Source organism: Dendrobates tinctorius, unplaced genomic scaffold (assembly GCF_039654945.1).
Source record: "Dendrobates tinctorius isolate UK_male_01 unplaced genomic scaffold, ASM3965494v1 ptg000145l, whole genome shotgun sequence".
Lineage (NCBI taxonomy): Eukaryota > Metazoa > Chordata > Amphibia > Anura > Dendrobatidae > Dendrobates > Dendrobates tinctorius.
The window spans coordinates 4930374-4999944 of NW_027361812.1; the positions used below are offsets into that span (position 1 = coordinate 4930374).

Here is a 69571-nt window from a genome sequence, read left to right on the forward strand (position 1 = left end):
CAATCTGGGTCAACAACTGGGTCATCCATCACCTCCTCTTCTATGTCATGTGCACCTTTCTCTGTGTCACCGTGTATGGTGGTATAGTGTGCGGGAAGGGGCACCTGAGTCTCATCAGGGTCAAAATCTGGCTCTGTACACTGCGAGGACAATGTAGTGCTCTGAGTGAATGTACCAGCAGAATCATCCATCAGCGGCTGTGCATCAGTGCACTCCATGTCAGATTCATCTTGGCCTGGGTAATTCACCATTTCACTTGATAATCCAGGCATGGTATGTGAAAACAGCTCCATGGAGTAATCAGTAGTATTGCCTGCGTCATCCTTCAATCTTGGTTGGGGTGAAGGACACAAGGAAAGGTGTGGTTCATGAACATGAGCCTCCAATGACAACTCAGTGCTTTTACTTTTTACAACTGAAGAAGAGGAGGCGATAGAGCTGGAGGCTGAGTCAGCAATGTAAGACAAAACTTTTTCCTGATGCTCTGCCTTTAAAAGCGGTTTGCCAACTCTTAGAAAACTAAGCGTTCGAGGCCTTATGTAGCCAGACAATGACGCAGGGTCAGCACCTCCTGCATTCGGTCCTATTTTGCTCTTGCCACTACCATCAGATCCACCACCAACACCATCATTACCAGCTTCCAACCCCCGCCCAATTCCACGGCCTCTTCCACCAGCCTTCCTCATTTTTGGTAGAAATGTAGACAAAATCCAACAAACTATATAGTAATGTAAAACAAGGTACAAGCTGTCTATAGGACAGGGGAGATTTAGAATTTCTGCACACACTTGTGGACAGTGGACACTTTTGGATTGTGTGAGGCCCACTGATATCTGAGCGCTATGTGACAGGCTCGATGGCACAGCTGCCTGTGACCAAAGTGACGAGAGGATAATGGAGATTTTGAATCTCTGCGCACACTTTTGGACACTGGACACTTGTGGATTGTGTGAGGCCCACTGATATCTGAGCGCTATGTGACACGCTCGATGGCACAGCTGCCTGTGACCAAAGTGACGAGAGGATAATGGAGATTTTGAATCTCTGCGCACACTTTTGGACACTGGACACTTGTGGATTGTGTGAGGCCCACTGATATCTGAGCGCTATGTGACACGCTCGATGGCACAGCTGCCTGTGACCAAAGTGACGAGAGGATAATGGAGATTTTGAATCTCTGCGCACACTTTTGGACACTGGACACTTGTGGATTGTGTGAGGCCCACTGATATCTGAGCGCTATGTGACAGGCTCGATGGCACAGCTGCCTGTGACCAAAGTGACGAGAGGATAATGGAGATTTTGAATCTCTGCGCACACTTTTGGACACTGGACACTTGTGGATTGTGTGAGGCCCACTGATATCTGAGCGCTATGTGACACGCTCGATGGCACAGCTGCCTGTGACCAAAGTGACGAGAGGATAATGGAGATTTTGAATCTCTGCGCACACTTTTGGACAGTGGACACTTGTGGATTGTGTGAGGCCCACTGATATCTGAGCGCTATGTGACACGCTCGATGGCACAGCTGCCTGTGACCAAAGTGACGAGGGGATAATGGAGATTTTGAATCTCTGCGCACACTTTTGGACACTTGTGGATTGTGTGAGGCCCACTGATATCTGAGTGCTATGTGACACGCTCGATGGCACAGCTGCCTGTGACCAAAGTGACGAGAGGATAATGGAGATTTTGAATCTCTGCGCACACTTTTGGACACTTGTGGATTGTGTGAGGCCCACTGATATCTGAGCGCTATGTGACATGCTCGATGGCACAGCTGCCTGTGACCAAAGTGACGAGAGGATAATGGAGATTTTGATTCTCTGCGTACACTTTGACACTTGTGGATTGTGTGCGGCCCACTGATATCTGAGCGCTATGTGACACGCTCGATGGCACAGCTGCCTGTGACCAAAGTGACGAGAGGATAATGGAGATTTTGAATCTCTGCGTACACTTTTGGACAGTGGACACTTGTGGATTGTGTGCGGCCCACTGATATCTGAGCGCTATGTGACACGCTCGATGGCACAGCTGCCTGTGACCAAAGTGACGAGAGGATAAGGGAGATTGGATTGCTTTTAAAAAAGCAGTTTGCGGAGCAGTGGGTAAACAGCAATGCCAGCGTGTCAGGAAGCCTTAAAAGGCAGCCCAACAACCAACACCACTGATACACCACAATATAGCCTCCCCTTGCACTGCACACACAGTGACTTGTGTGTTGTGCAGGCCAAATCGCTAGCAGCAGAAGCAGTTTTTTTGTCTTCTTCCCTGCCTAACGCTCTCCCTACAGAATCAGCAGCAACCTCTCCCTATACTAAGATCGGCAGAAGTAAGATGGCGGTCGGCGTGCACGCCCTTTTATACCCCCTGTGACGCCCACCAAAGCAAGCCAATCACTTGCATGCCCTTCTGAAAGATGGTGGTGACCCCTGCCTAGGTCATCACGTTGCCCACAGTGTCCGTGGATCCTGATTGGCTGAAAAAGAGCGCAAAACAAACTTTTGAAACGCGACTTTGGCGCGTAAGTCGCCGACCTCATCCTAGGGTCGGGTTTCGTTTCATGAAACCCGACTTTGCCAAAAGTCGGCGACTTTTGAATTTTTTCGACCCGTTTCGCTCAACTCTAGTGGATTACATGGCAGCAAGTTGGGTGATCATGTAAATTGGCGCAAGCACAGACGGTTCTGCTGGCCGGAGTGTGACAGCCTCAGCCATACATGACGCCAACACGCTCCACGCAGGAGACCTGCAGCGCTCCGTGCACTGAGGGCGAAGATTCGACCAACGTAACGGCGTCTCAATGAGTCGGTCTGCAGCACCGGAGAGCACAGCATGGAGCAGCAGAAAGGCCTGTTTCTCAGGGAATATAACATAAACCAGACTAGTGGTCAGCAAAGACCGCTGTGTGTGAACCGAGCCTCACACCGTGCTTCACACACACAGCCCTCATGCACGGTCTCACTCCATGCTGGACCGACCCGTGTTCTTTCATGGTCTCATTGTACAACCAGAAACCGGCACGGCGCCCACCCTCCTCAGACAGCCCCCGGCCGGCACGGCGCCCACCCTCCTCAGACAGCCCCCGGCCGGCACGGCGCCCACCCTCCTCAGACAGCCCCCGGCCGGCACGGCGCCCGCCCCCTACCCAGAACTGTATCATTAGGAGCCGTCTGGCACAACTTCCTCCTCTCTGAGATGAAACCCGCGCCTCTGACGTCACTGATCTCCGCCCACTGCTCGCTCCTCCCACTCCCGTGCATCTTTCAGCCAGTCATACATTCTCTCCGCCCCCTCCCCCTTTGCCGGCTGCAGCCATGACGTCATCGCATTCTCATGGCAACAGCGGGCGGAGCTTGTGAATTCAAACTTGAGCGGGAACGTTAGTGTGGAGAGGAGCGCGGTGACCGGGAGCGGCGGGCAGCTCGTCGGTTAAACGTGTCGCTGCACATGCGCGGTTCTCGGATATCACCGGGGAGCAGTCAGCCGGTAAGTGAGTGGCGTCAGGGAAATGGTTCAAAGAGAAAATAGACCGAGGCGAGGAGTGGCCGGGCGTAGTGTGCAGGCCCTGCCGTCCGTACACCCGCTGGGGAGGCCGAGGGCTCAGACAGGAGGGTGTGTGTGTCCCCTCTGACCTGTGCACTGACATCCGATCATATGCATCTCCCCTATGGGTCTGTTATTGTCCGCAGCGCTGCAGACGATCAGTGGCTCTTGTTGCCAGTCTGACGGTATAAGCAGCACAGAGCGGTTGCGCTCACTGATTGTCTGCAGCGTTAAAGACAATGCCGGGGTCAGTGGACTGCGGGAGGGTATTTAGGTTTTTTGCTGCAGCTTTAGGACTGGGTTTTGTTTTTTTTTTTCCCCTGGAACCATAGACCCATTTAATGTCAAATAATGGAAGCGCGGGGACCCCACTGACTGTCAGCGCCGTCTTTCTATCATTGTGCCCATCTCTAGAATATCATGCATTTTTTTTTCTTCCTGTATCAAACATTCACAAATAGAAACCAGTTGCCCCCATAGCAGCCAGTGAGGGCCCCCTGCTCCTGGGGTCAGATTGTCTGTACCTAAAAATAAAGGATCTGACTGTAAAATGCCGCTGAGCGCGTGACCTTAGAGCTGGTGTTTTCTGCTGTATAATGGGGGAGACGGGGCTTCTGGAGATGTGAACACATCGATTGTTAATGATCTTGACATTCTCCTGCTTGCCATAGGGTTATATTATAACGCTCTCTCTTTGTGACGCCCCATGATGGCCACACAAGCTGCTGTAGGGAAGATGGAGCGAAGGTCCTGAACCATGAACCCTGCTCTAGTCATTAGTGTCATGCGAGAGAGATGTGGCAGGGCCATCCATTTCATTCTTCTCGTGCAGCAGGGGAAGAACTATGGTCCAACACAGGTGTGAACAGAGCCGATGTTCCCCGTCAGAGTCTGATAAACGATTTGGGTTTAAAGGGAACCGGTCACCTGATTCATGGTGGCAGGAGTCGTGTGCTGGCTGCGGTTCTGTAGCCCTGTATGTTGCAGAGGGGCCAGGGGCTGTGTATTTGGAATGACTACTAACGCAGATCCAGTGGCTTCTTCTCTCTGACAGGTCTCCCTATATGTGTGCATAGTCGCCGTCTCTTCAAAGTACGGCATATTTTCTCTGAAACGCTGCAGTGTTTGAGCTAAAACCCAATGGCGCAGCTTATGTTCTATTCATGATGCCCATGGTTCAGCTGGCATGAATCGGGTGATATGTTCCACTGCTTGGTCTACTCGTCCTCAATCACTGTAGTGTCCCATGTAAAATAAGAGCAGCTATCCTAGCCTCTTATGCCGATGTTGGGGCCTGCTCTCCCAGGGGTCATGTGACTTTACAGCCTGGCATCCGCTTCACTCTCGCTTTCTTCAGAAGTCAACTTACATCTGGAAAAAGGAAGTGAGAAGAAACTTACTACTTCCAGGTGAAGGGTTTGTCTAAAGGAAGTGAGGGGGAAGCGGCGGTTGATTGGAGGTAGGGCTCGCAGGCACTGACTTTGCTGGAATGGCGCTCACACCGATGGGGAGTATAGCTGCTATTATTTTACGCAGGGTAACTATGGTGATTGAGAAGGGGTTGTCTGAATAGTGAACATCTCCTTCAGGTAGACCAGCATAGGCTAAACATAAAATATACTCGACTTCTGTTTCCACTGCTCGGCCTCCATAGTGGTGCCCGAGTCTCACTTGGCTTCCTCTTCTGGCGAGGATGGGCATGTGACCGATGCAGTCACGTCTATATGACCAGGACAGGAAGTAGTCGCCACCACGACCTGCTCTTTGTCTCCTGGTATTGCACAGGAGAAATTTTCATTGTCTTGGAATTTTTCTATTTTTTTGTATACTTATAATGTAATGTGTAAATGTTGCTATTTTTCATCACTCACAGCGCTTATCTAAAGTTGGTGGGGCTTAGTGGAAAAGGGGTAGTCTGACAAATCTTTAGTTTGCTCCAGAAAATGGTGTAAATTCTAGAGCATATATACAGCAGACACACCCAGAGATGCACCCACTGTATTAGGAGGGCGCATCTTACTCCTACGTGCTTTTTATTAAAGTTCCCTCTGTTTGCTCTGAACTGGGAGTCACTTTGAGTCTGAGATTCACGTGAAGACTATAAACTCCACACAAGATGCTGTCACTCGTCTGCTCGGATGACTGGAGAATGTGTGGCGCCCCTGAGGCTCAGTCGCCACAGAGGTACTGCACCTCCTCCTGAGGTGTGGTGCCTCACCATCCAGGTAAGTTGGAGGCTCCTGACCACGCTCCAACACTCGCACCCCACACAACACAGTAGTTCAGCAAAGCCACATTGCGGCTCCCTGCTTGGAGTGTAGCAGAGCACCTTTGGTGGCTCCCTGCTTGGAACGCGAAACGTGCTGGGAGACAGGTGGAGTTGAGAATACATAAAAGAGCGGGAATGTTTAGGATTACAGGTCAGTCTGGGAGAGGAAGCCACTCAGAGAGGAGTGAGGAAAGAAGATCCCTGAGAGAGGGATGGAGGAAGGAGGTGCTGCAGCAGACCTCTGTGACCTGGGTCTGCTGGCACGGGAAAGGAAAGAAGGAGAAAGACATTGAACTGAAACCTGATCTTCCATAAGAGAGAGAGATTAGTACGGAACGAAGGAGTAAAAGGGAACAGAGGACGTGGGTTAGGAGAGAACCCTGCCTAGAAGTTCTAAGCGCAAGGCCGGGGCCCGGTCCCCGAGGTTGTATGGGTGCTAATGGTCCTGCAGCAGACACCGGTGGAGTAGTTAGATGGGAGTAGTGCATTTACAGCCAAGACTTGGGGCACAACAGCAACTTGGATAGTGAGCCGGGACTCAGGAGTGAGGAGTCCCCGAAGCAGGCTACAGCTGTCTGCTGTACAAGTAGAGTTCTTGGGAACATCTGTCAGGAGGAACTCCAGTGTAACTCATTACTAGGAGTACTTCACACTTGAAGGCGCTATAAGAGGAGACGTTCAGAAAGGCACATGTTGGCGATGTGTTGAAAGGGAGCATTCCATCTGGCCTGGAGGTTCATTGAGTCCCTGACCCGGAGGACACCGCACGGAGGCAGGCACCTGTGTGTACTACAGCCTGTGAGTAAAGCTTTGGAACTACAAGCCCTGGTGTCCTCATTGATTCTTGCGTCAACACACCCAGCACTGCTACATCTGGGTAGCAGCTTCGACACAGCTTGTGCCTCTCCTCTAACTCAACATCTACACTGCCCTGGGGCTACAGCTCCACCTGTGGGAAGCTTTTACATCTTTGCTGCACCACACCACCATTCCCAGAGGATCTGCATGCAGCGTCGGCTTAACATCTCACTTGCCGAACACCACAGGTGGCGTCACGAACTATTCCATTAACTATAATCCACTATTTCCATTCCCCCATTACTTGGGTGCCCAGGGCCACAGACCGTTGACACCGGCCCGGTACCGAGTACCCCACAGCCCTGGGAGGGCGACCCAAATGCGGTGTTCAGTTAGTTCATTGAAACACATTTTTAGTAGCACTAAAGAATGCAAAGGGTCTAAAAATGTAAAGATTTTCACTTCAAAGGGATTGTCACCGCAGCTGTTGACCAGTGTTGTGGGGCCTTTTTACTGGCGATAATTGTGTAGTGTACACAGGATGCTGATCACCCGACGAATGATCAAAACGCTTGTTCCTCAGATGAACTGAGGAATTGATCGAATGCTGTAGATAAGCCCTGAAAGGCAGCGGCCGCATCTTATAGCGGCCAAAACAGGTGACAGGTTCGCTTTAAAGAGAAAATTAAATAACTGCGGAGTGTCAAGCAGATGTTTGATCATTTAAAGTGAACCTGTCAGCAGGATGTTGCCAAGCAAACTACAGGCATTGTCATGTTAGCGCTGTTACACTGATTAAAATGATACATGTGGTGAAAAATTCTATTTTCTGGTTCTTGTGTAAACTTTGTTTTGAAGGTTTCATTTAATGTTTTCTCTTGGGGTGGGACTGTAGACAGGTCTTTTTATTGGTGCTCTGGCCTCTTTGTCATCATCTTGTGCTTAAATGACAGTTCACTGAGCCTTCAGGCTGTGTGCACACGATGCGGATCCGCAGCGGATTTTTCCGCGCAGAAACGCTGCATATCCGCATTGTGATGTACAGTAGCCTTAAATTCAATGAATAAAAAACGCTGTGCAGACGCTGTGGAATTTTCCGCGGTACAAAATCTGCAGCATGTTACTTCTTTTGTGTGGTTTTCCACCTCCCCTGTCTCCAAATCCGCAGGGGGGAATCCGCAGTGGAAAACCATTAAAAATGGAAGAAATCCGCAGGAATAATGCAGGTCATTTGACCTGCGGATTTCTTCCATTCTGCGCGGAAAAATCCGCAGGGCATAAAAGTCCGTCTGCACTCAGCCTCAGTGATCTGCCTCCTATTTTACATATCGCACCTGCGCAATCAGTATAGTGATCTAAAAAAAAAAAGGCAGCGTACAGAGGACCAGTGCAGGAGCACGCACAAGAAGAGGCTAGGAGTGCCAATATATAATTTTCTGGCTGGCTACCTAGTTAGGATAAGATGTATGTATATTCATAGGCATATTGAATATAGAACTAATCAGACAGTAACTAGCATGGTAAATGCAGTTCGTAAAGATAGATTTGATATTTAAAGAAGTTGCCCGTTACTAGTGTAAGGGGGTAAGATATAATGCATTTCATGCTCCTCTTCCCTCTTAATTGTCTTCCAGTTCTAAATGTTTACAGATGTGTTTTAGGATAATTGCCTGCGGTACTGTTACATGTATAACTGTTACCACTCATTGCTTATGGTATTGCCACTCAAATGTGTTACCATTGTATAGAAAACTGTATATACTGCCTTGAATTCCTGTTTTATAATATTGCCTACATATTATGTGTTCTTTGTATATGTACAGTCAGGGAAAGGTAGAGTATCCTCTTTGGGATATTAGAGGAGGGCACTCTTAGTATATTATTTCCCCATAGACTGGGTAGTTGTAATTATGTTGCGGGCCACCAGGTGGGGGCATAGTAGTGGGATCTGATAGGGTCTTAGAGGGTTAATTGTAGGAGGGGCTGCTGAGTTAAGGTTAGTGATGAATAGTGGTTTAGTCAGACGGGGCCAGGGTGCCCAAGTGTCTGCATGGGCTATAGGCCCGGACAGCTCTGCAGCCACGTAACGTTAAGTCGTTATTGCCCACGTTATCCACAGCCACTGCAGGTCTTAGCAGTGGGTCAGAACGAAGATGTGGCGTCTTACTGCCTGGGACAATGCTTTTAGGGCAGAAGTTGGCTGGACTAAGGAAATTAAAGGAGTTGGAGCTTCGTTGAGATCGGTACAGAGAGGCTGGATTCTTCACCAGAGGTCACCAAACGTAGTGATTGTTTACTGTTTCGCCCCAGACATGAATTCATCAAAGTGTTAAAGTTGTCTTGGACTGTGTCTCCCTTGATGTGAGTCGCCTAGAAGAGGGACCGTTATGGCCTGGGAAGGGCCCGGGTGAAGATCAATCTGGAGATGCAGGTATGCCGAGGAGAAGAGTATTGTTTCATGTAGGGGAAAGACTGGACACAGCTACGACCGGAATACAGGTCACGACTACAGTCCTGTCCCTCCTTTACACTAGGGCAACCCCTTCTCATACCCCAAGCTTGGCTTTTTTATTTAATCGGGGTCTATACTCCCATGTTGGCACTCGCGGTCCCGGGGCTTTCGTGCGTCACTGTCCCTGACTACGTACGAATTAAACATTAAGTGAGAGCAGCTGCAGCCCTGCCTTCCTCTTGTTCAATTCGACAGAAGGTGGGGACAGCGACACCGGCACTGATTTGGGGTTTGGGCTCACGTGTCGCAACAACGGCACAAGAGCTCCAGGCCCGTGAGTGCTGATGTGGGTCCCTGAGGGTTCAGTCGCCACAGAGGTGTGGCACCCCACGCTCCGGTAAGGAAGGATCACCTCACAGGACTCTTAACACCTGCACCCAACACACACCCTGTAGCAGCAGGGCATCTGGATGTACCCTACGGGAAGAGGATCTCAACCCTGCCTGGGTGGTAAAGGGAGGTGGGTGGAGCTAGTAGGATGAGAGCGGCAGAAGAGAGTTTAGTCAGGAGTCTGTCAGGAGGGGAGGAAGTGGAAAGACGTGTGCTGTAGGAGCTGCAGGGAAGGAAAGAGACAGAAGGAAGCTCCCTGAAGAGGGAAGGGATCCTAGAGGCACGGGCAGCGACCATACTGTCCGTGGGGCTCGTCCCACATCAGCTAACGTCAGGTGGAGGGATCAGGTCGCAGTATAGGGACTAACCCTATAACTAGTGGAGTGAACAACGGACTCCGCTAGATCAACCAGAGGCTACGAGCATTGCAAGTGCTGCAGCCAAATCCTTCACTGAAAAGGCAGACACATAGGATCCAGGGACCCTAGAGGTTATTCCTGACAAGATCCGAGTTTGCTGACTTGGGACACTGCTTGCGAAGGTGCTGGACAGGAGGGAGGAAATCAGCACAGGGAGATGGCCAGGAAAGGCATACACTGAAGGTAGTCCTGGGAATGTGTATCCTGATCTACCTGGGAGTTTGCTGAGCCCCTCACCTGTAGGACGCAGCGCCAAGGGGGCACTTGAGCACATAAGAACTGTGAGTAAACCTTTGGAAATGCATCCAGCTGTGTCCTCTAATTCTTCCTGCGTCACCTACCCAACTCTGCTACATCTACCACCACCAAACACAACATCTTTGCTATCACTATTGCCTTGGGACAAAGCTCTGCTGATCACCTCTAACCAGGAACCACAGGTGGTGTTGATGTGCCCCAGAGGCCATGGGATACTTGGCACCAGGCCCGTCAACTTCAATGGGAAATGTCACAGTGGCAGTGACCCGGTCCGTGGCCTCAGGCGGTCATGTAAAAGGGATAGAATTGAATGGGAATAAAGTTTATGAAGTGATTTGTGACGCCACCTGTGGTTTCTGGTCAATAAGTCAGCATTCTGCAGCCCAGATATGCACTGAGATTATGTGAAAAGCCCGGACAACCCCTTTAAAGTTTGCCTAGCCTATAGTGGGAGGGACAAGTGACCACTTCCTGATGGGGAAGTTGGCTAAGGTCAAGTTCCAGTTGGCTGATAGTGGAAGTATCGATCTATTGCTTGAGGTAGTGGGAGACCTTACTTGGGATCCTTTGTGGACATTCTAAGGCTGAGTGCAGACGGAGTTTTGAGCCCTGCGGATTTTTCCGTGCAGAATGGAAGAAAACCGCAGGTCAAATGACCTGTATTTTTCCTGCGGATTTCTTCCATTTTTCACGCGGTTTTCATGCGGTTTTTGTGCAGTTTTCCATTGCGGTTTTCCCCCTGCGGATTTGGAGACAGGGGAGATAGAAAACCGCACAAAAGAAGTAACATGCTGCGGATTTTGTACCGCAGGAAAACCGCGCGGAAAAATCCGCAGCGTCTGCACAGCGTTTTTTTTTTTTTTCCATTCATTTTAAAGGTACTGTACATCACAATGCGGATATGCAACGTTTCTGCGCGGTAAAATCCGCTGCGGAAACGCTGCATATCTGCATCGTGTGCACACAGCCTTACAAGGTCCGGAGCTCAAGGCTCTATACAGGTAAGATGAAGAGTCCCTTATCCTCTTGACGTCCAGCCGAAGATGGATTTGGAACTGCATGAAGGAAAGGTAACACATCCCCGGTGTACTGCGGGACTGGACGGGAAATCCCTGAACGTAGAGAGAGTCCAGGAGGAGCAGATAGTAATGTTGAAAATGTGCTGTATTAAGGACATGAGAATGGTTGTTCCCGAAACTGCATGTTACAGTATGATTAACTTGAGCTGTCCAGTAAACGTCTGTGTCTTGAGAAGAACTGGGTGTCTCCTGAGTTTTGTGCGGCGGCTCCGGAAAATTGAGGCCTAGAGAAAGTGGAGAGTCTGCGGCCTACATGTGAGTGTGATACACCCCACACATGACCGGACATTGGGACAGGGACATGATTCTTCCTGTAAAGTGACAGGGCCTCATGGAGCAGCAGCTTGTCCACAGCTACTGCCCTCAGTCACTTTACACTGTATACAGGGCTGTGGAGTCAGTGTCATGGAAATTGAGGAGTTGGAGTCAGAGGTTTGGCTTACCGACTCCACAGCCCTGGTATGAGGGAGCTGGTGTCATGGAAATTGAGGCGTTGGAGGTATGGCTTACCGACTCCACAGCCCTGACTGCATAAGGCCGGTTTCACATTAGCGCATTTTATGCGCACGCACGGCCGGGGGTAGCTCCGCCCCCGAGCCGGCTCTCTGCCCGGCGTGCCCGCCCCTTCCTTGTAGCGCCGCCTCCTAGCGGACAGCGGCGCCTGCGATCGGCGCACCCTATCTTTAGCATAGGGTGCGCCGATCGTGCGCAGGCCGTGCGCTAGTTGCGCTTTGACCTGCGCTGCGCACTTTTGACGGTGCGCCGTGCGCGCCAAAATCAAACTTTTCGGATTTTGGCGCGCACGGCGCACCGTCAAAAGTGCGCAGCGCAGGTCAAAGCGCAACTAGCGCACGGCCTGCGCACGATCGGCGCACCCTATGCTAAAGATAGGGTGCGCCGATCGCAGGCGCCGCTGTCCGCTAGGAGGAGGCGCTACAAGGAAGGGGCGGGCACGCCGGGCAGAGAGCCGGCTCGGGGGCGGAGCTACCCCCGGCCGTGCGTGCGCATAAAATGCGCTAATGTGAAACCGGCCTAAGATGTTTTGTTTTTTTTTCTTCATATACAACTGACTCTCTTATTCCATTTCATTGTCAGTTTGATATGAAAACTACATTTTTGGAGGTATCTATTTTTTTTTTTTTTGTCTGTATGCAAAGTCCGGTTAGCAAGCAGCTCGTCCGCTATTGACAGGTTGAAAGCTTCCTGGCAGTGTGTCCGCTGCATCCTTGCACATCCCATATCTATTAAGGACCGGTATTGTGGGCAGTGGTGGAGTGGGTGAGATCAGTGCTTTGTTACGGTAACGTTATCTAGTAATTCATTGCATTAATAATTAAGTGTTTCTGAAATCTTTCGCTTTATTTTCTAGTATCAGAAAATGTCTGTGATACTTAGTGATGGCCATCTATTCTATAACCTGGCACCATTGTGGCACAATACACAGATGCCTACATGATTTTAGAAGCAGTCTGTTTATATACCCTTAGCCTATATAGTATTGTCACAGTAAATATTCTGTACATTACTGCTGTTGGCTGTATGGAGCCGAATGTTGCTGCAAACTTGTGCTCATCTGTGAATGTGACTGTCAGCCTTATGTGGCTGTCGCATCATGGTGGCACACGTCCGTGGATTGTATAGACTTACAGCTCGGCTCTGGTGAAGTTAGTGATTGAGCTGCATCACCAGACACGGTCCATGGATGGATGTTTTCTAATCCTGTATAACCCCCTTAATGCGTATGGATGCAACTGCACATGAGCGCTGGGGTCCACGTGTGAGGAGGGGGCTTGGGAGTGGATCTCTTTCCACACTCAACTGATCTCAGCACCTGTGTCTGAGCTGAGCTTTGGTGGTTGCTATTAACCTTATTACACTTGTGCTCAAAAGTTTACATACCCTGGCAGAATTTTTGCTTTCTTGGTCTTTTTTCAGAGAATATGAATGATAACACCAAAACTTTTTCTCCACTCATTGTTAGTGGTTGGGTGGAGACATTTATTGTCAAACTACTGTTTTGTCTTTTTAACCCTCCGTCAGGAACAATATTCGCACTAACTCGTAATGGAACAATGTGCCTGTCAAGCGCAGGCTAGAAAAATGCCTAGAATATCTAATTTTCTCAATTTCAGTGATCTAAAAGTGATCAGAGACCTTCATAGGGATGTAATAAGAGACTACACATTATCAGGTGCAAAACAAACCCATTTACTCAACATAAAAGTAATAACTTTGATATACACAAATTTCAAAACTGAGAAGTACACTTTCATTTGTAAGAAAATCTGCCTTATTTATATGAAATATCTACAAACCTTTCTCTATCCATTCATAAAACAAGCTAAATAAACAGTAATGACTAAAAACATTACATACCAACCTTATAACGTGTGATGTGTTCGGGACCAATGAGCCTGAGAAGCCAGCACAGCTATATCTTCCTTCCTGAAGCTCTGCAGACCAACTGTGGTATCAGGTTTCACACAGCAGCTAGAGCCAGGAGATTATCTAGAGGGAGGGGGTTTCCTGAAAATCTGGGGAGAAGGGAGAAATGAAAGTAGAAGAGCTGCGCCTGTCAGATCCATTGTTCCTGACGGAGGGTTAAATCATAATGACAATCCAAAACATCCAAATGACCCTGATCAAAAGTTCACATACCCTGGTGATGTTTGGCCTGATAACATGCACAGAAGTTGACACAAATGGGTTTGAATGGCAACTAAAGGTAATATCCTCACCTGTGACCTGTTTGCTTGTAATCAGTGTGTGCGCATAAAAGCTGAGTGAGTTTCTGGGATCCAGACAGACTCTTGAATCTTTCATCCAGCCACTAACATTTCTGGATTGTGAGTCATGGGGAAAGAAAAAAAAAAAATGATCAACGGATCTACGAGAAAAGGTAGTTGACCTGTATAAAACAGGAAAGGGATACGAAAAGATATCCAAGGAATTGATATTGCCAGTCGGCAGCATTCACACTGATTAACAAATGGAAAATCAGGGGCTCTGCAAAAACAAAACCACGGTCAGGTAGACCAACAAATTTTGTCCACAACTGCCAGGAAAATTGTTCGGGATGCAAAGAAAAACCCACAAATAACATCAGCTGAAATACTGTACTTTCTGAAAACTTGCGGTGTGGCTGTTTCAGCATGCACAATAAGGAGGCACTTGAAGAAAAATGGGCTGCATTGTCGAGTCACCAGAAGAAAACCATTACTGCGCAACTGCCACAAAGTATCTTGACGACAATACGCAAAACGGCACAGAGACTAGCCTCAAAACTTCTGGAACAAGGTAATTTGAAGTGATGAGACAAAAATTGAACTCTTTGCCCACAACTATAAACGTTACATTTGGAGAGAGGTCAACAAGCCTATGATGAAAGGAACACTATTCTTACTATAAAGCATGGAGGTGGATCACTGATGTTTTGGGGATGTGTGAGCTACAAAGGCACAGGAACCTTGGTCAAAGTTGAAGGAAAGATGAATGCAGCACGTTATCAGCAAATAATGGAGGCAAATTTGAAATCATATGCCCGGAAGCTGCGCATGGGACCTACCGTATTTTTTTGGACTATAAGACGCGTTGCACCATAAGACACACCTAGGTTTTGTAGGAGGAAATTAGGGGGGAAAAAATGAAGCAAAAAATGTGGTCAATTCTGTACTTAATATCCCCTATCCTTGTAAATATGGTCCCCGCATCCCCATCCTGATACACATGGCCCTCATCACTATCCTGGTATGCATGGCCCCCTTATTCCTATCCTGATATGCATGCCTCTTCATCGCTAGCCTGGTGGGAATTGGCCCCCTTATCCTGGCAGGAAAGATTGACCTCATCCCTATACTGGTATGCAGGGTCCATATCTCGTCCAAGTATGCATAGTCCCATCCTTATTCTAAACCATTACACTTACCTTCCTCCGCTCCCTCGCAGTGTAGTACTCCATTGCCAGCAGCTGGTTAATGCTTATAAGCAGTGCATGGCAGGGGACGTCATGCACTGCTCACAAGCTGAGCACAGCTGCCAGAATACTCACCGGGACAGTGCATCGCAGTGAGCAGTAAGTATCCATTGCTCTTCAGTAGCGCGCAGTGTCAGCCGGAAACTTCTTGCTGCTGCTGCCGGCGGTCACATGTGCCGATACTTGACAAATTAATATTCTGAGTATTCCCTTCTCTTCTCTTCCCTCTTTTTTTTTTTTTTAATACATTATATGGTAAAATGGTTGGAATTATTCAAAACTTCAACTTGTCCTGCAAATAAACAAGCCCTGGTATGGCTGTGTCATTGTACAAAGAAAAGTTATGGTTCTTGGAGGGTAAAGGAAGAGCATATAGATAAGGTGTTAAAAATTTGGTTGTGCAGGCGGTGGGAATTGCTACTCCCAATGCTTCTTCTACTTCCTGCAGTGATGGCGGAAAAGGGCAGTGAAAACAGGGCTATAGACGGCAACGACCTGAAAGCCGTTTGTGTTTTGACCCTGAAAGTGTTCCTGTGTTCAGATGGGCACAGAAATGTATCAGTGTTTTTGTGTCTGTCTAAACAAATGGACTTATTTTAAAAGGAAAGAAAATAATCCTTACTTTGAGCTCTGTTACATTCTTTATAGCCCTGTTGGCGGTTCGTCTGGATCACATTTTTTGTGAGAACTCTAATTCTGACGGAACCTCACAAAACATTGCAGAAACGCAGTGTGACCAGTGACTGATCCAGACACCTACCAGTCAACAGTAAGGCTGAGTTCACACGTGGCGTTTTTTTTGCGTTTCCGTGGCGGTTTTAACCGCATGGTTTTGCCGCGAAAAATAAGCATCCCATGCATTCCTATGGGATTCTGCAATGCTGTACTAATGCTGTGGTTTTTACCGCGGCGGAATCGCTTTCCGGTAAAAAACGCAGCATGCTCATTAATTTCGCGTAATCGCGGCGATCCCGCACCCATAGGAATGCATTGTTCTGCTTACTTTACGCATGTGGCTGTGCACACAATGCGAAAAGTAAGCAGAACATTTGCGGATGGTACCCACGGTCCGGAGGAGAGGAGACTGTCCTCCGGGCTTTGGGTACCATATCCCTGGTAAAAATAGAATTAAAATAAAAAATATTGTTATTCTCACCTTCCGACATCCCGCGCAGCCTTCCCGCCTCTCTCCACGCTCCCGGTTCCAGTAAGCCTTTGCGAGCGATGACGTCCGTTCTCGCGGGATCGTGACGTCATCGCGAATGACTGCGAGACGTCGCGATCCCGCAAGAACGGACGTCATCGCGGTAATTGTCGCAAAGGCTTACTGGGACCGGGAGCGTGGAGAGAGGCGGGACGTCGGAAGGTGAGAATAACAATTTTTTTTTTTTTTTTTTTTTTATTATCTTTTACATTCTATCTTTTACTACTGATGCTGCATAGGCGGCCTCAATAGTAAAAAGTTGGTAAGACTCGTCAAACACTATGTTTGACGAGTGTGACCAACCTGTCAATCAGTTCTCCAAGCGATGCTACAGATCGCTTGGAAAATGCTAGCAATTCTGCAAGCTAATTACGCTTGCAAATTTTTTTGCAGGGAATTTAAAATGCGATTTTTCCAGCGGAATGGAATTCCGGAATTCTCGCGGTAATTTCCACTACGTGTGAACCCAGCCTAAATGTCAGACTACGCCAAGTTAAATGTAACCGTGATGTCGCACTTCTCAGACTAAAGTTTATATTCTGTATAAATGTATGGGCCTTCTCGCCGTGTCTATTTGCTACAATTCCTGCTCATTTTCTCCATGTTTTCCACTGCAGGGCGATGGCGACTTCATTGTTGACCTTGCGCCATCATTTTGAGCAGTTAATTCGCCAGGTGGACGGTCTGAACGAGGGGATAGAGCCACGTAAGTACTCTAGCACCTTATAGAACTATTGCTATAAAAAATGTGCCTCTCGCTGTCAAAGAATGACTTCTTGGAAGTGTTCATCGGGAATACTAAATATGCTCCAGGGGCATGTTCTATCAAAGTGGTATTTTACTTTTAAATCAATATATACACTTACAGTGGGGCTTGCATGCACCGCACATCTTCAATATGAACCTGAATTTAATTGGAAAGGCCAGTGCTGTGAAGTCAGAATCTCCGTCCTGCAGCATAATTGATTGTCTGGAAAAGACACTTCACTGTAACAGCAGAGTTCTCATTTTGTTGGAAGAAATGTTTTTTAATGTTCTACTTCTCCGTTTAATTTTCAGGATGGTCCCTGTTAGAGACAACATTTTATTTAATGGAATCAATCTTGTCATAGCTGGGGACTTCCTAAGCAAAACGGGCCAGCCCTGGCTTATATTGCCAGAAAACTACATGTTGGGCACCGAATGTCTCCCTCCCCCACCATCAGAGGCCAGTATTGGAGCACTCGTTAGGTTGTGACCCACCAATCCAAACTTCTTTAACAGTCATGCTGCTTAGCAGGCATCTGTTGTGTCCCCCGGGTACCAGTATTTGTGGGGGTCCTAGTTATTTAGCATTCAAGCTCTTTATAGGAAATCCCCACCAGCGTAATGTTTGCCTCCGCACAGACTAAGGGTCCCGTTTCACATTGCGATGCACCAGCGATCCCGACAACAATACGACCTGGTAGGGATCGCTGGTGTGTCGCTAGTAAGCTGCCAAACAGGCAGATCTCTTCAACGACGCACCAGCGATTCCCGACAACAATACGACCTGGTAAGGATCGCTGGTGCGTTGTCACACAGCAGCTATTCTGAACGATTCCATCCTGCGTCCCTGAGTTCTGTGTTGCCAATAAGGTCGTTCGTCGGCGTCAAACACAGCGATGCATGCTGGCCAGCAGGACGCCGACTATGGAAAAAATGGCCCAGGACATTTGAGCACGATCAGCAATATCCAGCAGGGGGGGCTGGTCACCGCTTTGTATCACATGTAGCGAGGTCGCTGTTGCGTCACAAAATCGGTGACGCATCAGCAATCTCGCTAGCGTTCTCGCTGTGTGAGACGGGGCCTTTAGACTAGATTCATACCAATATATCTGACCCTCCACTATATTTTTCTGCCTTTTAGAATTCATTCTGCTGGCCAGGAATTTTGAAGATTTCCGTAGAAAATGGCAAAAAAGCGAGCAAGAGCTGGTAAAGAGCCGAGAGCTGCTGATGAAGACTGAGACTGAGCGCAGCGCGCTTGAAGTAAAGCTGAAACATGCTCGCAATCAGGTGGACGTGGAGATTAAGAGGCGGCAGAAGGCCGAAGTCGAATGCGAGAAACTGGTGAGGACTTCACAACCTGAAAGTTCTACTTCCCCACTTGTCCCATGGGCTGTAATATGACAGATCTTTTTTTTTTTTTTTTTGCGTTAGGAGCGTCAGATTCAGTTGATACGGGAGTTGCTGATGTGTGATCCATCGGGCAGTATTCAGCTCAGTGAGCAGCAGAGAAGTGCACTGGCTTTTCTGAATAACAGAACACATTTGTCTACAGATGGCAATGGGACTAGAAGGTAGAAAACTGGCTTCTTTTGTCACTATTGTTGTGTACTTTCTGCATTCAGGGATATATAGCTTGTACTAATAAGGTTGGTTTTGCTTAGTAATTGATTACTGGTGTAGGTTCTCAGTATTGGAGCAAAATCTGGTGCAATCTGCTGAGCAGTTATAAAGGAGCCTCCCTATTTTCATCTCTCTCACCTCCCTCCATCATTGTTCCTAATTCATTTAATTTTGTCTCCCCCCCCCCCCCCCCCCCCTCAGATTATCTACAATAGATGAATCTGGATCCATCCTCTCGGACATCAGCTTCGACAAGACCGAGGACTCGCTGGTAATCGAACAGAACTTTTCTGAAGTCATCTGTCCACAAGCCCTTAACATCTGGGGAGCCGGTAGTAGAGGTCAATTCGGAGGGTTTTTAGTTTTTTAACTTTTAACAAACAGTATAGGAAAGAAAAGACAGAGCAGAGGAAGAAGGAGAGCATTTGAAGCGAAAAAAGAGAGTGGGGGGGGGAGGAATAAGTAACGGAGCCAAGAGAGGCAAAAAAAAAAAGAGGGGAGGGAAAGAAAAACGAGGGGGTAAGGGAAGGAGTACCCACCCGACCAAATCCACCACTCAGCCTGATGTTTTTCAGTTAACCTCAGGGGGGTTTGCCTCCAGCATTAGAAGTCATCGGTTTTTACTGTTAACGATGGTTTAGGGAATTATACCGATGCAATGAAAATTATTTACACCTTGTTGCAAATTAGGTTTAGGAAAACTTACAATCTTTCTGTTTGCAATAAACCAATGAAACAAGGACAATTTAGCTTAACACATAAAAAAATTGTTTCTCCCAATTCCACACAAAATGCGACCTTTTAATGACTAATGCAGTCACAGAATTATTCAACCCCCTTGATGACAATCAACTTTTGTACTTTGTGGAGCTGTTATGACCTGCTGTAAATGCGAGACATAGCCAGACACCAGCTTGTTAGCCTATTACTCACTGACAATAGCCTGCAGTTCACTAATATTTTTGATTTGTGTGCAGCAAGCGCCTTCTTCAGATCCCATCAAAGAATTTTTTTTTTTTAAATGGCTTTCAACTACAAGCTTTCAGGACTTTGGAAACCAAGCCTTGGTGGCCTTTGAGATATGCTCTTAGGATCACTGTTCTATTTCAGTTCAAGGGTCACATTACTATACTGAATCCATCCCAAGGCTTGCAATTTTTTTTTTTTTTTTTTTTTTTTTAAGGGGGTAATTACATGAATAATTACCAAAACCACCATGCATTAATACATCACCGGAAACAAGAATTTATACATATATACTGTATCTCAGTCTCCAATCTTTACATTTTGACATCTAAGCTTTAACATGGCCATGAAACACATTATGGATTGCTACATGTATACAAGATCAGGAACACTCAGCACATGCATGCAGCATGTAAACTACCATCATTACACGAATGCAGAGCCAGAACCATTGTCAGTATATGTTCCCTCACACTGTCCTTCTCCAAAGTATCCCCACCACATAGTACCCCTTTCCTTAAGTCACATCCCCCCACCAGTCCTATTGACACCCCCATTACTAACGCCGTAGTCAAAAGAAATACACACTGAATTGGCCTTCAAGGGAATCTGTCACCTGATTTTTCCGATATGAGATACGGCCACCGCCATCAAGGGCTTATCCACAGCATTCTGTAATGCTGTAGATAAACCCTTAATGTAACCTGAAAGATAAGAAAAACTAGTAAGATTATACTCACCCGGGGGGTCTGGTCCGATTCGATGGGTGTTGCTGTCCAGTCCGGCGCCTCCCATCTTCTAGTGATGACGTCGTCCTCCTCCTTACTTCTGCCGCGGCTCCTGCACAGGCGTACTATATCTGCCCTGTTGAGTGCAGAGTATTGCAGTGTGCAGGCGCCGGGAAAGGCATTACAGAATGCTGTAGATAAGCCCCTCATGGGGGTGGCCGCATCGCATAAAGCAAAAATGAGGTGACCGATTCCTTTTAAGTTCACAAGCTGTGAGCGGTGATGTCAGTATGGCTCATCAGCTGCGAACTGCGATAAACTTACTAACATCAGCACTCGTCACAGCAGTTGGATTTGCACGTTACACTCAGCGTGTTCAGACTGCCATGCTGAACGGTCACATTACTGATGTTGCTGCTCAGCACAACATCCGGATGTTGCAGAGTTGGGGATCGTCACGGGACCTCCTTGTTATGGCCCCCTTTTGAATCTCTTTACTTTTTTAATGGTATTAAATGGGTAAAAGAGGGTTGGGAAAAACATTTTCTTCTGTGTGCATTTCTGCTGACTATGGTGTTAGCAATGGGGGTGTCTTGGGGTATGTGCGCACGATCAGGAACTGGCAGTGCTTTGGACGTAGCGTATGTCTGCTGTGTCTAAAATGCTGCCGGCTATTGAACCTGCATGTGTTCACTGAACCGTGTGGATTCATCGCATCCAATATATTGCACAGGTGAAATTTCTCTTGCGGAGTCTCCGCAAGATAAATAGACATGCTGCAGTCAGGAGAGACACACCGCATGTGTGTCTCTGGATGCATAGTGGGCATGGGCTTTCTTGAAATCCCATCCACTATGCTGTGACATCTGGACGCCGCAGAAGTATGCAGAGTCCAACCCGCAACATTTACTGAACGTGTGCACATACCCTTATAAGATGCCTCTCAATTACGACATTACACAGCTGTGAGCTGATATTAATAGGCTGGGAAGATCCATGGATAGTGGCACCTCCCCAGAATAATCACACTGGCCTGCAGCTGTCTGCTTTTTCTCAGCTGGCTTTTAAAAATAAGAGACACCCCCCCCCCCCACACACACCCACACACACACACTCCATTTTAATAGGTTTAAAAAGGCTAAACACCCTTTAGTGCCACATGAGACATTATATACCTATTTAAAGAAATCGTACATATAGATAGAATAAATGACAGAATTACTGTATGTAGAAGCAGATGCTACTTGCTAAGAATCACACTGTACTAGTCCTACTTTTCAGGAACAGCATCTGAGCGATTTTATTTACGCAGATCAGTGCAAGCCCTTAATCTTCGGCTCCTGCTTTGACCGCTTACCAGTGCTCGACATCTCTGCCTGTGCGTAGCCAGAATCAGCATTATGACTGTCAGCAGTGTGCTGACCTCATCACGCTGCTGCCTGTCGGGGCTGGGCTGACTAGCGGTTTCTCTGCTTCAGTTCCGGCGCTGCAGTGTTCAAATATATCTGTCTGAAAGAAGTTCTACATACCGTTGTCATGAAAGGCTTAAATATTTCTGACACTGCAGTGGTCAGTAACGGCAGCATTTTGTGTCAAATTTAGAGAGAACATTTTGTGTTTAAGCTTTTTACATTGTTCTTTGCATTAGTCACAGCGGCTTTCTGAAGCCAAACCCTGTATAGATAAGTCATAATTGGTGATCCAAGAGCATTTCTGATGGCCTGAGCCCATGCATGTATTCTGTATGTGACTGCTTCATTTTACCTGCCGCTGCACAATACTATGTAATGTGTTGGCGTATTGGCATCACGAATGTGTGATGGATATCTGTTCACTGCTGCTCGTATTTGGATGACTTGTGCAGAATATATTTTTTATATGTTAAATCTTTTCATTAGGACTGGGATTCTTCTATTGTTAGAAATATGAGACTGAAGAAAAGAGAAAAGCGAGTAAGTTGGCTGATATACGGTATATAATTTTATAATTATTTATAGTTGTAACATTTTTGGGGTATGTGCACATGCTGCGGATCCACCACGGATTTGGCAGCAGTTCCACAGTGTACAGTGCTATGTAAGTCTATGGGATTTACAATCCACAGTGCACATGCTGTGGATCCACCACGGATTTGGCAGCAGTTCCACAGTGTACAGTACTATGTAAGTCTATGGGATTTACAATCCACAGTGCACATGCTGTGGTTTTTACACTGCGGAAAAGCTGCGGTTTTGAATCCGCAGAAATAAATGACGTGTCAATTCTTTCTGCGGATTCCGCTGCAGTTTGCCACATATTCCATTGTCCAGGTGTCAAACCACAGGCCAATCTGCAGGTCAATTTACCTGCGGTTTTACCTGCGGATCTGCACGGAATAATCCGCTGGTGAATCTGCAGCGTGTCCACATAGCCTTAACTTATTTTTGCTGCTGCTTTTTACAAATAGATTTTGTCTTTCTAGCGCTCCTCAAGACAGCAAACAGAAGGACCTCCTGTTCCATCAAAGAGGACCCGCTCATTTGGGTTGGCCGTGGATCCGGTATGCCACTGCTTACCACCAAATTTCTAATTTTATTTGTAGCTTTCATGGGTTATCAGGAGTGATAGCTAATATTCCTTTGTTGTAGTAATTGTCTTTTTAAAGGTCACTAAGGCTGCCTAAACCCTCCCATAGCTGTGCTTAAAATACATATGACTTGGTTTGTTTCTTGAAAGATGCGGAATGAAAAACTGCTGCACTGAAACCACTAAAAATTGGTTAAAATCTACTGGACGTGAAATTGAGCAGCAACTAGGTAGTCTGCCGAACTTCACCTTAATGGTATCTGACATTTGCAGACCCTTTTTAGAAGCCGGTTCAGGATTTTACTCTCAAGGCCAGTTAGTGGGCCTGATGTCTCTTGTCACTCACTAAAGAAGCCTACACAGTTGGAATCTAAGCATGGTTTGGGAATAAAGGCATCTCTGACGAAAACTCTGCTGGGAAAAGAAAAAATGCCGCTTTCTGCAGCACTAGTAACACATAGCACTCGCTGCATTATGCAATATGTGTGATAGAGGGTGGTGAAGTTCAGAGGTGTAAAATGCCCTACATGAGACACAAGGTGATGGAGCATGATTAATGGAATTATCGAATTTAAACAATTTTTTACAGATTATTTTTTTTTTTTTAGATAATCATAGGGGATTTTCTGTTCAGGACCCTAATTGGGTGTAAAAGTGCCCCAGAGCCTCTCTTGCGGACCTGTCCTCTTCTGCTATACGCATGGCTACTCATTGATCTGAGTCCAGTTTTTCCTACAGCACATGTCCCCCATAATATATGTATTTTTTGTCTTTTTTCTGGGTAAAGCCAAGCTCAACATTTTTTGGCTTTGTAAACTAGGGCATCTGTTCTCATGGGTTGCACTTAGTGCTGGGCAGCCCACCTAATCTAATAGTATGGGTGTCACTAATAGTTTGAAAGGCAGACACTGTACATTACCTGTGTGACCAGCGCCCAATACCAGCCACTTCTGTTAAATTTAGCAATCCCCCCCATGAATTCATAGGTTGTGAGTGGTTGTCGGCATGCATTTGTGTTGCTGCCATCTTTACTACATGGATTTGCTGCATCCTGATGCTGAATTTTTTCTAAGACCACGGCAGGTAAATCCTGCTGCCCATTTTTTGCTGTGTAAACATATAAAGTAGGGCCAGCACCTGTAAACCCTCATATACAGCATTTTAGAAGCGGTCTATATGTCCCCACTGCTGTACAGACTTTTTCTGAAAACTGCTTATGAGCTCTATATACAGGAGCGGCATTTTAGGAACTTATATGAATGTTTTTCTACCCATTTTTCATTTACACTATAGTGCTACTGGCCATCTTCATCTCTGGGTGTTTTGGTCACTGTACTGCCCTCATCCCTTACCTTTCCACCTTACTTTTTAAATGCCTGTTCCATTATGTGTTTTTTCGGCCTTAAAGGAAAGGTGCCGCGATTTTATTTAAATTTTTTTTGTATTAAAAATTATTTATTTATATAAACAATTATTTTTAATCCAAAATTACATTTTTTAACTTTAATATTTTATTTTTTTTTATTATTATTATTATTATTCTTGCAGCCACTGGGCGCTGCCATATTGCTTTTCAGGAGTGTAAGAGAACATTACACTCTGCAAATATGGCTGCCCTGGGCATTGGAGACAGCAGTCACCTGCCAACCCTATACCATGCATTGAGATGCTCCCTGCTGTGATCTGGGCCCCCTGGGCTGTCCACATCACAGCAGAGAGAGGAGATTGGCGCCATTTTTTCTGGAGCCCACAGTGTATCTGTGAGCTCCACTTTCCCCTATAATCACAGGAGCCACGCGGTTATAGGAGAAGACCGAGGACAGGGGGGAGAAAGGAGCAACGCAGTGAGGTATTTATCGAGGAGGGGAGCAGTGAAGAGCTAGCAACAGCTGACCTGTGAACGCTCCTCTCACTCACACACAGCAGTGAGTTGTCTCAGCTCCTGCAGCTGTGGGGAGTGAGGAGTCTGCACAGCTCAGTCCTATTGTCTGTGTATCTAATCCTATCCTGTGTGATACTGACTGCTGAGCCGTGTATCTAATCATTTCCTGTGTGATACGGTCGGCTGAGCCGTGATTCTAATCCTCCCATGTGTGATACTGATTGTATTGTGTGATCTATATGGCAGTATTATGTGAGAACTATATGGCGGTATTGTGTGATCTATATGGTGGTGGTATGTGTGATCTATATGTCATTTCTACAGTATTTGTTGGGTCCTACAAGCATATATATGCATTACAATTAAGAATGTTTGGAGAATTTTCATTATTTTTCTTTTCCTTGCAGATTTATCATCTGCACACCGCGTTAAAGTTGAATATACAAGGAAACAAAACCTATAAAAGCCAAATGGCGTAAAGTTAGTAATAAACCCCAACTGTAAAAGTTGCTTGTTTTTTTTTTTTTTTATAGGCTTTGTTTCATTGCATATTAAACTTTGATGTGGTCTGCAGATATCATCAGTAAGAAGTTTATAAAAAAAAAAAAATGATAGTTACCAACTCCAACACTGTCATGGCGGGCACCCTGATGGATTCTGAGTTAACTCATTCTGTACACAATAATACAGTGCGCACAAGCTATAGAAGGCACAGTGCCAAAGCGTTAATGAAATCCAATTGTGCAAAAAAATTTAACCCTAGTTACATGTCATTAACCCCTTCACGACATGCGCTGTACATGTACTGCGCATAATGTCAATACACCTCTAGCACTCAGAACAATATCAAAAACGAAGTTGCTTCCAGAAATATATTCATTTATTTCATCTTTTTATTTCATCTCTTTATGCATGTACTGCGCATGTCTTGGCCCTCCCTTTGATGTGAACTCAGACGCTGAGCCCACTGGTCCTGTGCACACAGTGCATGGGTTCTCTAGAGTACATGTATATTGGGGACAATTAGCATTAGCCTGGTTGCTATTATCAGTCTTGTTGTATTGCTTTTGTGCAATAATTATTTTGGTTATTTAATTATTCATTTACGTCCCTATAGGTATTGTCTATGATTGTGGCCTTTGAGGGTTATACTTTTTGGGATTATATAGTTATTATAGTGAATCCCTGTATCCTGGGGTCATTGCTATACTTTCCAGTGGTTTTTGGGGATACTTGGTTCTCGGATGTTTTTTACAGATGTGTTTTTTATCTCAACAAAATATATATTTTTATTGCAGGTTTGCTCATTATGTAATATCTTTTATTGTTGTCGCTCTTGCTGGCCCATGACACTTATCATAGCTGGTGAGGGAGCGCACTGTCACTGTGCCCTAAAAAAAAAATATTGCAGTGACGAGGCAGCTTGTACTGAGCACATGTCGGAATTGTCAACCAACACATACACAAGTAGCAGGGACTAGCCCAGCCCCTGAAACGGGTGTCACTGATGAGGCTTTGGTTCAAGGTGAAAGCTAACCGTGACCCTGTAGCCTCTGCCCCCTAATAACGTCCCATTTGAGCATACTAGCATGCGCTGGGGTTCTCAAAAGAAATGTCATCAAAACAGAAGGTTAGCTAAAATAAAAAAAAAACAGCACACCAGGTTAACAAAGGGAACAGTAGGGACTTATTATTCAAAGCAAATTGGAAAAGCAATGAGATTACAATAAATAAACAGTATTAACGGGAATTGGTCACCATCAAAAACGGTATTAACCTGCGGATATAGTATTAGCCCCTTCACTACATGCGCCGTACATGTACAGTGCATGTCATGCCTTCCCCTTCGATGTAGACTCCGGCCCTGAGCCCCCATTTTTCCCAGCACATGTCAGCTGTTTTGAACATTTCTGCTACACACAGGCGATCTGATCATCGCCTCTGTGTAGCAGTAGCAATCAGATGATCGCAACTTCTAGTCTCCCATGGAGACTATTAAGGCAAGTGAAAATAAAAAAAGCTTTTAAAAATATTAAAATATGAAAGTTTAAATCACCCCCTATTTGACCCCATTCACAGTAAAACAATAAAAAAAATACACATTTGGTATCACCCGATCTAACAAGCTATACATTTTTTTTTTTTTATCCGATCGGTAAATAGCGTAGCAAAAAAAAGAATTATGCCAGAATTGTGGGTTGTTTTTTTTTTTTTTTTGTCTCCACATTGCATTAAAATGCAATAACGGTCGATCAAAAGATCGAATCTACACCGAAATGGAATCAATAAAAACCGACAGCTCGGGTCGCAAAAAATAAGCCATCACCCAGATCACGAAAAATGGAGACTACGGATTTCAGAAAATGACGCAACAAACATTTGAATTTTTTTTTCTTTTTTTTTTTTTTTCTTGTCACCATTTAAATAAAAAGAACAAAAAAAAACAACCTAGACGTGTTTAGTACCTACAAACTCGTAATGACCTGGGGGAATCATAATGCCAGGACAGTTTTAGCATTTGGTGAACATGGTAAAAAAAATTCCCCAAAACATTTCACCGCACTTGCAATCTTTTTTCGAGTACACAATATGGTAAAACCAATGGTGTCGTTCAAAAGTACAACTCGTCCTGTAAACAACCTCACATGGCCATATTGTCGGAAAAATAAAAACCGTTTGACTGTGGAATAAGGGGAGCGAAAAACATATGGAAACAAAAAAGGGCTGCGGTGTGAAGGGGCTAAGTGGGGGAAAAAGTCACGAGAGGTGGATATCTCCTTTTAAAATATGTAACTAGTAGAAATTATGTGAATCCATACCAATTTTTCTCCATTTGTGTTCTTTATCCTCTAGGCCAATGAGTCCATAGTGACGAAGACCACGGTAACTGTTCCAAATAATGGCGGTGTTATTGAAGCGGTTTCAACCATAGAGACTGTGCCGTACTATACACGAAGCCGTAGGACTGGTGAGTTTCTAGACATTTCATTATAGTTCGAGCAACTTTGTCTCTTTTACGGCCTTTTACATGCTGCGTGTACATCACTGACATTTTCTTTGCTCTTAGCCCAGCTACAGCCATGGAGTAGCGACTCTAGTTTAATGAGCAGACAGTTGGATGAGCGACATGAGATGGACAACTGCAGGACTCCCCAGAATCAGGGACTGAGACTTCATGAATTTATTTCAAAAACAGTAAGTCTGTTACAACAAAGGATAATTTTCTTCATCTTTTTGCTTTTTATTTTTTGTTAAACTAATTGTTTAACTTTCAGGTTATTAAACCGGAGTCTTGTGTTCCCTGTGGAAAACGGATCAAATTTGGAAAACTTTCTTTGAAATGTCGGGACTGCCGTGTTGTGGCTCACCCAGAATGCCGTGATCGCTGCCCTCTTCCGTGTATCCCAACTTCCGGAAACACTCCAGTCCGTATTGGAGAGGTACTGTCTGAGCAGGCTTAGTGGCAGCCTTATATCTTCCTAAGGCCGGGATCACACATGCGAGAAACTCGGATGAGTCTCGCATGTTAATACGTGGCACTACCGCCGGCACTCGGACAGGAGCGTGCGGGCGGCAGTGCCGAGTATTAACATGCGAGACTTGTCCGAGTTTCTCGCGTGTGTGATCCTGGCCAAAGTTGGATGTTGGCTACCAATTGTTTCACTTTCGAGGAACTGACGGCAGCCCCTGCCGTAGACATGCATGTATATTACGATTGTGTGTGGCTAGCTATCATCTCTTTGATAAAGATGGCCTCCAAGGGCATACCAGTTGTGGTCAGACTGACAGTTTTGTCAGATTTTTCTGAACGCTGCAGAGATGCTCTTATTTAGGTTGGCACTTGATAATGCTATTGCCGTGCATAACTGCCTGTAGTGTCCATGCTAGATCTAGTTTGGAGTGGAGGGGCAGCGTTGAGGTCAAATCTAAACTGATGCTGAGCCACTTGCAGTAAATGACCACAGCTGACAACTTTCTGTATAATATCAAAATGACATGACCATGTGCCATAAATTAGCTCCGTTATGCCGTGCCCTCCAAAAATCTTTCAAGCTCCTGGCTGTGAGACGGGGGCAAAGTTGCGTGACAGTGAAGCAATAAATGTCAGCAAATTATGCAACAATTCTTTGTTCCTAGTAGATTACTGATTCTGGACAATGCCTGGTAATTGCTTTATCCATAATGTAAAGGAATAGAAAAACTGCGGCAAGCCTGTGCACGGGTTCGGTTCTTGCAGGGGTGGCTCTGACGGGGAAGGTATTGCAGGTGTGGCGCTGCATGGGGAAAGGGAAACTATTTTGCTGTTGTGGGACTGTAGATGGAAAGGGGAAAGTGGCCAAGTATTGCTGACGTGTGTGGGGGGAAGACATCCATGTTTCCAGTTGTGAGGCTGTAGGTGGAGGTAAAGGAAGTGGCCATGCTTTTTCATTGACGATAAACCCTATAAGTGTTTTTCCCATTTCCCCACAGTGCACACATCTGCTGCCAACATCAATCATTTTGGATGTGTGCACTCACAGATGGCTGCAAACATCGGAGACGACTGATGTTGCCAGCAGACAGTCATAGCATGTACACTAAAGTCTAACTAAAACCGTCTGATTCCCTCTCTTACAGGGTGCACTTGCAGATTTCGTTCCACTTACGTCTCCAATGATTCCTCCTTTAGTGGTTTACTGTGTCAGTGAAATTGAACAGCGAGGACTTCATGAGGTAAAGCCGCCTTCTTGGTTTATTTGCAAATTAAATCTGTTCCTAAATGTGACTGAAGTGACTTTTACTTCTGCATCCTTTACTCTGTTTACCAGAATGACTCCACAATATGGCTATGAAACAAAACCGATCTCTCAAATTAACATAAATGGATAAGCGGGATCCACACTGAAGTGTTCACCGCAGCAGACTATATGAGCCCTGACCTTTTTAGTACATTGCTTCCAGCCCAATTCCCCTGAGCTGCACCCCTGTGTGACTTTAACCAGGATCTGTAGGAAGCTGAATGCCATGCACTCTCTTTTTAGACTGGTTTGTACAGAATCTCTGGCTGTGACCGTACCATAAAAGACCTAAAGGAGAAGTTTCTGAGAGGCAAGAGCGTGCCCATGTTAAGTAAAGTGGATGACATCCATGCGGTCTGTGGATTCCTCAAGGACTTTTTGCGGAACTTGAAGGAGCCACTTCTTACCTTCCGCCTCAATAAAGCGTTCATGAATGCAGCCGGTAAGGACTTCTGGTTTACTAAAGACTTTTCTTCTTTTTTTTTTTTTTTTTTTTTTTCCCATCAAATCAATAAAATTTGAGAAGGTACAGATTTACTTTTGACCCTGTTGACTTCACATCAGTTTTGGCATTTCTAAAACTGCCTCTTATTTGCCAGAAATAGCGGATGACGATAACAGCATTGCTGCCATATACCAAGCAGTCGATGAGCTTCCAGCAGCCAACAGAGACACGCTTGCCTTCTTAATGATCCACCTTCAAAGGTTGGTGTTCATTGCATGGCCTAGCCGCTTTGTCGGCCACAGGCCTTATCTCTTTGTTGGCTTCGCCTCGTTTTGTAACCATTTTCTTATGCTCTATTCAACAGAGTGGCTGAGAGTCCAGACTGTAGGATGGATGTCATCAACCTGTCTAAGGTGTTTGGCCCAACTTTGGTGGGAAATGCTGTCCCTGATCCTGATCCCATGACCATTCTACAAGATACAAAGCGGCAACCCAAGGTTTGTATGTTTTATCTCTCAATTATTGTTGGTGTCTTGTGCATAGATAGGTGTGGACAAATCTTGTTACTAAATATATTTTCTGTAAAATTAGGTTGTGGAACGATTAATGTCACTACCAGCAGATTTCTGGAATCAGTTCATGATGGTAGAAAATATTGATCCATCTCATATAATTGAAAATACAAATGTATTCAACACTCCCCAGACTCCTGATGTCAAAAGTAAGTTACAAGTCTGTATTCACCTTCTTAATGTTCCTGAAATCTTCCAGTAAAGATGACCTAACTTTGTGCCTATGTGCTCACATAACTACATTATATATTGCTCACAGATTTGCGTTATTCCGGCGTTCTGATGGATCCTGTGGGAATTGGCGATATTCTAGCACGTTTTTAGATGCGATCTGAAAGCATTACTCTGGACAGGAAGCCTGGTTATATTGCTGATTAGTAAGGGGGAAGGTTATTGCAGGGTATGCTCATCAGGACTGCCAAATGAAACCGTGAATGGGAGCACAGGCGTAAAGTTCTCAGAAAAATAATTTAAAGGGGTTTCTCAATATGAAACTTCAGGAGTGCATGCTTCCGACTTCCTGCTTTTCCGGGGCATTGAGCTTCTGAAGTTTGATAGTTTAGACCCGTGGCATAGGTTGCACTGCTGATCCGAGGTGTGTGGTCTTCCAGCTTTGCCTCTGCTGCATTAAGACTGGAGTGATCAGAACAGCGACACAAGTGGGCTCTAAAGCCAAAAGTCATTGCCTAGATTACCGGCCACGTGGAGAGTGCAGGGTGGCTGGTAACTTGGGAAACAAACTGTACACTGTAAATTGAAAATCCCTCCAGTCTTGAGGACGTAGGAAAGTATTTTTCTCTATCACTTCATTGGGCGACACAGGTAACCATGAATGTATGCTGCTGTCGCTAGGAGGCTGACAATATGCAAATAAAGCAAACTGCCTCCTCCTTCGTAGCATACACTCACCAACAGACAGGAAGTACCTCAGTTTAAGCTTACTGTCTGTAGGAGGCGGACCTGGATCTAACACCAGATCCGCAGTGTTTTTTCTTTCACAGGTTTCTGTGTGAACTTATTAATCTTTTTCCCTTTGTTTTTCAGATACAGCTCGTCTGGTAACAGGGTGCAGATTTCTCACCCTGTTCTCCCACATTTAAGCGATTGAGAGAGCAGTGTGGTATCGCCCACTCTCCGACCCGCTGGCAGGACTTTGTCCCCTGCCACTCTTTTGGGGTGTTTCAGGGTGACTCTTGGTGGCCAGTCCTTGCCTTATCCCCTCCTCACCCCTCTCCTCGGAGAGGGCTGAGAGGAAGACGGTGGTGGCCTTCCCCCTTTTTAATAAGGGGTTGATACCGTCTTCTGCACCGTCCGGAGACGGTGCGGGAAGGAGGATCTTCATTTCCAGGACCCTCTCACTTCCGAGGGCTCCTGATGCGATCCTCATCTATCCTCTATCAAGAGGAGCTGGATTCAAGCAGGTGGTAAGCCAGCGGACCCCTCCACCCCCCCCCCCCCCCCCCCTGCAGCAGCTCTCCCGTTTACCGGTGTATAGGTCCCCGCTGTAGACAGTTTCTTTCCTCCTGGGTCCACAGGTTCAATTTTCACGCCTTTTTCTCATAGCGCGCGGCCCCGGCATTTTGCAGGCTTTCTTCTTCCCTTCGCCCATTTTAAGGCAGGAGCACGCCCCCTCTCCGGCATGTCTCCTATCAGCTGCCTTTATCGACTAGACAAGCCCCCACTTGGCGCGTTTAGTTGCCCTAGCCATCCTCTATGCTGGACACGGCTCTCGGCGTGCCATCCTATTATCTCGCTCTTTTCGTCACCCCCGGCGTTTGGGCCGTTTGCAGGTCGCACACGCCTCCCCTGCTTGTCTGCCTATCAGGCCGCGGCTTCATCTTTCGCGCTTTTTCGTGCCCGAGGGGAGGCAGCGCTGGGTCAGATAATCCTGACTAGGTCCAGGACACTCCTCCCAGTGCAGCTCCGGTCGGATCACGCCCACCGCTCCGCAGCATGACGCTGTACCTGTCTCCCTGGCTGGTCCGGTCACTACTGGCGCCCCCGCTGTGTCAGCCATTAGGATGGGCTCTTTTCTTTGTTTTTTTTCGCCAGCTGGCACATTAGCCTGAGATGGCGCGGCCTATCTGGTTCCTTCTGCTAATTGAATTAGCGGCCAATCAGTGTGCGCCCTGAGCATTACAGGCCAATCGGCGTGCGCTTTGGGCTTAGCCACGCCCCTCCCGATGGCCACATTTGTTTTGATTAGTCAGTGAGTGTGCCTCTCTTGCCCTCTCTCCCTGTCGCCCGAGACACGACCCCAGTATAGCTTCTCAAGGCCTGCAAGTTTGGCATCATGCACTCTGTGGATTTGTGCACTGTCTGTCACCATCTGCTGCAGGACCCAGAGGGCACAGCAGGCAGTGTGTCTCTGTCTGTAGCAGCGGACGAAGATTCTTGCATCCCCACCAGGCTCAGCAGGCACCCATCTCAATCCAGCAACGGATCTGGGAGACACTGCAGCCTGAGCAGCGACAGCGCCATCTAGGGTTCAGGTAGGACCAGCCCAGGCTGGTTGTCTTTTTCTACCTCATAGGAACTTATCTATTCCCGGCAGCAGTCTTCGTCTCTCCCTTTGACCACCCTCTGTATAACAGCAGTAGCCTTCTAACCAGTCTGCTCTGTTTATGCCCGTACTGCAGCTTTTCCACAGTGTCTGCCTTATAGCAGTCCTCTAACACCCAGGTCGAGAGCACTCACCCCCCCTCCGGAGTGGGCTGCTGCCATGTCTCAGTCAATATCCGACCTAACAGAGGTTTCATAGTCCACAACCCAGGTCCTGGAGCACCTTTTGCATCAGTCTACTGCCACCAGTGCTCCGAACACCTTTTATGGTGCTTCGCACGCACCTGTCTGCTAGGTTCACAAGAGCAAAACCGTTGGCACAAACCCTGGTAGTGGTGCACAAGTAGGATCCCAATCCGTGAAACACTATACTTAAAGACTTGGCACACACAGGTGAAATCCAATGCAGAAAGATAATTTAATGTGGTACAGTACATACATACAGATGTTTCGGTCTATGACCTTCAGTGTACTGTGAAGGAATAATAAGAAATATAATAACATACAAAATAGGTAAAATAAAATATACAAAAATATCTGGTACGCCAAAATTCAGGACCTGATATAATAACGCATAAGGACATCAGATACATCATAGCACAGTATAACTAGTAAACATCCAGAATCTAGACACAAATGAAAGACAAGATAAATCATAAATTATCTTGTCTTTCATTTGTGTCTAGATTCCTGATACTTACTAGTTATACTGTGCTATGATGTATCTGATGTCCTTATGCGTTATTATATCAGGTCCTGAATTTTGGCGTACCAGATATTTTTGTATATTTTATTTTACCTATTTTGTATGTTATTATATTTCTTATTCCTTCACAGTACATTGCTGAAGGTCATAGACCGAAACGTCTGTATGTACTGTACCACATTAAATCTTTCTGCATTGGATTTCACCTGTGTGCGCCAAGTCTTCAAGTATAATGCTATGTCCACAAGGACATATCTGGTACGGAACAAAGGAAGCGAAACGAGGTCTCGGCATCTGCCTGAGAGGATGGCACTCCCCTCCCTCTGGAGTGGGCTGTTGCCATGTCCCAGCCAGTCTCTAGCCGGACAGAAGATTCAATTTCCGGGATGAAAGCCTCCGGAGTGGGCTGTTGCCAGGTCTCAGTCAGTCTCGGACCTGACTAGAAAACTCACAGTCCCTGGTACAGGTCCTGGTATGTATGCCACATCTGTCTGCCGCCACCAGTGCCCTGAACATCTCCCATGGTGATTCGCATGCACCTGACCACGACCTTCACAGGGACAGATCAGGAGAAGGATCTAGGAAGCGGACTCTGTCTAGCCTCATCCAGTTCACCGGGCCCCTCTGCGGCATCCAGAATGCCCCTCTACCCATTCCCCCTCCTCGGAGGCGGATGTCAGGTCGGATGTAACTTTTCAGTCAGTCTGACTCGGATGTGGTTCAGACTTCTAGGACGCTGGACATGGTAGCCTTATTTCGACTATTGTTCAAACCCTTGAAGTAAAAGTGGAGCATGCGTCTGCTTATAGGACATCTCCATTTCATTCATACGGTGAAATATCCCTCCAGCATTTTTTCCCAAAGAGTTTGAGGCTACCACCTCTAGACACTGGTAACTTCTTGGTAAACGCTACCCAGGACGAAAACGTCTGGATATTCTAGACCTTTTTAGTTCAGACCTTGTCAGCATTTGGTCCGATCCCCCCTAAGGTGGATCCGCCTTTTTTCACGCTTAGCCTCTCAAACTGTTCTGTCCAGCCCTGATGCGGCGTCTCTCAAGGACGGACAGACAGATTGTGGCCTTAACTGTATCGGCCTTAGAGGCATCATACACTTCTCTGACCTAATTTCGCCTTTACTTGACTGCTGAAAGCCATATCGCTCTGGGACAAGATTCTTCCACTGGGTATTATGGCGGCGGTTCCTACAGAGGAGCTAGCATATCTAGCTCTTTTGGGCCAAGCTGGTCCAGATCTCTTCTGACGCCACCAGAGGTGAAAGCACCTCTCTTTCCTCTGGCGGTCCCTTCCAGCAGGACCATTCTGCACAGGGGGAAAGAAGGAAACCTTCCTTCAAGCTATTCCTCACTGGAGACCTAGGACCCGTCTCCAAGTCCTCCGGATCCCCCTATCACAGATTCTCCTCTAAAGACGGGTCATCCCTACCTGGGATTCTTTCCAGGGTGGAAAGCAGGTTTCTTCTCTTCACGGAGACTTGGTTGTCGGCGGTCGACGACGCCTGGGTCAGGGTGATCGTTACACCTGCCTACAAGATGGAATTTTCTTTGCCCCAGGAAGCCAATTCAACCCTCTCATGGGTTCTCCAATCCGTCTTGTCCCTGCCTAAGCTCAGGTGTCATTATACCCGTTCCTTGGCACAAACGGTTTTCTGGTTTCTACTCTAACCTCTTTGTACTCCCGAAGAAGAAGAAAAAAAAAAAAAAGACTTTTCTCCCCGATCTCAGACCTCGAGCAGTTGAATTGCCACCTTCGGATTCACCTCTTCAGAACAGAGTCCTTGCGCTCGGTGATCCCCTCCATGGAGTAGGGGGACTTACTTGACTCTGTGGACATTCAGGATGCTTTCCTGCACATTTCTGTTGTGTGCGGCATCGGAGGTTCCTTCGGTTTTGCGATACAGGACCACCATTACCAGTTCACGGCACTCCAGTTCAGCCTGGTGTCCGCTACCAGGGTCTTCACAGAGGTCGTGGCGGCGGTCATGGAAACTGTGCCTTATGCCCAGCTTCACACTCGCCCTCTTCACTTGGCCCTCCGGTCTACCTGGGACAAGAGATTTGTTTCACTGGACTGTTCCCTGGATCGGCCAGTGCTTTTACCTCTCAATGTGAAGCGGTCCTTCTCTTCGTGGACACTGTCCATCTCTGCCCTGCGCAGGAGGTCATTTCTCCCATTCTGTTGGCAGATCATAAACATCGTTGCCAGTCTTCAGGGTTGGGGAGCGGGCTTCCTCATTTTCACAGCGCAGGGTTGCTGGAATGTTCAGGAGACCCTCCTCCCCATCAATCTCTTGCAGATCAAGGCAAGTCTTCTTGCCCTTCTCCGCTGGCTGTCCTCGCAGGCAAGCCAGTCCGCAGTCAGTCGGACTTCGTCACAGCCGTGGCTTACATAGCAATAAGTCTTTATTTTTGTATGGCGCTGGCATATTCCGCAGCGCTTTACAGTTTACACACATCATCACTGTCCCCGATGAGGCTCACAATCTAAATTCCCTATCAGTATGTCTTTTGAACATAAAACACCAAGATGGGACTCACAACACAAGGATCAGGGTAGAGGTAGCCACAATCCTGCGTTGGGCGGAAGGCCATGTCCCCGCCATATCAGCCATCCACATTCCAGGGGTAGACTACTGGGAAGCCGATTTTTTTGTATCATCAGGGTTTAGCGTCAGGCAAGCAGTCTCTCAACACCGCTGTCTTTAGCTAAATTTGTCGGAGGTAGGGCATTCCTGATACCCACCAAATGACTTCTCGAACAAACCAAAAACGTTACCCGGCACCTTACCAGGTTCCAGGATCTGGTAGCTGTCGGATGCGACGCACTTGTGATTCCGTGGTCCCAGTTTCAGATGCCTCTTCTGTCCCCGCCTCTTTCCGTAATCACAAGAGTCAAAAAAAAAAAATCAGAAGTATTTCCAGTAATGACAACTACAAGCTGTTAAGTCAGACCTGGAGCTGGCGTACATGCTCATGGACGCCTCCTGGGGCTTTTCGGACCGCCCGGATATTCTTACGCAAGGCCACTCTTCTGCCACTGTTTCACAGTCGTTTAAGTTTAACGCCACGGCCTTTGAAGCCTACTTCTGAGAGGGACTGGGGTTTTTCCCATCAGGTCATTCGGACCATGCTTTGGACGAGAAGACCTGCATCCTCAATTTTCTACGACAGTTTCTGAAGATCTGATTCAGGTGGCGTAAGTACAACTATTTTGGTTCCATTAGCCTTATTGACTACCAAGAAGAGAAATCAGTGGAGTTCTGAGTTGGCAGCATTATCCTGCCGTCCTCCGTTCCTTTTTCATTCCACATTAGTGCACACATGGTCCTTCTTGCCCCTCTCCGGTCCATACTCTGGATAAATCCTGGGGCAGTTTCTCGCTAGGCCTTGGCTTTAGAGGTTGCAGGGCCGTGACCTAGTCATCTCTGCACCTTATTGCAAAGTCTTACAAAGTTCCTACTTATGTCTAGTCCGATGCAGGCCTAGGAAGGAAAGGTGCTACAGGTGGCGGTTACGCACCGGCCGGCCTCAGTCCTTTTTTTTTTTTTTCCTCTGCATTCTTTCCGTTCCCACCCTTGGGAACTGCTTTAGGACGTCCCATGGTTACCTGCGTCCCCCAATGAAGCGATAGAAGGATTTTTGGTACTCGCCATAAAATCTCTTTCTTGGAGCCTTCATTGGGGGACACAACACCCTCCCTATTTGTTTGTACTGGCTTTGGGCCTACGTGCCTTGGTTGTTGAGCCGTACATATGTGGAGTTTGTTGCTTGCTTCTCGTACTGCTTTAACACTTAACTGAAGTACGTCCTGCCTGTCGGTGAGTGTATGCTATGAAGGAGGAGCCAGTTTTTCTTTATTTGCATAGTGTTGGCCTCCTAGCGACAGCAGCATGCACCCATGGTTACCTGTGTCCCCCAATGAAGGCTCCAAGAAAGAGATTTTACGGTAAGTACCAAAAATCCTTCTTTAATGAGTGACAAATTGTACAGTTCTCATGGTATTTTTCTATCGTTTTGCGTTTTTACTCATTTCTGAATTTGACACAACACATTGCGCATCTTTAGTTAATGAGCCATGTATAGAGCAAAACATGTATGCTTCCAGCTTTTCTAAATATTGCATTTTCAATCCACCTACAAAAGTAAACAGCCTGAGGATACACTCTTTACCCACGCTTTGCAGCATATTCCCGAATACAGAGGACAGCCATTAAAAACATGAAAGTATTATGGAAATCGGGCCTGGACATCACCTCTGCCTCTCACCGACATCAGGATCTGACAAACTCTAAGATGCTGGGTGGAGGGGCTTTCCTTTTAAAGGGGATGTCCACTGCTCGGACAACCCCTTCTCAATCCGTATGTTTGACCCCAGTAAAATCCTCAACTCTTTCCAGTGCTGTTGGCACAGGCTCTCCTGGCGATCACATGATCTTGCTGCATCATGTGATCCCTCCGGCGGCTTCACTGTTTCAGACAAATCGCATATGTCCAGATGAAGTGAGATTTGCTGTTCTTCCTTCCCCCGATTGTATGTGATATATCCAAAGCCTGTGTTCTGCCTTCTTCACGTATGACGCTGTGTGGATTCCAGCATACGGCTTAACATCCACTCCCAGAAACGAGACTGTATGGGTGCCTAAGGCTAGTTTCACACTAGCGTTTATGAGCGCAGCGACGGCCTGCGCACGGCCGCCGCTAAGCCCCGCTCCCTGCCGCGCCTCCGCCGGTAGCTCCGCCCACCGGCGCATGACACTGCATGCGCCCTGCGTCCCCTATCTTTATCACAGGGGGCGCAGGCCGTGCGCAATATGCGTTTGGCGGTGCATGCGCCTTTTTGACTGCGCCGACGCAACCAAACTGCAGCAGGTTGCGTTTGGCGCAGGTCGGCGCACCGTCAAAAGGACGCATGCGCCGCCAAACGCATACTGCGCACGGCCTGCGCCCCGTGATAAAGATAGAGGGCGCATGCAGCGTCATGCGCCGGTGGGCGGAGCTACCGGTGGAGGCGCGGCAGGGGGCGGGGCTTAGCGGCGGCCGTCGCTGCGCTCATAAACGCTAGTGTGAAACTAGCCTGTCTATTATTTATTCGGATGATATGGACAACGATGTGAGATAACAGATGGATAATTTAGCAGATTGTTGTACAAAAGTGGATGATTCAGGTAAAAACTACAAAAGACTATCAATACAGCATGTCAGTACTTAGACAACATACAATACACGAATACGGACAGGTAATAGCAATGCAGGGTACTATCACAACAGTAGCAATGACACAGGATGCTGTCATCATGCATCACACAAGAGCTGAGCAATACAACATACACAGCAGCAAAGGAGAGAAATATCCAACACAACTAGTGGCTGCCGGCCTTACACTCATTGAACAGAGGATGCATAACTAGAGGATGTTTATAACAAACATGCAGTGAAATAACATCACAGGAGCTGAGCATGCATTGGAAACATCTTGGGGGGCTGCATTATGGCTTGTAACACAGATGCATAACTCATAATTGCATTATCCTTACCTGAGTCTGCTTCTTATAGCAATGGTTTTGCAAAGAGCTGAGCTAAACACATGTGGGCTCCTCAGGAGAGGCTGGAGAATGGTTACATGTTGTTGACCAAGACTAGAAGAAGGGGCGGTTCTGAACAATTAACCATTTGGGGAAGAGAAAATCCCAAACACAGGAATAAAAGGGCAACTTATGACACCTACTGGCGATAGCTGGAACAGCACTTAATATCTAGCTGCACAAAATGGGAAGAACAGTCTGGAAGAGTGAAGCCAGCACTGATTGGCCACAGAGATCACATGATGTAATGTGATCGCCAGGAGAGCCTGTGCCGACACCAATGGAGCAGCAGTGGTTGGAGTATTTTACTGGAGTCAAACATAGGGATTGAGAAGGGGTTTGTCCCGTTCCAGAGCTATATACACCGTACTTCCCCCTACTGCACCTGTAGGCGCCTCGTGATGCGGTTTACAAGGAGCTATTAGCCGCTGTTCTATGAAGCTGCCTGTCTCAGTCGCTAACCGCGACACCTAAAAATCACGCAATGTCATATTGTCAGCTGTTTGCTTTAGTAGGTTTTATAGGCTTTACCTATTCTGCACAAATTGGAAGGTTTTAGAACACCGCTGCTCTCCTGTGTTCCTTTACTTGTAACCAGGGTGTTCTCTTTCCTACCTCAGTTAGCATGTTGGGACCTCTGACAACCCCTGAGCAACAAATCACCAAAACTCCTTCTACAAGTTCCCTTTCCCAGAAAGTTCGATCCACTATTGGCAAGAGTACACCAAAGTAAGTCGCTATCTTGGGAAATAAAATGGCTTGTTACAACCGTGTATTAACTAATCCTGTAAAGGTCAGACTTATTCATTTTTTTTTTTTTTTTTCCGATCAACCTAACAGGTGTAAGGGCCTATTTTTAAAGAGTTTGTCCAGCCCCGAAATCCAAATTTTTTTCTTTTTACGGTAATCTGTGCTGTACTGTAATATACAACACTACAAATTTTTGTTTTTCCAGTAATGGAACTGTAATTTTTTTTTTTTCTGTGCGTGGGGCGGTGTTTTACTTTATTTAGGGCACTTTGTCACCATTTATATTAAAAGAAAAAAAACTGAATTCTTGCAGTTTTTAGGCTAGTTTCACATTTGCGTCTTTGTGCGCAAGTAGAAACGCATGCAAAAACGCATCATGCGTTTTTGCATGCGTTTGCGTTTTTTATGCACTTTTGTTCTCTAGGTGTCAAACCAGTGTCTACACATGTTATACTCGTAAAACGCATGCGTTTTGTTTTTTGTTTTTTTACGCCTTTGGACGGGCCCAAAAATGCAACAGGTAGCGTCTGGCGTGTCTAGACCTTGAAAAAACGCAGCCAAACGCAAGACCATGCGTGCACCATGTTAAACATGGGGATGCATGTGCACAATGCGCTGCGCAAAAAACGCTAATGTGAAACCAGCCTTACTTTGGCCTCTGAGCAATAATACTTTACAGATCGATTTTCATTAGTTACCTGGCGCAAGGATGCTCAATACACAATAGGTGATGGTCACAGCTCACTGCCTCCCCCTTCTTGCTTAGTGACATTTGCACAGGTCACCGAAAATTCTTGCATAGAGGGTAATGAGCATCTCCATATTACAGGTTCCTATGGTCCATCTAGCTGCTGTAATACATCTATAAATGCTATTAACAGCTGCTCAGGCAAGATGGCCCTATAATTGTACGGCAATGAAAAAACTATTTCACTACATTGTGTTGCGTGTAATAATTAAAACTTTTATTCTACTTTTTTTTTTTTTTTTTTTAAATCTGTTTGTGGACGACCTATAAGGGACTATATCACCTATTTGCTTATTTCTTTTAGGTTCGGAAGCAAGAGTAAATCTGTTACCAATATTGCTCGACAGGGCAATTTCTTTGCCTCTCCGCTACTGAAATAGGCCACCAACATTCAACAGATGCACATGAAATTGCACATTTTAACATGTGAAGATAATGTGGGTTTTAGTAGTTATAATGCAAGATTTGTACAATACTGTAACATGCAAGAGGTAATACTGCACAACTACCGTGTTTACTTGGGAGTCTGCTTTTATTACTACATATGAATCCAGAGTTTTAAGAGACCATTTGATGTGACTTTTTTTATTTCCCTTTTTTCCCATAAACTATTGTATGACACAAAGCAGCTTTCCTTTTTGCTGGAGACAATAGTTTTCATGCTGGGGTGTTGATAGTAATGATGACCCCTTTTATGTATACTCCATTTGCTTTGGATACTGTATATTTTGTGGTATATTCTTTCCTGGTTGAAATACTCTATGATGACAGACTGCTTTTACTGTCACATTAAAATGTTAAAGGGAACCTGTCATCACGATTTAGTATGTTAAATTAAAGGTATGGCCACAATGGCGCTTCTATATTGACTTAATAGATACCTGTAGGGAAGAAATTTGCTTTCTGGTTCTTGTTTAATTCACGTTAGAAATTTTGGTACAATATCCTCTGCCTATATTGACGCGGGACCGTGGATGAGGTCTTTGGCTCTGCTGTGGCCCCTCTGCATTTGCACGAGCCTCCTTTTTTAAGACTTGCGCCACCCACACACATTCATGTCCCAGTGGTCTTCAGTAAAATGGTGCCGGTGGCAGCACATGCGACTTTTCAGACCTTGGCTCAATGAAGGCGGTCAAGAACAGCGCTGGTGCAAACTTTGAAGAGGGAAGCTCGTACAAACGCACAGGTGCTGCGGCAGTGCCAAAAACCCTTCCCACAGTCCCACCCTGGTGCACAAAGATTTTGCACCAAAACTTGGAACGAGAATTAAAGGGAATCTGTCACCCCATTTTTGCTCTGAGCTGCGGCCACCGACATTAGGGGATTATCTACAGCAATCTGTAATGCTGTAGATAAGCCCCTGATGTAACCTGAAAGATAAGAAAAACGAGTTATATTGTGCTCACCCGGGGGTCTGGTCCGGTCCGACGCTTCCCATCTTCTAGCAATGCCGTCCTCCTTCTTATCTCTGCCGCGGCTCCTGCGCAGGCGTACTTTATCTGCCCTGCCGGACCTCTGACCTTTCCCGGTACTTTACTCTGCCCTCAATAATGCAAGATTTCTACAATACTGTGGCCCTCAATAGGGGCAGATAAAGTACGCCTGCGCAGGAGCCGTGGCAGAAGAAAGAAGGAGGACGACATTGCTAGAAGATGGGAAGCACCCGACCATGCCCCCCGGTGAATATTATCTTACTCATTTTTCTTCTCTTTCAGGTTACATCAGGGGCTTATCTACAGCATTACAGAATGCTGTAGATAAGCCCGTGATGGCGGTGGCCGCAGCTCATAGAGTAAAAATGGGGTGACAGATTCCCTTTAAACAAGAACCAGGTTGCGAATTTCTTCCTGCAGGTATGTATTAAATCAGTATAAATGCACCAATATGACCGTAGATTAATTTTAACATGCTAAATTGTGATGAGCAGTTCCCTTTAAACCTTGTTCCTTAGTTGGGGAAGCTTGCATGCTTTTTATACGGTATCATACATAATTTCTGTAAATACGGCACTGATAAATTATCTTTTTAACCCCATTTCTGCCTTGAGTATTTCTTCTCTGAGTCTGATACAAATTAAGTAGGATTAAAAGTGTAGCTTAGCACCTACTGTAATCATCATCCAGATGATTACTCCCGATGAGGTGTAGCAGTTAGTTACATGAAATACTTGCCGACACCTCTGTAGGCCGCAATGTCTACCAGGTTTCCCAGCAAATATTCTTTGGACACATCAGTCTAGTAATGACACAATGATATAAGAAATCAGTCACTAATGCCAGTGCAGATGTCCAAATCGAACCCTAACCTTCTACGACAGGTGTAACTATTACAATGCCCAGGTATTTTGGCAGCTTAAAGAATCTGCCACTTTTGGGCTGTTTAAACTAGCAAAAACAGGACGGACTTCCAGATTCTCACACTGTACTTCTGGAGCTTGTCCGATGGCTGCAACAAGATTTTCCTGTTCAAATTAATCAAATGTAAGACCTCCATACATATGGAGAAAGGTTGGCCGAACCTGCCGATTTTTGACAGTGACCTTCTGATATGTATTGGGGTCTTCTTGACTATCCCCCAAAAGATGTCAGAGGAAATAGGCCACTGGCAGAGGTAAAAAAAAATCTCTGCTGAAACCTCATGAACACTCGGCTGACTGTTATCTTGTGTTTGGCAGCTTTAGGTCACCAAAGAACCCAGGCTGGCCATACTTTACAGATTTCAAGCGCATCCTGAAACATTTTTCACTCATGGTTAGTCGGTGAGGCTTTAACTTGTTGCATGATCACAAAAAGACACCAATATTGTTAGGGCTGGTCTAGGCTTGATGCGATGTAGCGCTGTTCAGCATGAACCACAGCACAAAACAACTTCAAAATGCTCATCTGTCATGTTGAATCCTTTTTTTTTTTTTTTTTTTTTGAAGATATCTGCAATCTGTCAACATTTCACACTTGTGTCATAAAAAGGTAACTATGGTCATCAGAAAAATGGTGGTATCTGCTTCTGCCAAAATCTGACAACTGAATGGCGAGTTCTGAATAATGCTATAACACACCTGCAATCTATATAGCGGTCTGAGAATGACCTGAAGATACAATGTTAGGGACCTTCGTGACTGAGCGTCCTTGGGATCGGTGTTCTGCGGTTCTGGAAGCGGTCCATCCAAACTCCTGCGTTTATAGAACAGAGCTGCAGTTCTTATTTAAGTCAGTCTTTTGGCTTTGAGACGTGAGAATTACTTTACTCACGGCATTATTTCATCCTTGAAAATATTCCCAATTCAATAAAATAGAAATTTTATACAAGAGTGCTTTAATACACTTGGCCTTCAATTGCAGGTTTATTTATTCATTTTTAATGCACTTCCCTTTATAATGTTTTGTAATTTACCCTTGAAGATTCACCTCTGACTGGTAGGTTCTCTCCGATTGCCAGTATTTCTTACACTTTTAATGTAGATTCATACTGCACAGCGCTCGTACAGCCACTCATTACAGGCATCTTTGTGCGTTTTTTTTTTTTTTCTTGGTTTTGCTACTGGACTGCAATTACAACTGAATGTACGGTTAGGTCCCCATATATATTTGGACAGACAACATTTTTCTAATTTTGGTTCTAGACATTACCACAATGAATTTTAAACAACACAATTCAGTTGCAGTTGAAGTTCAGACTCTCAGCTTTCATTTGAGGGTATCCACATTAAAATTGGATGAAGGATTTAGGCGTTTCAGCTCCTTAACATGTGCCACCCTGTTTTTAAAGGGACCAAAAGTAATTGGACAATTGACTCCAAGGCTATTTCATGGACAGGTGTGGGCAATCCCTTTGTCATTCTCAATTAAGCAGATAAAAGGCCTGGAGTTGATTTGAGGTGTGGTGCTTGCATTTGGAAGGTTTTGCTGTGAAGGAAACATTTGGTCAAAGGAGCTCTCCATGCAGGTGAAACAAGCCATCCTTAAGCTGCAAAAACAGAAAAAACCCATCCGAGAAATTGCTACAACATTACGAGTGGCAAAATCTACAGTTTGGTACATCCTGAGAAAGCACTGGTGAACTCATCAATGTAAAAAGACTTGAGCACCCACGGAAGACAACAGTGGTGGATGATCGCAGAATAATCTCCATAGTGAAGAGAAACCCATTCACAACAGCCAACCAAGTGAACAACACTCTCCAGGAGGTAGGCGTATCAATATCCAAATCTACCATAAAGAGAAGACTGCATGAAAGTAAATACAGAGGGTTCGCTGCACGGTGCAAGCCACTCATAAGCATCAAGAATAAAAAGGCTAGACTGGACTTTGCTAAAAACATCTAAAAAAGCCAGCATAGTTCTGGAAGAACATTCTTTGGACAGATGAAACCAAGATCAACCTCTACCAGAATGAAGGAAAGAGAAAAGTATGGTGAAGGCGTGGTACAGTGTTTATTGATGATGTGACACAGGACAGAAGCAGCCAAATGAATTCTGAGGTATTCAGAGCCATACTGTGTGCTCAGATCCAGTCAAATGCAGCCAAACTGATTGGTTGTCGTTTCATACTACAGATGGACAATGACCCAAAACATAAAGCCAAAGCAACCCAGGAGTTTATTAAAGCAAAGAAGTGGAATATTCTTGAATGGCCAAGTCAGTCACCTGATCTCAACCCAATAGAGCATGCATTTCACTTGTTAAAGACTAATCTTCAAGAGGAAAGGCCCACAAACAAACAGCAACTGAAAACCACCGCAGTGAAGGCCTGGCAGAGCATCAAAAAGGAGGAAACACAGCGTCTGGTGATGTCCATGAGTTTGACTTCAGGCAGTCATTGCCAGCAAAGGGTTTTCAACCAAGTACTAGAAATTAATATTTGATTTACAATTATTTAATCTGTCCAATTACTTTTGGTCCCTTTAAAAACAGGGTGGCACATGTTAAGGAGCTGAAACTCCTAAACCCTTCATCCAATTTTAATGTGGATACCCTCAAATGAAAGCTGAAAGTCTGAACTTCAACTGCATCTGAATTGTTTTGTTTAAAATTCATTGTGGTAATGTCTAGAACCAAAATTAGAAAAATGTCTCTGCAAATATATATGGACCTAACTGTATCCTGAGCTTTTAACCCCTTCCTGACATCCGACGTACTATCCCGTCCATGGGACCCGGGCCCCTATGCTCATGGACGGGATAGTACGTTTACCGCGATCAGCGGCGCCCACGTGGTGAGCGCCGCTGATCGCGGCCGGGTGTCAGCTGATTATCACAGCTGACACGGACCGCCCCCGACACGTTAACCCCTTGCACACCGCGATCAAACATGATCGCAGTGTACCGGGGGTTAAAGGGAAGCATCGGCAGGGAGGGGGCTCCCTCCGTGCTTCCCTGAGCCCCCCACGGCAGCGCAATGTGCAGCGCTGCTGCCGGGGGCTCCTTTCCTGCAGGCCCCCGAATCCAAGATGGCGACGGGGGCCTGCAGGAAGCTGGCTTCCTCAGTGCCTGCAAAGCGCAGGCATGAGGAAGCCTTGTGCACTGCCTGTGACAGATCGCTGATCTGTCACAGTGATCTGTGATGTGACAGATCAGCGATCTGTCACAGAACAGTGATGTCCCACCTGGGACTATTTAATAAAGTAAAAAAGAATAGTGTTAAAATAATTTAAAAAAAATCGCCAAATAAATTACAAAGAAAAAAAAAAAATATTCCCCCAAATAAATCCATTTTTTGAAAATAAAAAAAAAAAACAATAAAAGTACACATATTAGGTATCGCCGCGTCCGTAATGACCCGCCCTATAAAACTCCCTTTAGTTAACCCCTTTAGCGAACCCCTTAAAAAATAAAAAACGAAGCAAAAAATAATTTATCATACCGCCAAACAAAAAGTGTAATAATGCGCGATCAAAAAGACGCATATAAATATCCATGGTACCGCTGAAAACGTCATCTTGTCCCGCAAAAAAGATGCTGTGTGGCAGCTCATCAGCGAAAAAATAAAAAAGTTATAGCTCGCAGAATAAAGCGATGCAAAAATAATTTTTTATATAAAATAGTTTTCATTGCATAAAACCGACAAAACATAAAAAAAACCTAAATGAGGTATCGCTGTAACCGTACTGACCCGAAGAATAAAACCGCTTTATCAATTTTACCGCACGCGGAACGGTGTAAACGCTCCCCCCCCAAAAGAAATTCATGAAACGCTGGTTTTTGTTCTTTCCGCGTCCCAAAAATCGGAATAAAAAGCGATCAAAAAATGTCACGTGCCCGAAAATGGTACCAATAAAAACGTCAACTCGTCCCGCAAAAAATAAGACCTCACATGACTCGGTGGATCAAAATACGGAAAAATTATAGCTCTCAATATGTGGTGATGCAAAAACTATTTTTACAATAAAAAGCGTCTTTTAGCGTGCGACAGCTGCCAAGCATAAAAACCCGCCATAAATAGTAAATCAAACCCCCCATTATCACCCCCTTAGTTAGGCAAAAATAATAAAATAAAAATTTATTTTTTTCCATTAGGGTTAGGGGTGTGTTCGAGTTAGAATTTGGGGTTTCCACTGTTTGGGCACATCATGGGCTCTCCAAATACAACATGGTGTCTGATTTCAATTCCAGCCAATTCTGAGTTGAAAAAGTCAAATGGTGCTCCTTCCCTTCCAAGCTCTGACATGCACCCAAACAGTGTTTTACCCCCACATATAGAGTATCGGCCTACTCAGGACAAATTGCAAAACAATTTTTGGGGTCCAATTTCTCCTGTTACCCTTAGGAAAATAAAAAAATGGGGGCAAAAATATCATTTTTGTGGAAAAAAATGATTTTTTTATTTTCACGTCCGAGCGTTATAAAATTCTGTGAAGCACTTGGGGGTTCAAAGTGCTCACCACACATCTAGATAAGTTCCTTAGGGGGTCTCGTTTCCAAAATGGGGTCATTTGTGGGGGGTTTCCACTGTTTAGGTACATTAGGGGCCCTCCAAATGCAACATGACACCCGCAGAACATTCCCTCAAAGTCTGCATTCCAAAACGTCACTACTTCCCTTCCGAGCCCCGACGTGTGTCCATACAGTAGTTTTCTCCCACATATGGGGCGTCAGCGTACTCTGGACAAATTGGACAACAACTTTTGGGGTTCAATTTCTCCTGTTACCCTTGGGAAAATAAAAAAATTGGGGACTAATTGATCATGTTTGTGGAAAAAATACGATTTTTTTTATTTTCATGCCCGGGCATTATAAACTTCTGTGAAACCCTTGGGGGTTCAAAGTTCTCACCACACATCTAGATAAGTTCCTTAGGGGGTCTAGTTTCCAAAATGGTGCCATTTGTGGGGGGTTTCCACTGTTTTGGTACATCAGGGGTTTTCCAATCGCGACATGATGTCCGATCTCAATTCCAGCCAAAAACGTCAAATGGCGCTGCTTCCCTTCCGAGCTCTGCCATGCGCCCAAATAGTGGTTTACCCCCACATCTGGGGTATCAGCGTACTCAGGACAAATTGCACAATAACTTTTAGGGTCCTGTTACCCTTGGGAAAATAAAAATTGGGGTGAAAAGATCATTTTTGTGGAAAAAATGATTTTTTAATTGTACTGCTGTACGTTATAAACTTCTGTAAAGCCCTTGTGGGTTCAAAGTTCTCACCACATATCTAGATAAGTTCCTTGGGGGGGTCTAGTTTCCAAAATGGGATCACTTGTAGGGGGTTTGCACTGTTTAGGTACATCAGGGACTCTCCAAACGTGACATGGCGTCCAATCTGAATTCCAGACAATTTTGCATTGAAAAAGTCAAACGGCGCTCCTTCCATTCTGAGCTCTGCCATGCGCCGAAACAGTCGTTCCCTCCCACATATCAGGTATCAGCGTACTCAGGACAAATTGCACAATAACTTTTGCAGTCCAATTTCTCCGGTTACCCTTGGTAAAGTAAAAAAAATTGAAGCTGAAGTACTTTTTTTGTGAAAAAAACTTAGATGTTCATTTTTTTTTTTTTTAAATATTCAAAAAAAATTCCAGTGACGCACCTAAAGGGTTAATAAACTTCTTGAATGTGGTTTTGAGCACCTTAAGGCCTGTTTCACACTTCCGTTTTTTCAAATCCGTCAAAATCCGTTGGTTTCCGTAAAAAAACGGATCCGCCATTTTTTTGCAGGATCCGTTTTTTTGTCCCATAGACTTACATTAGTGGTTACCGCGGATCCGTCAAAAAAACGGATCCGTTTTTTTAAAAACGGATCCGTCTGCATCAGTTTCCGTCAAAAAAACGGAAACGGATCCGTTTGGCGGACACAAAAACGGAAGTGTGAAACAGGCCTAAGGGGTGCAGTTTTTAGAATGGTGTCACTTTTGGGTATTTTCTATCATATAGACCCCTCAAAGTGGCTTCAAATGTGATGTGGTCCGTAAAAATAAAATGGTGTTGTAAAAATGTGAAATTGCTGGTCAACTTTTAACCCTTATAACTTCCTAACAAAAAAAAATTTTGGTTCTAAAATTGTGCTGATGGAAAGTAAACATGTGGGAAATGTTAGTTATCAAGTTTTTTGTGTGCCGTATCTCTGTGATTTAAGGGCATAAAAATTCAAAGTTGGTAAATTGTGAAATTTTCAAAATTTTCGCCAAATTTCCGTTTTTCTCACAAATAAACGCAAGTTATTTGAATGAAAATTTTACCACTAACATGAAGTACAATATGTCACGAGAAAACAATGTCCGAATCACCGGGATCCATGGAAGCGTTCCAGAGTTATGACCTCATAAAGGTACAGTGGTCAGAATTGTAAAAATTGGCCCGGTCATGAACGTGCAAACCACCCTTGGGGGTGAAGGGGTTAAACACTGGGCGTGTTAGCAATGCAACCATGGAAGGCCTAGATTTTATAAGTTATCAACTAAGGTGAATATGACTTAAAGGGGGGTGGTCCAGAACTAGTATTGATTTTAATGGGAACCTGTCACTTTTTTAATATACAGGTTATTAGCGATACTAATCTTTATATAGCCGAACACTGCGGGGAGAAGATACATTTTATTCTCCCCAGCAGCATTTGGTTTGTCACGTGGGCGGTGCTGGCGTAGGTTCAGTCACTGCTGTGAGAATAGTGGCAACTGTAACTGCGTCCCTGACACTGACTGCATTGTGACTGGCTGTCAGTCGGGGCCGGGGTGCTGTAACAGCCACGGCTCTGTATACTCAGTGCTGCCTGAACCCACGCTGGCGCTGCCCTCTTGACTGAAACCAAATTCTGCCTGGGAGAGTAAAGTTCATTTTCTCCCACAGCGTTAAGCTACATGCAGGTTAGTAACTATTAATCTGCAGATTAAACCCATAGCTGCAAGTGTTTTTGCTGGGGACCGGTTCCCTTTAATACGGTCTACTTATTGTAATCTAGTCGCTTTGAATAAGAAGTTCCTACAGTTCACTTTTCTAAGGCTAGGTTCACATTAGCGTTTGTGTCCGCAGCGTATCATCCGCATGCAAAACGCATGTTTATGCAGCGTTTTTTTATGCGCATCATCTTGGGCTGGTTTCACATTTGCGTTTTGAGGCGCAGCGGATGCTCGCTGTGAAGCTCCACCCCCTGTCGCGCCTCCTCCGGTCAGCTCCGCCTGCAGTATACACCTACCATTGGCTCTAGCGTTCATGCTTAGTGTCCATAGGAGGCACATGGGTCTGCTATTCAGATCATTATTTTTTATTCTAATTTTTATATTTTTTCAAGGATGATGGGGGTGACGGACCTTTTCAAGGGTCCAATCTCCGCAAACTAACAGGTGGGAACGTGGAGTATTGCCTCCACGTACCCCCTCCTACGACGCGCAACAACATGCCTGAGCTTGATTTTAAGGGCGACTGATCCCTTCAGGGCACCGTTCTCCCCGCAACAGACGGGAACATAGTGTCGCCTCCATGAACCCCCTTCTGAAGCCAGGCTACAGCCGGATAACACCCCCTGACCTATCCTAGGAGATCGAAGCCCTGGAATGTACAGAGGCCCCGACAGTATTCATGTGGCCCCCACTGCATCACCACTAATAGAACAGCGATGATGGATGGAGGCAGACGGCCCCTCTCCACCTCCCTGATAAAGAGGATGGATTGTGGGTGCCTGCACCGTCCATCCTACAGCTTCCTGATCTGCAGACAGCGGTAGCTCTGCACCCTTTATCTTCCTTCCGGGGCGGTAAGTACAGGACCGGATGGAGGACTCCTTGTGCGCATCGCGGCTCTGGCGCTTGTCCACAGCCGGCGCCAGAAATTTAGCTCCCGACTTCTGCCTGCTCTAGGCCGGAAACATGTAGCTCCACCCCTAAGGTCACGTTGGCGATTCCTCCCACCTGCTTTGCGCTTCTCGCTTAGCAAGAAGCGCCTGTAATCCCTGCGGCCATCTTTAGGGAATCTGACCGCTAGCGTACAACACCACAAGCTGCATCTCCTTCACCGACTGCACCGGGTACTACCGCAAGCCGTGCTGTCAACGGGCGACCCCAAGAGTACCGCTCGAAGGGCAACAGGACCATGGGTAAGAGCTGCAGCCACATACTCTCAGGCTCCCTCTTTTCCTTTTACTGCTCTGGGTCATTTTGCTCTGCAGAGCTGCGCTGCCTTATACAGCAGCGCTTCTATATACTTAGCTCTTGTCCTGCAGTATTCATTGACTCCTATATTGGGCAGGGGTACAGCATGTCTCCCTAAAGCATCCCAAAAGGTCAACAAGCCAGTCTTGTTCACCTCATGTTCCACGTGTCAGGCTGCATTACTGTGGGCACAGAATACTCCAATATGTGAAGCCTGCACCCCCAAACTTACTCAGGATCAAACATGATCGCAGTGTATCGGGGGCATAGGGAATAATCACGCAGGGAGGGGGCTCCCTGCATACTTCCCTGAGCCCCTTGGAACAACGCGATGTGCTCGCGTTGTTCCGAGGGCCTCCTTCCTGCAGGCCCCCGAATCTAAGATGGCTGCAGGGTCCTGCAGGGAGGTAGCATTCTCAGTGCCTGCTGAAGGCAGGCGCTGAGAAAGCCGCCTGCAGTGTCTGTCAGTTCGCTGATCTGACACAGTGCACTGCAAAGTGTCAGATCAGCGATCTGACACAGTGCACTGCAAAGTGTCAGATCAGCGATCTGACACTATACAGTGATGTCCCCTCCCCCCCCGGGACAGTGTAATAAAGTAAAAAAAAAAAAAAAGTAATTTTTTTAAAAAATTCCTAAATAAATTAAAAAAAAATTCCCTAATAAATTATTTTTTTGTAAATAAAAAAACAATAAAAGTACACATATTTAGTATCGCTGCGTCCGTAACGACCCGCCCAATAAAACTCTCACTAGTTAACCCCTTAAAAAAAAACAATGCTTTATCATCATACCACAGATCAAAAAGTGCAATAACACGCGATCAAAAAGACAGATATAAATAACCATGGTACCGCTGAAAACATCATCTTGTCCCGCAAAAAACGAGCCACCATACAGCATCATCAGCAAAAAAGTTATAGCTCGCAGAATAAAGCGATGCAAAAATTATTTTTTATTTAAAATTGTTTTTATTGTATAAAAGCGTCAAAACATAAAAAAGATATAAATGAGGTATCGCTGTAATCGTACTGACCCGAAGAATAAAACCGCTTTATCAATTTTACCACACGGTGTAAACGCACCCCCCCACCCAAAAAAAAAAAAGACATTCATGAATTGCTGGTCTTTGTTCATTCTGCGTCCCAAAAAATCCCAAAATAAAAAGGAATAAAAAAATGTTGCGTGCCTGAAAATGGTACCAATAAAAACGTCAACTCGTCCTACAAAAAATAAGACCTCACATGACTGGGTCAAAATATGGAAAAAGTATAGCTCTCAAAATGCGATGCAAAAGCTATTTTTACAATAAAAAGCGTCTTTTAGCGTGCGACAGCTGCCAAACATAAAAACCCGCTATAAATAGTAAATCAACCCCCCTTTATCACCCCATTAGTTAGGGAAAAATAATAAAATTTAAAAAAATGTATTTATTACCATTTTCCCATTAGGGTTTAGATTAGGGTTAAGGTTGGAGTTAGAATTGGGGGGTTTCCACTCTTTAGGCACATCAGGGGCTCTCCAAACGCAACATGGCGTCTGATCTCAATTCCAGCCAATTCTGTGTTGAAAAAGTCAAACGGTGCTCCTTCCCTTCCAAGCTCTGCCATGCGCCCAAGCAGTGGTTTACCCCCACATATGGGGTATCAGCCTACTCAGGACAAATTGAACAATAACTTTTGGCATCCAGTTTCCCTTGGGAAAATAAAAATTGGGGGTGAAAAGATCATTTTTGCGGAAAAAATAAGATTTTTTAATTTTACAGCTGTACGTTATAAACTTATGTGAAGCCCTTAGGGGTTCAAAGTTCTCACCACACATCTAGATAAGTTCCTTGGGGGGGTTTAGTTTCCAAAATGGTGTCATTTGTGGGGGGTTTCCACTGTTTAAGCACATCAGGGGCCCTCCAAATGCAATATGGCGTCAAACCAATTCTGCGTTGAAAAAGTCAAATGGCGCTCATTCCCTTCCAAGCTCTGCCATGTGCCGAAACAGTGGTTCCTCCCCACATATCAGGTGTCAGCGTACTCAGGACAAATTGCACAATAACTTTTGCAGTCCAATTTCTCCTGTAAGGCTGGAGTCACACACAACTAATAAAAAATCGGTCCCATTTTAACGGTCCGAAATCGCACAAAGGTGTCTTAACCAGTGATGCGTTTTTGATGCGATTTTTCTTCATTGATGCGATTTTAATCGCATGTAAGGATACTTTTGACATCCGTCTGGCGAGATTTTCTCGCAGGATAGCAAAATGGACAAATAATGGAGCCCAATGACAGGTTTCCCCACACAAATGAATTAAAATTATGGAGTTGTAGGGGTTAATTTAAGGGGTTAATTAGTTGTATGAATTTGCAGGGACTCCTGCTTACGTCACTGAGGCTGCAGGGAGTCCCCGTAATTTAATACAACGAATTAACCCCTTAAATTAACCCCTACAACTCCATAATTTTACCCACAAACACTCATCTAATTAATGGTGATAGGCATAACAAAAAAAACATGAAATGAAATGGTTAACTATATGTAAACCATGTGTCATTTCATGTCGGGCAGGGGAATAAATATCCAAAAGCCGGCAAATGTTTCTGCGGCTATTCTGCTTTGATGAACTGTATGAATTAGAAATATATGTATAAATGTGTCTCTATGACATGTATAAAATATATATATATTGTGTCTAGATATATTCATTCTATCTTTATTTAACCGGTCTCTGTGATTTTACTGTATTGGAATAAAGAATTGCCGTCTTTTGCTAAAGGACACCGGGTGCGATTTAATCGCAACTCACACATCTGGTCCGTTTTTAGTCCCATTTTTTCTCGCCCCCATAGACTTGTATTGTCGAATCCGATCCGAAAGTCGGTGACAATCGCAGCATGCCAGTGTGACCCCGGCCTTACCCTTAGGCTATGTGCACACGCTGCTGTTTTTGCTGCGGTTTTTACTGCAGTTTCGCTGCGTTTTTGGCCCTGCGGAACTGCAGCAGTTCCGCAGACATGGTACAGTACCATGTTACCCTATGGGTTTTAAAAACCGCTGTGCTCACGCTGCGTTTTTTTCCCGTCCGGTTTTGCTGCGGTTTATAAACCGCAGCATGTCAATTGTTTCTGCGGATTCCGCTGCGGTTTCACACCATTAACATAGTAGAGGTGTGAAACCGCAGGGGAAAACCGCAGGTCATTTTACCTGCGGTTCCTCGCGGTAAAAACCCACAGGTGAATCCGCAGCGTGTGCACATAGCCTTAAAATAAGAAAAATTGGACCTGAAGTAATGTGTGAATAAAAGTTAATTTTATTTTTTTTTTTTTAAACATTCAAGAAGTTTATTAACCCTTCAGGTGCTTCACAGGAATTTTTTGAATGTGGTTTTGAGCACCTTGAGGGGTGCAGTTTTTAGAATGGTATCATTTTTGGGTATTTTCTATCATATAGACCCCTCAAAGTGACTTCAAATGAGATGTGGTCCCTTGAAAAAAAAAAAGTGTAAAAATGAGAAATCGCTGGTCAACTTTTATCTCGTAACTTTCTAAAAAAAAAAAAAAAAATTTGGTTCCAAAATTGTGCTGATGTAAAGTAAACATGTGGGAAATGTTACTTATTAAGTTTTTTGTGTGCCATATATTTGCGATTTAAGGGCATAAAAATTAAAAGTTGGAAAATTGCAAAATTTTCGCTAAATTTCCGTTTTTTCACAAATAAAATTTGACATTTTACCACTAACGTGAAGTACAGTATGTCACGAGAAAACACTGTCAGAATCACCGGGATCCATAGAAGCGTTCCAGAGTTATGACCTCATAAAGGGACAGTGGTCAGAATTGTAAAAATTGTCCCGGTCATTAACGTGCAAACCACCCATGGGGGTAAAGGGGTTAAACGTTGAACCATGTTATCGATACAGAGGAAACAACCTTAAAATACACCAGATTTATCATATTGGGTCATGCTATTTCATACATTTAATGCATCTTTAGACTGAATATATAAACATACACCACCTAGTAGTGATCTTATATTGTGCCAGAAATTTTTTTACGAAAATATTGGTGCATTGTCACATTCTGATCTTGCCTTATTTTCTGTTTGACCATGCCCTGCTATTGGAGAACACCTAGAGAGTGTCTAAAACAAATAAATGGCATGAAATACAGTTTACTGATGCAATCAACAAGATATATCTCCCTCACTGTTCGGGCGCATCCAGACATCTGAAAAAAATTGGTCTGAGATCAGACCACAATGCACGGTCTGGCCGCAGATCTCCCAACCTTAGGGTGACCGCTTCATAAATTTCCTTCACGCTTGGGCCAGGAGAGCCATGGCCAGTCTGTGCATTGTGGTCCAATCTCAGACACATTTGTATGAACATGAAAAATAAAATGCAAAGATAGGCGCAATGAGTGTACCTGTGTTTAAATTTATTCCCTAACTGAATCGACAGGGTGCTCACCTTACAGGGTTGTGCCACCCTTGCACAGCCACAGTGTGAATATGAATGGTAGTTGGGCAGCGTGTCCTCTCAACCCAGAAGGGCACTGTACGTGGCTGTCAGCAACCTCCGCTCTCCTGGTCAGTCCATCTCTCACCGGCTTCCGGATGTGAAGTTGAGACCGATCCCAGCGGTAAGTGAACACCAAGGATCCCGGAGCTTCCCAGCACCGCCCAGCAAATGCAGGTTCTCCCACAAGCAACTGCCCTCCAAGCTGCTCCTGCCGCTGATCCTCAGAGAGGAAAATCCAATGTGAAGCAACAAAAAAAAGCGGTCTATAGGAGCGCTAACGGAGAGGCAGAAACCAGAAAAAGGGTAAAAAAAAAACTCAGCTTTTATTCTTCCTCCAATACCCACAATGTGTTTCTATGGTCACAACCGTCTTCCTCAGGTGGAATGAAGGAAGCATCAATTATTACAGCCTTTATAGGTAGCCCTAGTTGGAACAACCCACAATCCTATGCGACCTCCCCTTGATGTTGCGCGTTAACCCTTACATCCCCAATAAAAACATTGTGAAAAAACATTCGTTAAACAATCATTATACATTTTGCATGATAAGACATTCAACCTCATCAATATTCCATAAAAAACTGATAATAAACCCTGTCCAAGTAATAAAAAAAAACCCCAACAAAAGGAAAAAACTTTTCCAAAAAATTAAAAAAAAAAAATTTTTTAATTTTTTTTTCAAAAATTAGAAAAAAAAATTATTTTTAAGAAAAAAACAAAACTACATGATGCACATAAAAAGAGAAATCAATCATAATCACTTAAACTATTAACCCTACCTGGAAACTTTCTCTATAGTGAGATTCAGTCCCTCTGGATATAATGTACCCAACTTAAACATCCAGTAGCTTTCTATTCTAGTAAGGTTACTCAGCCTCCCTTCACCAAGCTCCTTGATATGGTCAATAATGGTCAATCTTATCTTTCCTGGATCCTTATTGTGACTCCCTGCAAAATGTCGGGACACACTGTGTAATTGGTAACCCGACCGGATGTTCTGGCTATGCTTATTCAATCTTGCATGCGCTGTTTGGATAGTCCTTCCCACATATTGAAGCCCACAAGGGCATTCTAATAGATAAATTATATATGTGGACTGACAAGTAACCTTGTGCTTGATCTGGAACGTCTCATTGGTAGTATTAGAAAGAAAATCCCTCGCGTTATCCTGAATCACTCCACAACACAAGCATTTGGGTACTTTACATGCAAAACAGCCCCAGCTGCTATTATCATTTTCATATGACGTTTTATATTTCCGCGTTATGTTGCTTGGTGCTACCAAATTCTTTAAACTTCTATTTTTTCTATAAATAATATTTGGTTTATCGGGAATCATTGGGGCCAAAAGAGGATCTCCTTGTAGGATGAACCAATGTTTCTCCAGCAATTTACGTACAATTGATCTCGAATGACAAAAGGTAGTTATCAAGCTCCATTTATTCCTCTCCAAATTCACCCCTGGTGTCCTATTTCTATCCTCCATTTTTTTTTAAAGACAAATCTTGTGTGAAATTGCATGTCCTCTTATAAGCATCTTTTAAAAGATTTTTTGGGTATCCTTTCTCTACCAACCTCTTCCTAAGTATTCTAGATTCAGCTTGGAAGTCTTGGTCAGAAGTGCAATTTTTCCTTATTTTCCAGTATTGGCCATAGGGTACATTGTTCACCCACCCGGGGAGGTGCCCACTGTCAAACCTAAGGTAGCTGTTGACATCAACCGGTTTGAAATGTGTTGCAGTGGACACCATCCCCAGGCCGTCAAGCCGCACCCATAAGTCCAAATACTGGATGGAATCGGTGGAAATAGTAGTCACAAAAGTTAGTCCCCAATCATTCATATTTAGATTGCTAGCAAATGTTTCTGCCTCTTCAACTGACCCCCTCCATAGGATAAACAAATCATCAATAAACCTTCGGTAAAAGGCCACCCCTTCTTTTTCAAGACTGGGCTGCGTAATGAGGACGGACTCCACCACACCCATGAATAAATAGGCATAACTGAGTGCGAATCTCGTCCCCATTGCGTAGCCCTTTACCTGGCGGTAGAGTTCCCCCTCAAAAGAAAACACATTACTCAGGATGAATGAGATGGCTTTCAGTATAAATTCTCTTTGTTCAACTGGCATAGTAGTATCATTCATTAAGCAGTCATTAACCACTTTAAGGCCTAGTTCATGCGACATATTGTTATAAAGGGCTGTAACATCCAATGTTATCAGGATGAATCCCTTCATTGGGGGTAAATTCTTCAGCTCACTGATAAGTTGCGATGAGTCCCGCAAGAAGGATTTTAACTGTTTTACATATTTCTGTAAGAATAAATCTACGTAGTGATATAACTTGCATGTTATGGACCCAATGCCCGATGTAATGGGCCTACCTGGGGGGTTACTCGGGTCCTTGTGTAATTTGGGTAGAAAATATAAAAAAGGTACTTTATATTGTGCAATATCAAGAAATTTGCGTTCTTTTTTGTTAATGATTTCCTCTCATAGGCTCCCTTAATCAAAGAATTATAATTCTAAAAAATTTCGGTATTTGGATCATCTTCTAATTTCTCATAAAAATCCTCATCTTCCAAAATCCTTCTCCCTTCCTCTATATACCATGCCCTGTCCACTATAACTATCCGCCCCCCTTGTAGGCACTACGTATGACGATATTTTCATTATCCCTAATGGAGGTAATGGCTTCTCTCTCACCCTTACTTAAATTGCACCTCCTCTTTGGTTGTGAAATTGTCCTAACTTCTTTCAAAACCAGATGCTGGAATGTCTCAATATGGGACCCCTTATGATGAAGAGGATAAAATTTATCATTGGGATTCCTAATATCAACAAGCACCATGTTCTTAGTGGACACTGACTCTTCTTGAACACTAGGAAATTTCTGAAAATTGGTTCTACTTTTGTTTTTCTCTTCTAATATAAAATGCCTTTGTATGGTGAGTTTCTGGAAAAATTCATTGAGATCCAAATATAGTGAAAAAGTATCTAAATTCGCAGTGGGGCAAAAGGAGAGTCCCTTTCCCAAAAGGGATTTCTCCTCCTGTGTGAGAGTGTATTTGGAAAGATTATAAATCCCCAATTCCTTTTCAGTACAACCCTTTTTCTTACATCTAATCCCTTCTGGGGCTGGCTTTTGATCTCGTCAGTGTGGTCTCCTGATTTTGAGTATCCCCCTTTTCTAGAACATCCACTCCCCCTACAACCTCTTCTCCCTTTTTTCTCTTCGGGTGACGGCCTGGAGCCTCCCGAAAAAACTGGGTGATTTTGGAATCCTTTAGAACCATCTTTCTCTCTTCTAATGCTGTAGGGGTATCCACCACATTATGTACCCCATAGGAACTCACCCTTGCTGTCTCTCTTATCAATGGCATAATCGATAGAGAGCTATTTATAATCAAATTAGATATATCAACCTGACTACTAGAACCCCCATCCCTTGAAGGACCATTGGGTTCTTCCAATTCACCCGTTGGATCACCACTGTTCTCACCTATCAAATCCCCTGAGAATGGGGTCCCTTCCATTGTAATTAAACTTTTTGAAGGATTCGTTATAAATTCTAACACTGTATTACTCCCAATTACTCCAGACCTCTTCTCCAATGTTTGGGTGGAGGTGACATTATGTACTGTAAAAATGGATAAATCCATATCACTTGAAATAATATCTCCCCCCTGCACCGGTGTTTCAGAGGTCTCCAAAATGGTTTGCATATTCCCTGCAATTTTTATTGGTGAACAATTAGATATTTCTATTGGTACTGTATGATTGCCAGACCCTCCCTCATTCATATTACTATTTTTCCTTTTATTACCTTCAATGCTAGTCCCATCCTTCCCATTACAGTTTGTATTAATCCATTTTTTATTTCTTTTACTCAAACCATTAATCAGTTTGCTCCTATGTTCCTCATGGTGAGCCCTTTGTTTTTCAGATGTTAAAATGGAAAAGGATTCTTCCTTACTGGCATCTTTATAATTTCTCTCCTCCTTTTTTTCATAATTATTATTAATGCTTGATGATTGATTATCATTTGCCCCCTCAGATATCATAAATTCACCAGTATCCATAGCCTCTACTTTTTCATGACTATTCACACTCAAATATATTTATTTTTCATAACGCTGGGGCGCTGGTTGCAAAGACCACAGGGAGTGCTGCAGGAGGAGACCTGTAATAATATTCACGGGTACTGTAACAAGAGGATACATTCTTCGGCATTCCATGGAGGATTCGTGATTCAGCTGAGGATTATCAAGGACTATTTTTTCTTATATTTGATCACAATAAGATTATAATGGACTTTTTTTGCTAACAATAGGTTTGATTACAGGGAGCTCCTGATAACAGATGCTATAGGGTTAAATGGTCATGTTAGCAAGGGCAATAGGTTGGTTGCAACTACAGATTTGAGTGAAACTGATAAGAAACACATGATTAGCCTTTTTCAAGAGTTAAGGGGGTTTTACACATAGCGATATCGCTATAACGTCACCGATTTTGTGACGTTATAGCGATATCGCTATGTGTGATACTTACCTCCGACGGGCTCCCCCGCTGTCCATCGTTGATCACGCGAGAATGTTCGGCTTCATTTCTCGTCAGGCGCTTCCTGCTGGGCTTCCTGCTGTGACGACGAGCGACGCATGGAGGCGGGCGGGAGGACGTCAGGATCGCTGTGTGTGAAAGGTAAGTATCGTGCGCTGCATCGCTGCTGCATCGCTGTGAGATCTGCCTGTGTGACAGCTCACTAGCGATCATTTAGCGATGCACCAGCGATCCTGACCGGGTCAGATTGCTGGTCTGATCGCTGGTGCATCGCTAAATGTAAAGGGGCCTTTAGAAAATAAAAGTAAGATAGAGATCACCAACCACATTGATACTATGTTTTTATGGCGTTATATAGAGGAGAACTTAGTCCCTAGGGGTTTGAGATTATCACAAAAGTCTTCATTTCCCCAAGATGAGGAGTTTACGAAAAAATGGGACACTTTCTCCCTCAACTGCTCCATGGGTTTCCTTAAATTATTGATATGCAAGAGAGATTCCCTGGCAGAAATACCACTTGAGGGTGTTGGACAGCTGAGGGAAAATTTGGAGATTTTTTTCTTTGTCATCGGAATTTAGGACTTATGATGTAGGATTGAGAACCAAATTGAATAAATTTGAGGAAGATCTAATAAAGAGAAAAGCTGCCAAACTATGGAGGGATAGGAAGGAGAACTCAGGGAGTGTGAATAGTCATGAAAAAGTAGAGGCTATGGATACTGGTGAATTTATGATATCTGAGGGGGGAAATGATAATCATTAAGCATTAATAATAATTATGAAAAAAAGGAGGAGAGAAATTATAAAGATGCCAGTAAGGAAGAATCCTTTTCCATTTTAACATCTGAAAAACAAAGGGCTCACCATGAGAAACATAGGAGCAAACTGATTAATGGTTTGAGTAAAAGAAATAAAAAATGGATTAATACAAACTGTAATGGGAAGGATGGGACTAGCATTGAAGGTAATAAAAGGAAAAATAGTAATATGAATGAGGGAGGGTCTGGCAATCATACAGTACCAATAGAAATATCTAATTGTTCGCCAATAAAAATTGCAGGGAATATGCAAACCATTTTGGAGACCTCTGAAACACCGGTGCAGGGGGAAGATATTATTTCAAGTGGTATGGATTTATCCATTTTTACAGTATATGATGTCACCTCCACCCAAACATTGGAGAAGAGGTCTGGAGTAATTGGGAGTAATACAGTGTTAGAATATATAACCAATCCCTCAAAAAGTTTAATTACAATGGAAGGGACCCCATTCTCAGGGGATTTGATAGGTGAGAACAGTGGTGATCCAACGGGTGAATTGGAAGAACCCCATGGTCCTTCAAGGGATGGGGGTTCTAGTAGTCAGGTTGATATATCTAATTTGATTATAAATAGCTCTCTATCGATTATGCCATTGGTAAGAGAGACAGCAAGGGTGAGTTCCTATGGGGTACATAATGTGGTGGATACCCCTACAGCATTAGAAGAGAGAAAGATGGTTCTAAAGGATTCCAAAATCACCCAGTTTTTTCGGGTGGCTCCAGGCTGTCACCCCAAGAGAAAAAGGGGAGAAGAGGTTGTAGGGGGAGTGGATGTTCTAGAAAAGGGGGATACTCAAAATCAGGACACCACACTGACGAGATCAAAAGCCAGCCCCAGAAGGGATTAGATGTAATAAAAGAGGGTTGTACTGAAAAGGAATTGGGGATTTATAATCTTTCCATCCTTTTGCCCCACTGCAAATTTAAATACTTTTTCACTATATTTGGATCTCAATGAATTTTTCCGGAAACTCACCATACAAAGGCATTTTATATTAGAAGAGAAAAACAAAAGTAGCGCCAATATTCAGAAATTTCCTAGTGTTCAAGAAGAGTCAGAGTCCACTAAGAACATGGTACATGTTGATGTTAGGAATCCCAATGATAAATTTTATCCTCTTCATAAGGGGTCCCATATCGAGGCATTCCAGCAACTGGTTTTGAAAGAAGTTAGGGCAATTTCACAACCAAAAAGGAAAAAAACACCAGATTCCTGCGCTGCTATATTTCAACCATCAAATAGAGGAAATCCAGTCGATTGTAGAAATTGGTTCCAATATCAGTACTTTATTTATGGTACATACAGAGACAACGCGTTTCGAGGTCCATTCAGTGACCTCTTCTTCAGGTCTAATGTACAGGAATGAAGATAAATCAGAAGTTGGCGGTTTATATCATATTGAGGTTAGGCCCCCCGCTGTTCACAAAAAAAAAATGGAGGGGGCAGTAACCAAATGAAAGTACATAGAAATTTCACAAAAAAACGACCAAGTGTTAAAAGACACAATAACTTACATAGATCACAAGTTGGACTGATTAAAAAAGAAATAAAAAATAAGAGTATTTAAAAATGAAACATAAAAGACTCCCCACACCAGGATCAAACTTCATGAAGCACGGCCTGTCCAGACACTGCGCTATTACACATGGACGGGATTTCTCGGGTTTGCGTCTACCTATTGACCGGATTACTCCTAATGCTATGGTTGAAATATAGCAGTGCGGGAATCTGGTGTTTTTTTCCCTCTTGGGATCTCCTCTTTGAGTAATGGAAGCAGACACTGTCTGTCTACACCATCCTGCTGCAGCTTCATTGCATGTGACTAAGCGCATACAGTAGTTGTGGCTTTACACAACTATTGAGGGTGAGAACCTTGCACAATTTAATTTATATTCATTATATCTGCACTGGTAAGGTCTTATGGGCGCGCTTTTGTGGTTTCTTTTATCTTTACAACCAAAAAGGAGGTGCAATTTAAGTAAGGGTGAGAGAGAAGCCATTACCTCCATTAGGGATAATGAAAATATCGTCATACGTAGTGCCTACAAGGGGGGCGGATAGTTATAATGGACAGGTCATGGTATATAGAGGAAGGGAGAAGGATTTTGGAAGATGAGGATTTTTATGAGGAATTAGAAGATGATCCAAATATCGAAATTTTTTTGAATTATAATTCTTTGATTAAGGGAGCTTATGAGAGGGAAATCATTAACAAAAAAGAACGCAAATTTCTTGATGTTGCACAATATAAAGTACCTTTTTTTATATTTTCTACCCAAATTGCACAAGGACCCGAGTAACCCCCCCAGATAGGCCCATTATATCGGGCATCGGGTCCATAACATGCAAGTTATGTCACTACGTAGATTTATTCTAAAGGTACTGTCACACTAAGCGATATCGCTAGCAATATCGCTATAACTTGTGACGTTATAGCGATATTGCTAGCGATATCGCTGTGTCTGATACTTACCTTCAACCCGCTCCCCCGCTGGTTATCGCTGATCGCGCGAGAAAGTCCAGGACTGTTTCTCGTCGTCAGCTTCCTGCGGCGCTTCCTGTGGAGAGACGAGCGACGAGCGTGGAGCCGGGCGGGAGGACGTCAGGATCGCCTAGTGTGACAGGTAAGTAGCGACCCCCGTCCCCAGCGATGTCGCTGGTGAGATCTGCCTGTGTGGCAGCTCACTAGCGACCACTTAGCTGTGTACCAGCGATCCTGACCGCGTCATATCGCTGGTCAGGATCGCTGGTGCATCGCTAAGTGTGACAGTACCTTTACAGAAATATGTAAAACAGTTAAAATCCTTCTTGCGGGACTCATCGCAACTTATCAGTGAGCTGAGGAATTTACCCCCAATGAAGGGATGCATCCTGATAACATTGGATGTTACATCCCTTTATAACAATATATCGCATGAACTAGGCCTTAAAGTGGTTAATGACTGCTTAATGAATGATACTACTATGCCAGTTGAACAAAGGGAATTTATACTGAAAGCCATCTCGTTTGTCCTGAGTAATAATGTGTTTTCTTTTGAGGGGGAACTCTACCGCCAGTTAAAGGGCTGCGCAATGGGGACGAGATTCGCACCCAGTTATGCCTATTTATTCATGGGTGTGGTGGAGTCCGTCCTCATTGCGCAGCCCAGTCTTGAAAAAGAAGGGGTGGCCTTTTACTGAAGGTTTATTGATGATTTGTTTATCCCATGGAGGGGGTCGGTTGAAGAGGCAGAAACATTTGCTAGCAATCTAAATATGAATGATTGGGGACTAACTTTTATGGCTATTTCCACCGATTCCATCCAGTATTTGGACTTATGGGTGCGGCTTGACGGCCTGGGGATGGTGTCCACTGCAACACATTTCAAACCGGTTGATGTCAACAGCTACCTTAGGTTTGACAGTGGGCACCTCCCCGGGTGGGTGAAGAATGTACCCTATGGCCAATACTGGAGAATAAGGAAAAATTGCACTTCTGACCAAGACTTCCAACTGAATCTAGAATACTTAGGAAGAGGTTTGTAGAGAAAGGATACCCAAAAAATCTTTTAAAAGATGTTTATAAGAGGACATGCAATTTCACACAAGATTTGTGTTTAAAAAAAATGGAGGATAAAAATAGGACATCGGGGGGAAATCTGGAGAGGAATAAATGGATTTTGATAACTACCTTTTGTCATTCGAGATCAATTGTGCGTAAATTGCTGGAGAAACATTGGTTCATCCTACAAGGTGATCCTCTTTTGGCCCCAATGATTCCCGATAAACCAAATATTATTTATAGAAAAAAAAATAGAAGTTTAAAGAATTTGGTAGCACCAAGCAACATAACGTGGAAATATAAAACGTCATATGAAAATGATAATAGCAGCTGGGGCTGTTTTGCATGTAAAGTACCCAAATGCTTGTGTTGTGGAGTGATTCAGGATAACGCGAGGGATTTTCATTCTAATACTACCAATGAGACATTCCAGATCAAGCACAAGGTTACTTGTCAGTCCACCTATATAATCTATTTATTGGAATGCTCTTGTGGGCTTCAATATGTGGGAAGGACTATTCAAACATCCGCTCGGGTTACCAATTACACAGTGTGTCCCGACATTTTGCAGGGAGTCACAATAAGGATCCAGGAAAGATAATATTGACCATTATTGACCATATCAAGGAGCTTGGTGAAGGGAGGCTGAGTAACCTTACTAGAATAGAAAGCTACTGGATGTTTAAGTTGGGTACGTTATATCCAGAGGGACTGAATCTCACTATAAAGTTTCCAGGTAGGGTTAATAGTTTAAGTGATTATGATTGATTTCTCTTTTTATGTGCATCATGTAGTTTTTAAAAAAAAAATAAAAAAAAAATTTCTTTTAAAAATTTGAAATTTTTTTTTTTACATTTTTTTTTAAATTTTTTTGAAAAGTTTTTTCCTTTTGTTGGGGGGGGGTTTTATTACTTGGACAGGGTTTATTATCTTTTTTTATGGAATATTGATGAGGTTGAATGTCGTATCATGCAAAATGTATAATGATTGTTTAACGAATGTTTTTTCACAATGTTTTTATTAGGGATGTAAGGGTTAATGCGCAACATCAAGGGGAGGTCACATAGGATTGTGGGTTGTTCCAACTAGGGCTACTTATAAAGGCTGTAATAATTGATGCTTCCTTCATTCCACCTGAGGAAGACGGCTGTGACCTTAGAATCGCGTTGTGGGTATTGGAGGAAGAATAAAAGCTGAGGGTTTTTTACCCTTTTTCTGGTTTCTGCCTCTCCTTTAGCGCTCCTATAGACCGCTTTTTTTTGTTGCTTCACATTTGCATGAACGTCTGAATTAGTCCTTAGTGTGCTTCCTGGCGAAAGTCTCATTTTCCTCACAATGTCTATTGTTTCTAGTGCTGGTGATACGAGCTCGTAGCTGTTAAGGGCCCGTTACACTAAGCGATATCGCTAGCAATTTCACTATAACGTCACTGGTTTTGTGACGCAGCAGCGATATTGCTAGCGATATCGCTGTGTGATACTTACCTCCGACCGGCTCCCCCGCTGGTTATCGCTGATCACGTGAGAACATCCTGGGCCGTTTCTCATCGGCCACTTCCTGCTGGGCTTCCTGCTGTGGCGACGAGCGACGCGGGCGGGAGGACGTCAGGATCGCGTCGTCTGACAGGTAAGTAGTGACCCCTGTCCCCAGCGATGTCGCTGGAGAGATCTGCCTGTGTGGCAGCTCACTAGTGACCACTTAGCGATGCACCAGCGATCCTGACCGCGTCATATCGTGGTCGGGATCGCTGGTGCATCGCTAAGTGTAACGGTATCCTTATACTGCAGGGATCCTTTTGTACATGGTGGCAGAGTGATTCCATATATTGTGCAAACCACCTCATAAGAATCGGTGCACAAGCAGCAGCCTCTCGCTAGCACTGGACACAGACGAATGTTCTGGTAAAATAATAGGATGACGTTTTTTAAATTGTTTTTTCTCTTAGGCAACAGATCCATCATATGCAGATTTTGTTAAGTCACTTTCCTTCTTTGTCTTTTGGTATTTGCTGTTTTTGTGGCCATATCCTTCAAAATGGCCAATGTGATTCATGAACTCAGCACAAAGTTAATTTTTTTTTTATCTTGAACTGTTTTTGTGATTTTTGAATGTTGTATACTTCACGCAAAAAAAGGCAAAAAAATTGATCTAAAATGCTGGAATACTAAAAAATACATCAAGGAGGGACTGGAGTGGAGTTGCACCAATTTTTGTGTCAATTCATGAATGGGGGGGGGACATCTGGAACTGCTAAACTCTGCCCATAAGCGGAAAGCGAAAAAACAAACAAAACAGACTAGTGCATATAAAATAGATGTAAAAAAGGTGCAAATAGAATAATGAATAAGTGGAAGCAAAAGTAGACAAAAAACAGGCGCAAAGGCAATGACAGAGCCGTGACTTAATGTATAGGAAACACTATTAATCAAAGTCTGGGCCATAGGCAACATGGTTCTCCAGCTGTCAGCAAACTCTCTGTAGTTTAGCACACTGGGTAATGGCTGCTGTATAAAACAGCATTAATTATACACCAGACTGATAAACTAGCTATAGGGCTGCAGACTTATTGCCACAATCTCTGCAAATGGAGGAGATCCTTGCGGAACAGATGTGATGATAGTGGAAAGTCGCAGTTTCTTTGTGCTGATAATCACAGATTGAAGTCTAACCTCTGGCCTGTAGAGCAGAGATAGAAGCCAAAAACCCATCAATTTGGCATGAGCTCAGCACCATTAGCGGCAAACTTCTCCAAAACCCCTTACAAACAGATGCAGTCATTTAGGTTTGCATTATCCCATCATCTTCTCTTTTTTTGGCCCTTAATACAATTGATGTAAATCATTTACCACATGTGCATCAGAAGAAAATGCCAGTGGGCTTGAACTGTCCATTTAGATGAATTTAAATATTTAGTACAGGAGTGTTAGCGAGCGCAGCCAGATCCAACATCTGACGTATTCCTCTGCATCGCTTAAGGAACATTTCTCTCAGATCAAACCATGACCTGGAAATTAAAGTCATTCTCTCGTGTCACTTTTGAATGAGCTTTCTGCTTTGGTTTCAAAGAGAACAGCCATTATATAGGGTCTATAGGGGTCGTTACCCATCTGTCTGGGCTGTGATTGGCATGTATGTTAGGTCTTCTTTATACCTCTGTGCATCAACCGTGTGAAAATATACTGACCCCATCATGGTCTATTATATCAGAAGGGAAAACCCACAGCACTCCAACAAATGCAATAGATTCAAATGCAATTTCCAAAAAAACTGCAACATTTTGACTCCACTTTGAGTTTTTCTCCTCAAGCAAATAGAGTTGAAATTAGTTTTTTTTTTTATTGCATTTGATGAGTAAAGAGGACCTTTACTAATTGACATTTATTGGAGTGCTGCAGTTTTCCCTGATGTATTGTGAGGAACGTATACTAGAGTTGGATAACGTGAGCGCCAGGGGCTGTGGAGTTGGTAAGCCAAACCTCCGACTCCTCAATATCCCCGACTCCCCAGCTCTGCCTCACTACTGAGCATGTGCATAAAGTGCACCACAGATTTATCTCCACTAACTGCCGAGATCCTTAGATCAGGGACAGAACAGACTTTTATAGGACATTTGATAACTTTCCCAAATTAATATAAAAACATTGACAGCATATCCTGCATTGTACTACTGTACCCAAATTATATATTTTAGGAGTCGGTCCATTTTATACCGACTCCAACAAAATGGACACAGAAAAACTCAGTTTATTTTTGGTTCATAATGAAGCTACATTTCATGACCTCAATGGAAAAGTGCAAGTCACCAATGAACACTGTTGGGATTCATCAAAATCCCATTAAAACGCAAGATGCAAATGTGTGATTCTTCACTCCACAGAGCGTCATGTCTGCACCTACTCAACCATGAAGCTCCCCACACACAGTTTTTATGCTAACGTTACTGCCAGAGGAGGTTTGGACTCTCCCTTTATCAGCACAAAATGTCTCAGAACTCAGTGTCCCGCTCTGTATCTTTACATTGTCTACCAAGTCATGGTTGAGTTATCATTAAATGCTTCCACTTTCAGTAATATCACTTACAGTTGACCTTGGAATATTTAGAAGAGAAGAAATGTCATGAACTGACTTTTTACAATGTGGTTTCCTATTAAATTTAGGGAGTACTTTAGAATGACCTATTCTTTAGGACAAGAAGAAAAGGACATTGTGGTCGGAAGAATAGAAGGAACAAGAGGAAGACCAGTAACACGATGACTTGATACTATCAAGATGCTGGCAGAGAAGACCTTGGTGGACCTATCTAGGCTTGCACAAGATCGATCTTCCGACAGACCGTTCATTCATCAAGTTGGCATGGCTCAAGATTGAGCCGAAGGCAATTAAAAGGAAAAAAAAAAAAAAATTATTTTGCAAATGTGGCAGTGGCACGGAATTCAAAACCTGGATTCAACAATTAACTGGTACAGCCCAATACTTTTCTCCATATAATTGGTAAATTGTAC

General features: G+C 44.5%; 1 protein-coding gene across 2 annotated transcripts; it reads left to right on the top strand.

The window, feature by feature from the left end:
- Positions 1-3304: 3304 nt before the first annotated feature.
- RACGAP1 (Rac GTPase activating protein 1) lies at positions 3305-43100 on the top strand. 2 transcript variants are annotated; one of them, XM_073546134.1, is made up of 17 exons: positions 3305-3494; positions 17011-17099; positions 18282-18484; positions 18575-18714; positions 18965-19034; positions 22356-22409; positions 22919-22996; positions 27758-27872; positions 27972-28099; positions 28180-28344; positions 29522-29617; positions 29926-30124; positions 30288-30387; positions 30492-30624; positions 30719-30848; positions 40189-40297; positions 41371-43100. In XM_073546134.1, the coding sequence occupies exons 2-17, from the start codon at positions 17015-17017 to the stop codon at positions 41444-41446; spliced, it is 1881 nt and encodes a 626-aa protein (XP_073402235.1). In that variant the 5' UTR covers positions 3305-3494; positions 17011-17014; the 3' UTR covers positions 41447-43100. The 2 variants fall into 2 exon arrangements, with proteins under 2 accessions (XP_073402235.1, XP_073402234.1); XM_073546133.1 differs by having other exon boundaries at positions 3307-3494; positions 30282-30387.
- Positions 43101-69571: the final 26471 nt, after the last annotated feature.

Coding starts and splice junctions, on each gene's coding strand:
- RACGAP1 (XM_073546133.1), top strand. CDS start 17,015: ATGGCGACTTCATTGTTGACCTTGCGCCATCATTTTGAGCAGTTAATT. Junction 27,873..27,971: donor TACACGAAGCCGTAGGACTG/GTGAGTTTCTAG, acceptor CTTTGCTCTTAG/CCCAGCTACAGCCATGGAGT. Junction 30,849..40,188: donor CCAGACTCCTGATGTCAAAA/GTAAGTTACAAG, acceptor TTCCTACCTCAG/TTAGCATGTTGGGACCTCTG.